The sequence below is a fragment of the Dendronephthya gigantea genome, unplaced genomic scaffold (assembly GCF_004324835.1).
Source record: "Dendronephthya gigantea isolate DGI-Jeju-01 unplaced genomic scaffold, DenGig_1.0 000019F, whole genome shotgun sequence".
Classification (NCBI taxonomy): domain Eukaryota; kingdom Metazoa; phylum Cnidaria; class Anthozoa; order Malacalcyonacea; family Nephtheidae; genus Dendronephthya; species Dendronephthya gigantea.
The window spans coordinates 2,543,426-2,615,514 of NW_021163029.1; the positions used below are offsets into that span (position 1 = coordinate 2,543,426).

General features: G+C 37.1%; 3 protein-coding genes and 4 long non-coding RNA genes across 8 annotated transcripts; 3 read left to right on the forward strand and 4 right to left on the reverse strand.

Annotated features, from left to right (window-relative positions):
* Positions 1–9,479: 9,479 nt before the first annotated feature.
* LOC114521006 (NACHT, LRR and PYD domains-containing protein 3-like) lies at positions 9,480–25,733 on the reverse strand. Of its 2 annotated transcripts, XM_028541389.1 has the most exons (4): positions 23,699–25,733; positions 23,353–23,400; positions 13,687–14,044; positions 9,480–9,550 (listed from the first exon to the last, which is right to left on the reverse strand). In XM_028541389.1, exons 1-4 carry the CDS (start codon positions 25,612–25,614, stop codon positions 9,500–9,502), a joined length of 2,373 nt encoding a protein of 790 aa, XP_028397190.1. In that variant the 5' UTR covers positions 25,615–25,733; the 3' UTR covers positions 9,480–9,499. The 2 variants fall into 2 exon arrangements, with proteins under 2 accessions (XP_028397190.1, XP_028397189.1); XM_028541388.1 differs by lacking the exon at positions 9,480–9,550 and having other exon boundaries at positions 13,039–14,044.
* LOC114521008 lies at positions 23,151–25,458 on the forward strand. The gene is made up of 2 exons (XR_003686750.1): positions 23,151–23,253; positions 25,081–25,458. It is a non-coding gene; the product is annotated as an uncharacterized LOC114521008 (long non-coding RNA).
* Positions 25,734–29,571: 3,838 nt separating the features above from the next.
* LOC114521191 lies at positions 29,572–30,175 on the forward strand. The gene is made up of 3 exons (XR_003686790.1): positions 29,572–29,627; positions 29,702–29,772; positions 29,966–30,175. It is a non-coding gene; the product is annotated as an uncharacterized LOC114521191 (long non-coding RNA).
* An 88-nt stretch (positions 30,176–30,263) lies between these two features.
* On the reverse strand, positions 30,264–48,302 carry LOC114521064 (TPR and ankyrin repeat-containing protein 1-like). Its single transcript, XM_028541451.1, is given in 13 exon segments — positions 30,264–31,009; positions 31,954–35,128; positions 35,281–35,916; positions 36,135–38,138; positions 38,140–38,486; positions 38,999–39,793; positions 40,002–40,445; positions 41,081–41,228; positions 41,735–41,965; positions 42,601–42,855; positions 44,423–44,641; positions 45,283–45,552; positions 48,087–48,302. Coding segments are annotated over 12 exon segments (8,535 nt in total). The 5' UTR covers positions 45,538–45,552; positions 48,087–48,302; the 3' UTR covers positions 30,264–30,983.
* Positions 48,303–49,397: 1,095 nt separating this feature from the next.
* LOC114521105 (cytochrome c oxidase subunit 5B, mitochondrial-like) lies at positions 49,398–53,145 on the forward strand. The gene is made up of 4 exons (XM_028541521.1): positions 49,398–49,586; positions 51,389–51,465; positions 51,775–51,874; positions 52,873–53,145. The coding sequence occupies exons 1-4, from the start codon at positions 49,478–49,480 to the stop codon at positions 52,989–52,991; spliced, it is 405 nt and encodes a 134-aa protein (XP_028397322.1). The 5' UTR covers positions 49,398–49,477; the 3' UTR covers positions 52,992–53,145.
* A 5,673-nt stretch (positions 53,146–58,818) lies between these two features.
* On the reverse strand, positions 58,819–61,641 carry LOC114521005. Its single transcript, XR_003686749.1, has 3 exons — positions 61,557–61,641; positions 59,774–59,869; positions 58,819–59,059 (listed from the first exon to the last, which is right to left on the reverse strand). It is a non-coding gene; the product is annotated as an uncharacterized LOC114521005 (long non-coding RNA).
* Positions 61,642–62,154: 513 nt separating this feature from the next.
* Positions 62,155–63,752, reverse strand: LOC114521011. The gene is made up of 3 exons (XR_003686751.1): positions 63,698–63,752; positions 62,731–62,778; positions 62,155–62,282 (listed from the first exon to the last, which is right to left on the reverse strand). It is a non-coding gene; the product is annotated as an uncharacterized LOC114521011 (long non-coding RNA).
* Positions 63,753–72,089: the final 8,337 nt, after the last annotated feature.

A 72,089-nucleotide genomic window follows, 5' to 3' on the forward strand; every position in this document is an offset into this window, starting at 1 on the left:
TGAAAAGCCGTCGGTATCCCATCACCCTGCCCTACGTCACAGCAAATACGCAATATGATTGGCTTAGTTTTGAATTTTGAAATTTGTTTACGTTAACGGGACTCAACCAGCCAATCATATTTTTTTTTACATAATGACATATATTTAATTACAAACTTGAGGTATTACACATATCAAAAGTAATCCTGGAGCGGATTTCACAACACGTTTACAATTATAGTCAAAGATATTACATTTTAAAATTTGATAATTGTTCGGACAGTTCAATGTTCGATGATGAATTTACATGGCGCCAAGAACGTGATCCGCGAATGCACAATACTTGTGCTCTGATGAGGGCAAAAGAGATCTGTTTTCGCAGCCAGCTCATCACGACGGACAACCTCAGATGTCGCTTCGTCGCCACCTTATCTGCCAACATGGTGAGGAAATGTTGGGTTTCCCTGCCACAGCCTCCAAAAGCGCTGAAAACAATAGGTGTGAAAGAGCCATGCTCCACTTGTATCACCCTTTGATTGTATTGGCGCTTCTTCTCTCTCTCGTTCTTATTGAAAGCACTGGTGAGGCTCTGGTTTCGGTGTGTCGAGGCATACGGGTTAAATACCCTCACATCAAAGAATGCCTTTTCACTTCTTAACCAAAAACCCCGTGCAGCGATATCAACACGAGCGTCATCAGCAGTGTTAGCCCCGGATGGTAAGGGCTCGCCCGATGTTGGAGTGAGTGCTGGTTCAACTGACACATCATGAGTGACTTCGTCTATGGTAGCTGCTAGAAGATCACGTATTTCATCATGGCGGCGGTGGATGAACCCTCCTTTTTTTGAACCAGCCAATCATATTGCGTGTTTGCTGTGACGTAGGGCAGGGTGATGGGATCCCGACGGCTTTTCAAAAAATTCAACCAAAAAGTGATTGTATTTTCGTAAATTTTACTTATTTGCAATGGCTTTAAAGACAAACAAATGTTTCGGAAATGTCTTAGGAGAGTCAGTTCCTACATAGATTTTGTTTTTTATGTATATTTTTGTGTTTAAGTACGAGTATTTTCATGTGTAAGTTTGTGTATGTAATTCGTAAATGTGAAAATACGACAAACTGAAAGAGTTGCCAACCTTATATTAATATATACATAAAGGTTTAAAGGTTACACTGCACCACGCGAATTGTTGCCTGCGATAATATGTGATAATATGTCAGCAGCGAATGAAGGAAGGTGACACTTCATGTCGTTTTGCATAGAATGTATTCAATATTTTACATTTTACTAAAAGCAAATCCAATAGCGGGCTACCTGTGGTTCATTGAATGGATGTGAATCTCATTTACATGAAATTGGAAAAAAGTTTGAAAACATGTGTTAAAAACATATGATGGGCCTTGAACAATGAATTAATCTGCTTATAGACCACTCGATCTCAATCTTTTTTTGCTAAACACATTTCTCCATTGAAAACCAAAAAAATACTTCATACTTTTTCGATGATTGAAACTTTAGTATAATCCTTTCTCTCCAAATCTTCAGCCAAAATCCTTCGGTATTTTCGTCCACATCGTAGGATAAGATTGTCATGGTGTCGGCATCCGAAATAATGTTGATCCAAAACATAAGCGTAAAACTGGACAATTGTGGTACATCCTTGTCGTGCAAAGTAAAGTTTTGAACGTTCTTCAGAACTAGATCAAAATCTCCTGCAAGAAGGTAAAATTTTAAAAAATATTGTAGAATTAATATTGTAAAATGGCCCACAAATACCATTATATGGTAGCTACATGCCGCCCGAATTAGTCTGTCACATGATGTTTGCGAACGATAGTTTCTGGAAAAATAAATTCGCATATAGTCATGGAATGCTGTTTTGTGTTTTATCAAAATAACTATTCCCCTGATAAATGCAATTTGTATATGCCTGGCTTAAAAGATGGCGGCAAATTTTCGTTCCAGTCTTGTTAGAGTTTATTCATATCTATTTAGATTCGCGCATAAATATAATAAAACACTCAACCATAAAACACAACAGTAGGAACAGTTCAACTGCAAGGCAGCAAAGAACGATATTAGCTATATATACTGCGGCTGGAAGTCTTATTTCAACATTCAAGAAAGAATTTATCCCAATAGGTTATCCTAACAATTATAAGTTGTCGCTGTTGCATGCATGCATGGTTTTATACGCTCACAGACTTGAAAAATGTCGACCAGAAAATGTTATAGACATTGATGTTATAGACGTGATGAAGACTGCTTTTCTCCCTATATATAGCTATATATTACTTTTCCCTGATTATGATTTTCCCTACACTCTTCTATTATTCGGTTTACCTGATTTTTGAGTTGTGTGAGACTCGATACATGATTGCACAAGATTCGATTCTTCCTATAAAAAAATGACGATATGGTATAGAGCATCTTTTGAACCTTGTATATTGGGACCAAATTACGGAGATTTACGGAGAAAGCGTTAGGATGCAGCGCCGGTTGGTTGCCGTCTCGTCGCCATCATTAATGCATGATGATCGAAAGCTCTAGAATTTAGATTGATGGTAGTATAAATAGTATAGTTTTTTAAATTTTCGGCATCTTCGGATTCACATTTTTGCTATAGGACGACTGACTGAAGTTCTTACTCCAGATATGTATGCTTTACATGCTAGCTGTCGCGTGTTCTAGTGGAATATTTAAATAAGTTCCCGATCAAAAGGACAATGGGCAACCCTGGGTGTGGGTTCGGTTCGTTGTTGGCTTTAGCTGATTTTCTGCCAGTTAACTCTTTGAAGCAAAATTGATCTATTGAGGGCCGCCGATGAAGGCCATGCAACAGTTGAAATTACAGCACGAGAACAGCGCCAAGAACATCTCATCTGAGCAAGAATAAAAGCAATGACACTCAATTTTTATTGAAAACAATTTTCTTGAACGTGGAAAAGTTTTAACCTATTTTTTGTGCTAGGTATAATGGCAAAGTTTTTAAGTATAAGCTACGCCTCCCCCCCCCCCCCCCTTCTGATATACAAGCTCCCGTACATAATAACTGAATATAGTGCGGCATGAAAAATAAATAGCATGAAAATATGTGTTGAATAATTGTTTTCCACTAATAAGTTTAAATTTAGTATATTTAGTTTAGCATGAATCGAACTGAACACACACGCAGTTGCGCATCACATTGGCACTATAAAATAACTGTAGTTCGAAACTATTATTTGCTTTTTTTTTCTTACCGTTCTGGTGATGTGAAGATGGTCGAACTCTGGGTTAAGAATACTTTCATCTTTTGTCGTTGGAAGTGTTAAATTGTTGAGTTCGCACAAACCTTTTCCAACTCCAGATGTTTTAAAATTTACAGACGCGCACGAAAAATCGTCAACACAATGCATGACACATTCAAACTCGTTGTCCGCCTGCTTTGTCGCGATGACATGATTCAACAAATACTTTTGTTTAATTTTGTGAAACAAGGCCTGTCTGGTGTTTAGACATTCACCCGGCTGTGATGTTTTTAAGAATAAAATTAGCGCAAAAAGTAAGACTGCCATTGATTCTGACGATATTGCTACCTCTCGTGCAAACTACTGTTTAACGAGGCCCGTTAACACGAGACAGCAGGTGCTGAATGTTGGGCTTACAAAGTATTGCGGCCTAAACCTTTCACTAGAAAACGATATATCTTGTTTGGACAACGTCAGAGTCTTGTTTGGACAAGGTCTTTCATACACAAAAGGGGAATTATCAACTGTGATCCGCTTAGAATTAATGCTTTCGCGTCTTTTTAGATTGAAGAGTTAAAATTAAAATAAAGGATAATTTATGTTTAAATTGATATTTCATATTGCCAAAAATCGTTTGTCCTTATACTTGAGGGGGTAAGCATGACTATATAATTTCGGTTCCTGACGAAGTGTCAGTCTAAGGTCAAAACACGGAAAAATTTTTTGTAGCTATACGCCTATGTTACATAGGCTGATGCTAAGAAAAATTTAATGTTTATGGTTAGACAACACGATAACCGTTATTCACTTATAAAAGTTCGAGGAAAATATTCTTTAGGGAGTATTTAAGTGTCTGAATTTAGTAAGTGGAAAAAAATTAGTTAAAAGTTGAAGACACTTTATAATAAAGAAGAAACAATAACTTTATATAATAATATAAGTATTCTCAATATAAGTATTCAAGCCCCAACATAGTGGTTTTAGTAAAGCCATAAAAGAAAATTTTGACAACATATAAAAATATATTTGATAATTATTGATAAGGACGTTTCGTCTTAACTTAAGACATCTTCAGACTGTAAGTGATAAATTAATAATTTCAATATTAAAAACTACCTATGTACTAATATCAGCATAGCGCCACTAACCCGGAAACAATAGGCCGTATATATTTTTAATTAAATTGGATGAATATAGCCTCTGAACATAAACGATACAGTTCATACTCATTTAATTTAGATGCCTTGCGAACATAAATGTTGTTCGATCGCGAAATTCAGAAGAACATCGTACTTTAAAAAGTAGAGAAGTTCAATTGTTTAAAAATGTAAAAAACCGCACGATACGTTCACTTTGTCCTACTCTTGCACTTTGGAATTCGAGCTTATATTATCTTCAATCCTGCGCAAACTGCGACGTGTCAACGCGCCCATAAACGACCACATCTTGTTAAACGGCGAAATAGCAGTGATATTATTAAAGTAGGGTCAGAGTATATTCTATACCCCAAATAATTTTATTCTTACCCCAATTAATTCTAATCTTAATCGAACAGTTTCAAAAGAACAGTTTACTTGTTCCTCTTGGAGGAATTGCCGTATCATGCGAGCGAATTCATACGCTATTCAAATACTAGTATATTTCGCGAAAAAAAAAACTTGCGGCGATGAAAAATAATGAAAAAAACAAAAAACATAACAAAAAATAATAAAAAAACAAAAAAATAACAAAACCTAGGCGGATTTTCAACTCCGTTGTAATAATAATGTCAACAATATAAGAATATCAACATTTTCAGTCCTGCGAAAGTCTTTACAAACGCCATTATTATACATGTAAAATCTACCGTAACACTATACTAAGCTTCCTGAAGAAGGGTCCTTAGGTCAAAACGTCGTGGTTTGGGTTTTTATGTACCAGTTTAGGCGTTGCTGAACGAAATTTGATATCATTTATGGTCTATGGTTTAGTGATAAAGTTATTATTATGCCATTCGTTATTATTGTAAGGGGGAAAGAGGTCAAGTTAAATTGTTAATCGCTAAGCCTAAGGGAAAATGAGGCTATTTTAACCTGTCTTTCTTGTTCTATCAGTCATCCCCCTATAGAAATAAAGAATTGTCTCTAATGATATCGTTGGGTGACACGACCTATGTTTCCTTTCAAATAAATTGATCAATGCTTGGCAAAGGTAAAACTCTCAACCTCGCTGGGATCAATCAATCAATCGATCAATCAATTAATCGACTAATCAATTAATCAATCAATCAATTAATCAATCAATCAATCAACCAATCAATCAAAATTCGATCGCGTGAACAGACCTTAAGAATGACGTTCACGGCACACGGCTAACAGCTAACTGCAAATTTCAAATCATATTTTGGTGCCAACTGTTAGCTGTTCGACGTTTGGGCAATTTGTCTATAAAAACTGAAACATGAATTAGCTACTTGGCGGGCAAAAACTTGTGAAGTTTGCCCCCAAAAGCGATTTGAAATTTGCCGTTTGTTGTTAGCCGTGTGCCGTAAACGTACGAGGTTGGGGCCCTGTGAGCTGTGGGTTGAGCCCGGGTGGCACGATCTCCTCGCGAACCATGACCAGCATGCAACAGGTGCTGTGGAGCCACAGATGTGTGGATTGCAGAGGTCATGGTTTGCGTTTGATAGACTAGTTCCCAGAGGTCATCCACAGCCCTGCGATTCATTTTGGTTTTTCCTTTCAACTATTCTTCATTTGGCGAAAAAATAGTGCCTTTGGTTTGGACTAAATATTGTACTGTTCGAAACAATGGTTACAGAATCAATTATAATTTCGCTAAACAGCGCAGTGTCGCTCAGTGTCCAGGAGAAAAAAGACTGAAGGCACTTGGTAAACTTTCTTTTAACTAAGATGTTTTTGCATGAGAACCTTGAATCGACTGTATGATTCAGTCTCTGGGTTCAATTCCCAGAATACTATTTACAAACGAGATAACCAAATTACTACCCCATTGAACTGAATTAGTTTTTAAGGCCTTAACCCGCCAGTTTTCACTTCAACCGTAAATATATATTATACAAGCTCGTTTAGATTAGTGTTTGCCGAATTCTTCTCTGCAGTCATAATGAAACATATTGCCCTGTTCGAATCCAAACTTATCACAATCTGGACACTGAGAGATAACGAAGGGAGGAATTCTTGGGCATATTGAAGACAACATTGTATTTCAATGTACTTCCCCTTGAATAAAGAGCTCGTGAGGTCACATTCCAGACTCGATTTCGACTCGTAATCACTCGCGATCATTGCTTACCACTTGCGAGAACTTTGCCTTCACCACCAGACCGACAGCTTTTAAGGTAAAAGACCTTTTTTTTTCCCTTAGGTTACTATGAACGGTTATATGAATTAATATGCGCGTACTCAACGGCAAATATTTCACAAATTTTCATCAGCCCATGAGTATAGGCTCTTGACATCTTTCATTCAAATTCAATAACTCGTCACAATTAACACAACCTTACGATGCAAACTTTACTATATTTTCGACAACTTTTAGTATTTCAATAATATTAACAATGTATAATAGTAGCCTCCTCCGCAGCCATCTCTTATGTATTTATATTAGCTATTGATATTTGGCTTGGGTTAGCTGTGTCAGGGAGCGAGAAACAGGAGTAGGAAGGATCAATTCAAATTGTATCAAAAATACGGGCAATTTTAGAGCGATTGAAAAACCACTACAACCCTTGACCATTTTTTGATATTTTTGAACATTGAAGAGAGTCACTAGGCTTTTTGGGCGAGAGCCTCATAAAGTTCCCCACCTAATTTAAGGGTCAGTTATACGCCCGTTACTTTCCGTGCTCGTCCGTAGGAAGAAAGAATACGACCAATGAGGATCAAGGACGCGGAGCTAATTTGGGAGGCAAATTCGAATCTTAATTTTGGTCATGCCCTGGGTGCATTGCGCATGTGACTACGATTCTTCCACTTTTTTGATGTACCGTTCACGACAAAAGGAAGAGAAGGTCACATATTTTACAAGGAAAAAACCCTGCTTAAAGCTTCTCTAAAGTGACTTTGAAGAAAAAGACAAGAAGACGAAGTGAGCGTAAGAATTAAATGATATTTTAATCTGCGTTTACATCGAAATGATGTGATATTACAATGAGTTAAGTTAGCGTCATAGCGTGTTTATTTCCCTTAAAATACCGGCCGTTTATATGCGGTCGTTTCTTGATATTATTGTCTTATTTCATCGTTATAATGCTTTACAATATTCATTGTTTGATTTGTGTAACTTATTCTTGATTTATCTTCAATTTTAGCTTCGTTAATTCGACGAGAACGTGTTCATTCAACGCCGACTTTAAAGTCACACCTTGGTAAGCACAAGCCACAAGGTCTATCTTAATAGCTTAGTTTCTCGTTTTGTTTCGTTTTTTCTGCCCTAATTTGTTGTAGTAATGTTTTAAAACATCCTAGGATTTATTTCTGTAACTAAAGTTTTCTTTATCTTCAATTTCAGGATGCAAAATTCGACAATCTCGATAGAGTGGTCATGAGGCGATATGTGTCGACAGCAGCTAGTAAACTTAAATCTTCATAAGATTTCAGAAGAAGCTATAATCACTGACGATTATTTACATTGTAATGCGTCCCTAGAGAGCATTCAAAGATGGGCTGACTGGATGTCTATTGTAAAACGAGGAGCTACGAGTCGTGAAATAACCTGAATTTCCACAAGATTTGGAAAACAACTATAAACATGCACAGTGACGTTTCGCGTTGAAAGGCGTCATCAGAGAGCATTTAACGTCAACAAAATGCCGACAAATGCTTCTGAATGTCACAAGGTAATTGTTAGACTGTAGTTGTCCTAATTTTGAAAACATTTCTGTCAGTTTTAAAGCCATTTCGCTTCGGAGTGCTGCTCAAATTTACGCTCACACGTGCCTTATGTTTCACAGATTTGTGCTGCTAAACATCGAACAATAAATTCACCGAACCCCTAAAGACGCCAGAAGCGAAGAGAGCCGAATTAAAGAACAACCATGACGTAATCGGATGTCCTGCATCGGTCGAAAGAGGTTGTTGCGCTTGAGGATTTGCCACAATAGTACTGCATGATATGAAACAAGGTATTTCTGGAAAACGAAATGATCCTTTTCATTCGAAGGGGTCCCTGGTGGTACTCGTTGTATCAAGCACCGTCACAAAGGATCGTTTATGGATATAAAGCGACGCGAGCTGGATGAAAGAGGGATCACCCTAGGTATACATTTTTCTTGTTATCCTGAGTTCAGGCAATGGTTAATTTGGTACCCAGGACTAATGTTGTGTGTGGTATGTGAATGTAAGTTCTGGGTACACAACCTCGGTCAAAACCTGGGGCCGGTTGTATGAAAGCCGGATAGCGCTATCCACCGGATAGTGGTTTTTTCAATCGCTTCAAAATCGGCCGTTATTTGCTACAACTTTGAGTAAATCTTAGTATTCCTAAATCGAAGATCCTCTTTAATAATTGTTGCTTCTAAGCTAAAATTTTATCGCTTTTCGAGCATTTTTAGAACGGTTGAAAAAATCACTATCCGGTGGATAGCGCTATCCGGCTTTGATACAACTGGCCCCTGATGATCAACTAGCGCACACTCAGGGACATTTCATGGAGGTTGCTTGTGTGCTATTATTTTCATGTCCTTTAAACACCTAATATACAGATTTCTTGAATATTACCATTGCCTAAAGTCTTCATAGGTTAAGTTCTCTCTCTTGCGGCCAGACTTCATTCAATGTTCATTCTTTTTGTCTGCATATTTGGTATCTACAGTTCATGAAAGAATGGTACACGAGCTTCCTGCGCTAAACAGGAAGAGCAGTGAGTTTAGAAAATGCAATGCCGCAGCGCTGCAAACACTCACTTCAAATGATCTGTCAAAGTTGTTTTTCTCCAGGAAAATGAATTCTGTTTTTCAGTTAGAATGCTTTAATTATATGAATGGCTTGATTGCGCAAAACTGCAAGCGAAATGTAAACTGATTTTAAAGGTGTAAAATTTAAACGCGGAAATATATTGTAGGCGAGCCATTCCTGTACGACAAATTTGAATCAAAGGACTTCAAGTTGTTTAGATATTCACAGTTATCAATTTTTGCAAGCGCATTAATTGTGAATGTATAAAAGAAGTGTTGATATGAGATTCTCCGATAAGGAGACAAGAAATTTCTTTTCGTATCAATCACCGCATGCAGCGCGCTAAGCTTTAAAAATCCTTAATCAAATGATCGTCAGGTTTGTGGAGTATTTTCATGTGTTTTTTTGTTGACGGGCAACTGATTTGAAAAACGAAACTTTGTCCTAATAAACATGGATTTATTTAAAGAAATCTAGCTTAAAAATTACTTAAACTACAAAATACAAATTATTAGAATTACAGTCATGTACAATCAAGAAACTATTTACAAAGCAAAAAAAACCTTATCAGAAACTACAAACACTGATTGATTTTTATTAAAACAATGGCAATGCAAACTGATTTATTAAATTTAATGGCAAAAAATTTCCGAGTCATCAACTTCTGATCAACACAGGCAAAATATATTCCGCAAAAACATTTCAAAGAACATTTGCTCGTATAAAAAACTATGAGAGTTAAATAACCAATCTGTCGTGTACAAAATATTAATATGATTTGCTTGCATACGGTGGCCCATAAGTGCAAAACACAAAACAAGAAAACCAAAACGCATTTTACGATCTTCAGACGCATTAAGCAGTTCTCTGGGCAATTCTCATTTTTGCAAAACACATTTGAAAAAAGCAAAGGCACGTTTGAAGAAATAAAAACGCATTCCAAATCAAAAACACATTTGAGAGTGCAAAACAAATTTGAGAGCGCAAAACACATTTGAGAACGCAAAACACTTTTCAGAGCGCAAAACACATTTCTGAGTCTATTTGGAAAAACACATTCCCATTCGCGAAAAAGTTTTTCAATTAGAAACTATCAAATACAAAAAATGTAATTCAGACGTTCTAAAGTTATTTCTGTCACGATTGTGGGAATGTGCTTGATAATAGCGATTTTTAAGAGAACACCGTATCGAATTCGAGTCATTCAAAGTTGTCGGGTGTTACAGTTACAAAAGAAACAACAAATGCCCACAAAAGAAGTTCTCATTGGAATAGGGATAGTAACCTTGATTAAAGGAGGAAAATTGATTTAATGATGAATTCACTTTTTGTTTGTTGAATTCACCTGGTTTTCAGTTACTTTGATATCGCATGATAATGGGTTGTTAACATTACAACTATAGGTAATAAGTTATAACTAATTGCCATAACAAAAAATAAGTTGTCAGGATGTTTTAGAGTTGTCTGTTTTATTCATATTCTCACTTTCAATATTTCATAACTGTAGTGTTGCAACGTTTTCCCTTTTGCCTTTGCACATATTTTTGGAGAAAATTAAATGCCACTTAACGCACACTATAGTGACTATACTTATAAATTTATCAATTTAGGCAAAATCAAATTGTTTGATGACTATCACAATAACTTGTGATCAGTAACGCCGCCAGATTGACGAGTGGGGGGGGGGGCAAATATTCATATATTCGTCTTCCGTATTAATAATTCTTTTAAAATCAATTGTTCTTACAGTGACCACGAATGCTGTCAACCCTGTTAAAAAATATGGCGGCGCCACTGATTATGATTTGTTAAAATCTAACAGTTTACATTGGATTTTCTTGATATTGGATTATACACCCACTTGGGGACAGGGATTAGGGAATGCGCTTTGCTGTATCTTGATTCTTGACACGCCTACTTTGAAAAGATCCAATTTTGGCCCCTTTTCTTTTCTATTCGAAATGTGCCTGCATGCAAAAAAATCAAATCGGAATTATTTCAATTTGAACTTATTGTAGAGCTACTTGTAATATATTATGGTACAATTCAACTGCATCTCTCCAGGTGTTTGGCTCAGCAATACCAATCATTTGATTGACATAATATAAGTACTCCTGATAAACGAGTGATTCATTAGAATAATCGGTTGAATAAAGTTCATTGTCGTTTTCCTCTAAATCCTCGAAATCGCATGGGCGTTTGCAGTCTGTAGTATCAACACTCTCTGGCAAGAAATACAAAGTGTTGGGTATCCTTGAAACAGTATCGTGTCGGGACTTGCGAATATAGTGACTGTTCCATCCATCTCGGTATATCTCTATATAATCTTACTGGAACAATACCAAATGCACTCAAAATGCGTTTTGTTGCTAGTACCCATACTCCCGGCATCTATCATGTCCTTGAAAAAGTTAATCCACCATGAACTTCACGATCGCCTAAGGTACGCCCACCAGGCTTCGATGCGTTGATTGCTATGCGAAGAACCGAATCGGCGAGCTTTCAAGCCAGCTAATGAATCTGTACCATTTCGTCTAAAGGCTAATTTCCACTCAGGAAAACGAGCAGCGGATCAGATCGGATCGGAACGAAAGATAATCCGCGCGTGCGCCGTTTGTTGAAATTTTTGGCTTATATTGATCCGAAAGCGTCCGAGACCGGATAAAAAAAAGTTCAAATGGTTTTAACTTTTTTTGATCCGATCCGAAATCACTTTATTGATCGAACCAGCTCGGAAAAAATCCGATCTGATCCGATCCACTGCTCGTTTTCCGGAGTGGAAATTAGCCTTAAGAAAGCACTGCTCTGAAGTCATGATTCCGTTTTTGCTTCCTCGATCTGTTCGAAGTATCATCGGGCAACCACCAGTTTCAGCCACAGCGTCCCTAAATAGCTTTTCAATGACTTTAGGATCATTGTTACTCATTTTCAGTTCCAGCCATATCACACGCCTACTAAACCCGTCAATACAACCATGTATAGGTACTATCCATAAGGTTTTAGTTTATCGTATCCATTGGCGTGCCAACAGTTATTCGGCCCGGGATTGGTGTATTTTCGTCTTTTCAGTCTGCGGGCTTGTCTTATCCTGGTTCCTTCTGGATCCATCTCTCGCAATAAAGTTTCAACGGAAGATCGTGGTACGTTTATTCCATACTTTAAATGTAGTTTCCGCCACATGCATTGCTCGGTAACCAAGTAGATTTCCTGCTCCTTCAAGCTCCATGCCTATGTGCTCACGAAGAATGGCTTCATTGATCTCACAATTTTGCCGAGTTAATCCATATGCTTTCAAACGATTCAAGAGAGTCCTTTTTGACATTTTTATGTCGTGATATTTATCGAGAAATTGCAATATTGTGCTGTACTCATACTTTCTAGAGAAATAGTACCTAATTGCTTCTTCTTCATCCATATATTAAGGCTATATAATATAAGAACCTGCTCCACAAGTAAATATTGTATATTAATATTTCCGTATTTTCCCGCTTTTTTCCCTAACCAAAATCACAACCAACAGTTATGCCACCAGAATGTGTTTTTCAGTTACAAGCTGTGTCTTATTACGATTTGTTTTTAACGCGACATGCGCTTGCGATAGTAATGATCTTTCACCTTTTTCGCGATTTGAAATGTGCTTCATCATGCTGACTGTTGTTTTGCACTCTAAAATCAAAAATCTGAAATCTTTTGCGCTCTCAAATGTGTTTTGCACTCTCAAATGTGTTTTGCGTTCCCAAATGTGTTTTGCACTTTCAAATGTGTTTTTGTTTGGAATGTGTTTTTATTTCTTCAAAGGTGCCTTTGCTTTTTTCAAATGCGTTTTGCAAGAAGTGAGAATCGCCCAGAGAACTGCTTAATGCGTCTGAAGATCGTAAAATGCGTTTTGGTTTTCTTGTTTTGTGTTTTGCACTTACAGCTTAACAAAAACATTTGATGCGTTTTACAGGATTGCAGCCATTATGACTTTACATTTAGTAAATCAGTTTGCAGTTGTCAATCTTAGCATCGATTAAATATTTAACAGCTTCAGTTGTTAAATCATTGCGACTTACATTTAGTCCAGTAAGTTTACAGTTGTCACTCCTCAGAGCATCGCTTAAATATTTAACAGCTTCAGTTTTTAAATCATTGCCACTTACATTTAGTTCAGTGAGTTTACAGTTTTCATTTTTCAAAGCATCACTAAAATATTTAGCACCTTCAATTTGTAAATGATTGCCACTTACAGATAGTTCAGTAAGTTTACAGTTGTCATTCTTCAAAGCATCACTTAAATATTTAGAACCTTCAGTTTTTAAATGATTGCCACTTACATATAGTTCAGTAAGTTTACAGTTGTCACTCTTCAAAGCATCACTTAAATATTTAGCAGCTTCAGTTTTTAAACCATTGCCACTTAAATCTAGTTTAGTAAGTTTACAGTTGTCATTCTTCAAAGCATCACTTAAATATTTAGCACCTTCAGTTTTTAAATCATTGCCACTGAAATGTAGTTCAGTAAGTTTACAGTTGTCATTCTTCAAAGCATCACTTAAATATTTAGCACTTTCAGTTTCTAAACCTCTATTGTCACTTACATTTAGTACAGCAAGTTTACAGTTGTCACTCTCCAGGCCATGGTTATCTTTCTTCAAAAACTCAGCCAATTCACGGATAGTAAAGTTCGTCACAGTACAATCAATGATTTGAAGCTTTTTCAAGTTTTTGATGTGGCTTAAAAATTTGAACAAAGCCGTAGATTCTGCTGGTGCAATACTTATGTGGCTCAAAGTAAATGTTTCATCATCATCATCATCATCATCATCCTCAGACGCAAACGACGAAATCATTTTCATGACGCGATCTTCTTGCATTTCCCAAACACTTTTTATCACGAGTATACCTTTGTCACTACTCTTGTCAATATATCGTTTCTTTGGCATCCAGTCTTGAAATCTAGATTAAGATATTTTAAGAGAAAATTTCAGAAGTTCAGATTATATTTCACTGAAGAGAACTGCGTAGTATTAAATGGCCAGTAATTCACAGTTTAACTCACAGCGTGAAAATGACAACAACACAGACCATAGGCGGCCCAAAATTGCTGGTTTTTTAGACTAAATAAATCAATTTTATACATACTAATCCCAGGGACGGCGGAACATAGTATATTTTTGGGGGGGGGCTAATTTCACGAGGCGCCACCATGGTTCGCGCCGAGCGAATTTTTTTTGGAATTTCAATGCTCTAGATCTTCGGAAATGGCCATCTCAGAGTCTTACTTGCCGCTTAATTTCATCGTAGTTCAGGGGCGTGCTGGCCATGGTCGGGACAATGGGAACTCGTTGTGGGCCCCTGGCATAATGGGCCCTTTAGACTATAAATTGAAATTATGTAATGAGACAGTAACGAGATGAAGCGACTTTTGTTTCCCTAGTACTTAAATAAATGGTTGATTTTCATCAATTTCATTTAACAAAGTAACAATACATCATAATTTGATTAATTTATCAAATAATGCACGTCAAGTGCCCAATAGAACACATCATCATACAGTATAATAAAGTGGAGACAGTTTGTCTAGTTTGTTTTTGTTTGGATCGCGCCCTTGGGCCCCCTAAAATGTTACTCATTCGTTGTTCTTCTTGAAGACCCAGCACGCCCCTGTCGTAGTTTTTCATGGGCAAACACAAACTGAAAACGGCACAGCGCGTGTAGTGATATCTTTTACATTTGAAAAATCATCTCTCAAATTCTCAAAATAATTTCCAAACAAAATGGCGGTGCGAAAATAATAACAATATACAACCACGAATATTCTGCTGTTAAAGACAACTATGAAAGATCAATCAATTTACATTCACTTGATCCGTATCACAATATAAAATATCTTATTAGCATTTGATACGCCAGCGAGCATTAATTTGACGACTTCGTGGTAACGTAGTTTGTATATTTAATCTCCCATTCTGGCATTCTTCATGAAATTTTTGTGGGGGTTAAGCCCCCCCCACCTCTACTTCTGGGGGGGCTATAGCCCCCTAGCCCCCCCTGTTCCGCCGCCCCTGTTAGTCTAATCCTTTTATAGCTTGCGGCAAGGCTATACGATGATCAGTCCAGTACGTTCGCGTAGTCTCATCAGTTTAATCGATATTATCGATATTATGTAAACAAATCAATGACCGTTAACGAAAGCACGTTAAATGTCGGACTCGTTGTCTAATTGTTAAATAGAAACACGCGTGGGAGTTTGGGAGAACGAGAAATAATCAGTTGGAAAACGAGCCCGTAGGGCGAGTTTTTCCACGTTATTTCGAGTTCTCCCAAACTCCCACAAGTGTTTCTATTTAACAATTAGACAAACAGTCCGAGTTGTCTATGAGCGAATAGTCAACGAAGGCGAAGCCTGAGTTGACTATTCGCTCATAGACAACAAAGGCGAGTTATCTAATTGTTTTAGTATACATCCTGTACCTAGATATATTAACCTCGAAAAAATTTATCGATACACTGCAATTTATTACACCGAAAAATAATTCAATTTTATACGATCGCGCGAGCGAATTTTTCCCAAACGTTCACCATCACGAATAGACAATGGTTGAGTAGCCAATCAGAATGTAGGATTTGTAATAGACAATAGTGGGTGTATACTAAAACTGTATAGAAACACAGGAAAAAGTATACACCGGACTATTAGCGAGGTTCAGATTTGACTACTGTAATGTATATATATATATAGACACGGACAGTAATAGCTAAATATAGACTTGATATTGATTAGGGGATTGATTGACATTAATTGAGGGAGATCTAGTTATGTAAGGGATATATAGAAAGATACATAGAAAAAGCGTAAGAAACAAGCAATATTACATTGGCGACGAAGACTAAAACAAGTGATTAAAACATATTATAATGGCGACATATCTCACGCCTATGCCACCGTTTGACCCTGATGCTGACGCGGGAGGAAATATAGCGGCTAAATGGCGTACTTGGTTGGCAGATTTCAAAACATTTCTAACGGCGAGCAACATTACAAACAAGACACGCCAACGAGCATTACTTTTATACCAAGCAGGACCGCGAGTACGGGAAATCTTTCGACACTTTCCAGACCCTGGTAACGACGACGACTTCGATAAAGCGACGGAACTTCTCACCGAATACTTCGAGCCTCAAAAAAATCGATTATACGAAGTCTACAAATTTCGACAAGCAAAACAGAGCGACACGGAAACGATAGATCAATACCACACGCGTCTACGAACACTGTCAAAAAACTGTGAGTTTTCAGATGTAGAGTTCGAAATTATGGTACAAATTGTTATTGGAGGAAAGTCAAGTCGCGTGCGTAAACAAGCGTTGCGAGACCCCAAGTATGTTTTAAAAGATCTTTTGCTCGCAGCCAGGCGGGAAGAAATAAGCAAGACGCATGCAGCTGACATCGAAGGACATTTAGACAGCTGCAATATTCAAGCAGTTAAAACGCCAACCGCGAAAGAAACAAAACACAAGACATCCAATAAGACATGTTTTTACTGTGGTGGCAGCTACCCTCACACCAACAAACCGTGCCCTGCCAAAAACAAGACATGTGCCAATTGTGGTAAACTAAACCATTTTGCTAGCCAGTGCCGCAGTAGCAACACGAGAGAAAATAGACAAACTGGTAAACCACGCGAAGACCTACGACCAGTTAACACAGACCTCCAGGACAACACTAGCAGCGACAGTAGTGGTCCAGAATATTGTTACGCGGTCAACAACAAACAAAAACACCCGCAAGCGTCAATTGCTCTCAATGGACAAAGAGTAAAAATGACCATTGATACGGGGTCAAGCATAAATGTAATCGATAAACACACGTTCCAACAACTGCGAGATATCCGACTTCAGCCAACATCCGTGAAAGCATATCCCTTCAATTCCACAACACCTGTGAAGATGGAAGGAAAATTCCGCGTTTTAGCAGAGTCGAAACACAAATTCACGGTAGCTACCATATTTGTTACTTCTGACGACGGCGGTTGTTTACTTAGTTCTGAAACTGCACAAGAACTTGGACTCGTAAGTCTCCATTTAAATCAGATAAACAAGGAAACAGAACGTTCAAAAATCACACCAACAACGAGCGATAAAAACCTCGCACGCATCCTAGATAAACATGGCCCTGTGTTCTGTGGACTTGGGAAACTAAAGAACAAACAAATCGAATTAGTTATCGATGAAACCGTTTCACCAGTTGCACAACCGCAGCGCCGAGCACCGTTCCATTTACGCGGAAAAATTGAAGATGAAATACGCAGATTAGAACAGGATGACATCATTGAGAGAATACCCGAAGGAATTTCAACGGAGTGGGTTTCCCCAGTCGTCGTCGTCCCAAAGCGTGACGATAAGATTCGATTGTGCGTAGATATGCGAGTAGCAAATACAGCTATTCAGAGAACTAGACATCCCATACCCACTCTAGAAGCTGTCTCTATTGAGCTTAACGGAGCTCGGTTTTTCTCAAAACTTGACCTAACTCAAGCCTACCATCAACTGGAGCTGAACCCAGCATCTCGGGGAATAACAACTTTCTCCACTCATCTCGGTTTATATCGCTATAAAAGATTAAACTACGGCACAAATGCTGCAGCGGAACTCTTCCAACACACCCTACAGGAGACATTACAAGGAATTCAAGGAGCTAAAAACATCGCAGATGACATCATCGTGTTTGGAAATACTCGACAGGAACATGACCAAGCATTAGAAGAAGTACTTACACGTCTGCAAGAGAGTAACCTGACTCTCAATCTACAAAAGTGCAAATTCCTCAAAAAGAATCTTGAATTCTTTGGACTGGTATTCACAGAAAAAGGTGTTAGCCCAGACCCCAAGAAAGTGGACGCTTTCGCCAATACAAAACCACCAACAACAGTCGGTGAAGTGAGAAGTCTATTAGGAATGGCTAACTACAGTGCTAAGTTCATCAAAAACTACGCGACCATTACAGAGCCACTCAGAAAATTGACCCAAAAAAACGCTCGTTTTACATGGACGACAATACACCAGAAAGCATATGAAGACCTAAAGAGTGCTCTGACTAACAGTCCAGTTATGAGCCATTTCGATACATCCAAAGAAACCTCAGTCCTGGTGGATGCAAGTCCCGTTGGTTTATCTGCCATATTGACGCAAAAGGATCCAAAAACAAACGAAGACAACACTATCGCTTATGCCAGCCGAGCATTATCCCCAGTAGAACAACGGTACTCACAAACCGAGAGGGAAGCTCTCGCGATCGTGTGGGGCATTGAACATTTTCACCTTTACCTGTTCGGTGCACCTTTCAACCTAATTACTGATCACAAGCCATTACAGTTGATCTACAACAATCCTCGGTCCAAACCTCCAGCTAGAATAGAACGTTGGTTTCTAAGACTTCAGCAATACCATTTCAATGTTATCTACAAACCAGGCAGTGTTAACCCAGCAGATTTCCTGTCACGACATCCGCAATCGAAGATACCAAAACACAACCTTGCTGAAGAATACATAAACTTCATCTCGACTAATGCCGCGCAAACCACAATTCCAATACAAGTTATCAAGGAACATACGGAAAAGGATCCCAGTCTCAATGCAGTAAGAGAAGCAGTTAAGTCTGGTAACTGGGGCAGCAGTCATGTAAAGCCATTCATAAACATCAAAGATGAAATAACAGTGGACCATACAAATGGTGTAATCCTCCGAGGAACACGTATTATAATACCATCAACTCTACAAGCGAAGATAGTAAAACTTGCCCACAGCGGTCATCAAGGACTTGTCAAAACAAAAGCCTTGTTACGTCAGTATGCCTGGTTCCCTAACATTGATAAAGCTGTAAAAGAAGAGATCGATACCTGCTTTCCGTGCCAAATTAATGGTCCAACCGATCCACCCCAGCCTTTACTAACTCCAGAAACGCCGGACGGTCCTTGGCAAACTGTACATGCAGATTTCTACGGCCCGCTTCCCACCGGACAGTATATCATAGTGTTAATTGATAAATATTCAAGATACCCGGAGGCTGAAATCATCACAAGTACATCTGCTAAAGCACTTATACCAAAAACCGATGCTATCTTCGCGCGACATGGAATTCCACTGAAAATAAAGACGGATAACGGTCCTCCTTTCAATAGTAAAGAATTCAAAGATTATTTAACAAAGATTGGCGTAGAACATGAGACATCAACACCTGAATGGCCACAAGGTAACTCAGAAGCAGAAGCTTTTATGAAACCTTTGGCAAAAGCAATCAAGACCGCTCGTTCAGAACATCGTAACTGGGTCCAAGAACTTTCGAGGTTCCTGTTAAGCTATCGCACCACACCCCATTGTTCTACCAACATACCGCCCGCTCAGCTTCTCTTTAATCGGCCTGTCAGAGGAGTCCTACCCATGTTGAACCCAAAAGCTAAAGTACTAAACAGACATAAAGAAGCCAAATCGAATGACTCCAATGCCAAAGACAAAGGGAGAGAATACGCAAACAAACGAAGGAGAGTGGCGCCGTCAGAGATACAAGTGGGAGACACAGTCATTCTTAGACAGAAAAAGAAAAACAAATTTACAACCAAGTTCGAACCAACTCCTTACACGGTGCTTGAACGTAAAGGAGTGACAATAGTAGCTGAAAACCAAAGACATAAGGTGACAAGAAATGTATCGTTCTTTAAGAAGATACCAGACGCCGCAAAGGAATCCGAAGATGAAGATGATTGGAACGCACCGACAGGAAATGCACTCATCGAACGAGCAGCGGACGAACCAACGCCAGAACCAGTGGTGAGAAGGTCAACAAGGCAGCGTAGACAGAGAGAACTTTTTGGAAATGCAATAAACCCAAACTTGATAATTCATTAAACAAAGGGAGAGATGTAATGTATATATATATATAGACACGGACAGTAATAGCTAAATATAGACTTGATATTGATTAGGGGATTGATTGACATTAATTGAGGGAGATCTAGTTATGTAAGGGATATATAGAAAGATACATAGAAAAAGCGTAAGAAACAAGCAATATTACAACTACCACTACGACTACCACAACCTTTGAGGGAATATAAACCAATCAAATGCGAAGATCTATCAGACTAACCAATCACGAGCTTAATAGATTAGCGAGAGGTAGCGGTAGTGGTACAGGTAGTGGAAGCCAAATCTGAACCTTGCTATTGTCTATTACAAATCCTACATTCTGATTGGCTACTCAACCGTTGTCTATTCGTGATGGTGAGCGTTTATGAAAAATTCGCTCGCGCGATCGTATAAAATTGAATTAATTAAATTATTTTTCGGTGTAATTGCGGTGTATCGATTATTTTCTCCAAATTAATATATCTAGGTACAGGGTGTATACTAAAACAATTAGACAACTCGCCTTCGTTGACTATTCGCTCATAGACAACTCGGACTCGTTGTCTAATTGTTAAATAGATGACGCTTCTCGACCAATGAGCACGTGCGTACTATATTATTAGTTTGTTTATTTATACAATGCGCAAGCAAGCCTTGAAGTGGCTTCCAAAACTTTGTTTTTTACTCGTCAAATAAGAATGATACAGTAATATAAACAAAAATCAAAGATGAATAAATATAATATTCACATGTACCAAATATTGCCCTTCTTCGTCCATTCTCCGTCGATATTTTTCGTGTCAAAAATAAAAATGCAAGCTTGTTTTTGTTCAAAAATATGATAGTTGCTACGGCAACGGTCTAATCCTGGGGATTCCAGACCGGCAAAGAACCAATCAGCGCACGCCATTTTAGTCACGAGACCGCGTGCCATATAATAAATATCACAGTAATTAGTACAGACAGAATACAGACAGTAGAAGCTGACCGCGCGCGTAAACAATGCAGTCGAAGACTGAGTATAAACCACTGAGCTATATAATAATTCCTGGAGGACCGGCTCGTCATTTCTCGGTAACTTCGCCGCCATCTTTTTGTCCGCAAAAACATGGCGGACTTCGCCCTTCTGCGCAACCGCAGAAGCTCTGCTGACGCCACATGGTTCCTTTTGGCCATGGTAGTTACCACTGACCGGGCTCAATAATGAGCCCGCTACAAGGGTGTTCTCCCCCCTGGATTTAGTAAACAACAGGTTCTCCCCCCTGGCCTTTATAAAAAAAATTTCCCGTGAAAACTTGTTTTGTTTTTTTGAAATATAAAGTCATGAAAACATCATTAATTGCATTTTTTTGAAATATGAAGCGTTTTTTTAAGATGAATACAAGTCGTAGACGCTGTTATTGCCAACGCAAGAACAAATATATACTAAAACGTCAAAAAATTGTGGACAAAATTGAAGATTTTCGTACAGGCGTTTTTGTTCGTGACAGGTGTTTTTCATTATATTTTCATTATTTCTACATTCCTATAACAAATACTTGAACTTTTTGGCACTATTGTCGGACATTTTGGGGACAATTGGATATTTATGGACATCAATTAGACTTTTTTGAACCCTGCATGAACAGCAGAATTACTGAAAGTATGCAATTAATAATGTTTTCTTGAATGGTCTTGAATGTCTTCAGAACAATATATCTAGGTATAATCCAAAGAAACAGAGGCCAAAGCTCAGGGGCAAGATGCTTGGCAGCTGACTAAGTGCAAGAATATAGTTTCAACCATGAGTCATATTTGCATAATACACTTTTCAGTAAGGTCATCAGCTTAATTGTACCTCAATAGGCTATAAAATTTTCATTATTATCTAATTGCACCCCTGGTCTTATTAATGAATAATATTCATCCCTCCATAGACTCAATTACTCCTGATTAGCCTATTGAATTTAGCCCTCTTGAGTTTGATACCATAAACAGAAAATTATAAAAGTGGCTGCAGATTGAAGATACACTGCTCACACAATGCATGTTTATATTTATTTCTTTTATAAATATAACAATGGTTATAAAAATACCAGCCAACAACAAAATCAGATAACATGGTAATTAAGGATAACAATGCAGATTCATAACAATGTGTATAATGTGCTTAATACATCTCAGTTCAATGTTCCAACAAATTGCATGACAATTAATAAGCCATCTCTAGCTTGCTTTATTTCATAGCATCTTCATCCTGAAAAATATAAATGGAGATCTGATCAAGTTTTATTCACAAGGTGCAAGAAGTTAAAAATCAATTAATTATAAGCCATGATAATTGATTTGAATTTGACAAGGCAAACAAGATAATATATTAACTAGGTTTTAACAGTCACCATCATCAGAGGTTCAGTTGAAATTTACACTGTTTGCAGCAAAAATCTTATTACTTTGTATCAGCACCCACTCCACACTTTTGTCAGTCAGATCATGTTAATTATTGCTTAAATCTAATAGACTCACTGGGGGGAAGGTTTACCTATTTCCATTATTGTTTGCTATCATGAAAACAAAATAGACCAAACTCAAAGATTGACATTGCCAGGAATTTAATTCCTTCCCCACACAAGTCAAGAAAATGATAAAGTTTGAGTATAACATTGCACATGTACCAAAGGTCTAAAATAGTATATTTGCTGTTTGTACCATAAGTTTTGATGGATTTATATGGCTCAGAACCTTTGGTAATCAGTTTATATTCGAGTCCAAAGGCAAAAAACTGAAATTGTTATAAAAACCGGCTTACCTGGATGCCATAAAATAACAGCCGAATAACAAAAATCATTCCCCCGATTATTGAATTAAGCCATTCAAAACGTCAGACATATAGAGCACAAAGCTACGTCTCCTTTCCATTTGTTGAACAGGGAAAAAGAGGATTTATATGAAAAACAAAAAATATATACCGAAAGCCGAAAATAGTTTCATAAAAACCAGGAGGGAGATGGACACAGTTTTTCACCTTGTATCGCGGTATGTCAGTGGTAACTACCATGAGCAAAAGGAACCATGTGGCGTCAGCAAAGCTCAAAATCCGCCATGTTTTTGCGGACACTTTTTGGTGGCGAGCCGGTCCTCCAGGAATTATTATATAGCTCAGTGGTATAAACAGATTTCTGGGCTGCTATGGTGGCTGTGGGCTAATCAGAATTATTTGTATGCAAGAGGCAGAAGTTTTATCAATCTTGGAAAATCTCCAAGGAAAATGTTTTCTTAAGGTAAATTGATGCCAACTAGCAACATGCATCACACAGAAATAATTTATCAGCCTATTGCTATATAATGGATATATGCCTTAAATAGTAAAAAATTTATACCTTTTACTTATACGTTCAATCACTTCATTGTCTTTATGCTCTGCTGACCTGATAAAAAAGTTATATTTTTAACTGATTTAGTACAAACACAAAGAGATATATCCATATTTCTTTCCTTTTTTATCTGTGCATGGGAAAAGTAATACCATGTGTATTGGTTATATGCAGAGTTTTTGCTCCATCAACCAGGGGCTTCATCAGTGCAATACATTATGATGAATAGATAATATAAAAAGATTCCCTCACATACAAATGGCTATGAAAATGAGTTGTGAGTTGTTACTATACAATGAAACTGGCTACTGTATTACTTTTTTAAACTAATTTGAAGAAAAATGAGGCATACCTTAACTCCCTCATCCTATCTCCAAGTAACCCAGATACAAACTGGATCACCAAATGCCACCTGGGTTCATCAATGTGTTTAGATAAAAATGATTCAACATTTCTAATATCATCAACTACATATAGTGCAGTCAGAAACTCTTGAATTGTAAGATGAAGGAAAGAAAAGATGTACTGATTTTCATCTTCTAACTGATTAAATACACCGCAATCTGCTAAGTCATCTATAAATTCATCAGTGCCATCAAACTGAAAAACTAGCTGGTTGTCTTCCATGCCTTGCTTTGCAATTTCTTTCAGTTTGTCTAAGTTGTTTTGAAGCTGCTCTGGAAGTTTTGCAGTCAGATAATCCTTTGGGACTGGTTTATTCACATATTTTGAATTGTGTTTGAACAACAAAATCCTTATAGCTCTTTTGTACATTTCAGTCATTGTTTTAGGAATCTTGCTGTAGCTTTTATCCTTCTCATGTTGACCAAAATCAAGGCTTTCATATAATGTCAAGCACACTATATAGGAGTTGACTGGTATGTAACAGAAGCTTAAAAGTTCTGGCGAACTCTTGATTACTTGCCACATCTCTGAACTTCTAATGTCATCATGGCAAAACATTTTAACATACTTTTCTATCTGTTCCTCATTAAAACCCAGTATCTCTATTTCCCGATCAAACTTTAGATACTGATAAATATCTTCTGCTGTAGGTCGAGATGTGATTAGTACAGTAGCTCCAGGCAATAGTTTGCCTTCCACCAGCTGTTTAAGGATACGAAAGATGTGACACACTTTGTCTGGGCTGTTTATGATCTTTTCATCAGTTAAACACCTTTTATCAACTTTAAGTTCATCTAAGCCATCAAAAACAAGAATCGCATTACTTGGGTTCCTGTAAATATATTCGTAGATGGTCATGTTGCAATAAGCTGGCAAAACTGAACCATGAACTTGACTTAATATTTCTTTAAGACTTCTTTCTCCCTTGTTAAAATCACGTAATTGGATCAATAGTACAATTCTTCCATGCCAGAATCTTTCTGTGTGTTTTTGATACTCCTGAAATATTTTTCTTGTCAGTAGAGTTTTCCCAATTCCAGGTCTGCCCACTATCAGAACAGTTCTAGGTTGTTTCTTACCAGAAGCTGCTTGAAATAATTCTGCTGTACTCTCAAGAACTTTTGCATTAGGGAGTTTTTCTAAACGAGCTTTATAAATCTCATGTCTATCTTTATATATTTTCCTAGAAGTTTCCCTTCCACCTCGAATCATAACATTGATATAGATCTCCTCCAGTTTTCGATCTGACAAACGTTTTCCTCCTAAGATTGCAGTCAGGTCAAATAAATTTTTAGATTGGATTGATGGAATTATTTTGTTTATTTCTAGGATTGTTTTGGTTCGTTTTCGTAAAAGGTACACGCTAATGAACTCCTGATCAGTATGGAAAGTTGATCTCTTCAATGCTGACCACAACAAATAAACAATCTCAACGAGTGTCACTGCATCGAAGAGAAAATTTATCGTGATAAAGCCGACAACAACTTGTTGTTTCTTCCCAGCCATTGAATAAGTGCAGTCCAGAAATGAAGAATTCGTAGTTGGTCCTGCGACGTTCTCATGGGAAGTACTAGTTGTTGTTCTCATGTTGGGCAAAGGACATTCAAAATGGGTCGGAAAATTGGATGAGGTTAAGAGAAATGCTGAGAATATTGTCAGTGGTATTATACGACAAACGATCAAATGGATTATGTAAGCCATAAATACAAAATTACGATTACTACTTCGATAGACTTCCGGTGCAGCTGGCGATTCAAACTGTAGTGGCTGGCTTTCTTCTACGCCCTCGTTCGTCGTTGTGTAACTTGTGTTTGGATTATTTGCGAAGATGTCGACTCTATGTTTCACCAGGTGACCATACATAACACTAAACACAACGACAAGTCCAAAACTTATCACAATCTGGACATTGAGGGATAACGAAGGGAGGAATTCTTGGGCATATTGAAGACGACATTGTGTTTCAATGTACTTCCCCTTCAATAAAGAGCTCGTGAAGTGACATTCCAGACTTGATTTCGACTCGTAATCACTCGCGATTCCAATTAGAACAACACCAATTGCTACAAACAAAGCAAGAACTACTGAACTGTAGGTATTGTAACAATTACGAGGAATCAGTTTTAAGCAAACCTCCATGTCTGTAATTACCTAATTTTGCCAGAAGATTAGATTTGATCTCATCATATGACCACCACCCTGCTGTTATTTAATTATTTTTGCACCAACACCCTTTAATTACACCCTTCAGGGGCCGGTTGTATAAAAACGTCGTTAACTTTTACTGTGATTAGCGCTAATCACTGTAGTTAAATCCTTAACTATGATTTGTTAACTACACGACTTAACTGCGTTGCACAAAACGTAGTTAGTCGGATGATTAACTAATCAAGTAGTTAACTTGCGTGGAGCTTGCGTGGGGTTGTTAAACAGAGAAAATGCATGAAGTATCTAGAAATTATTGACCGCTATTATTGATTCTGAACAAGACTGTGGAATCGAGAAAATCTCTTATCTTAAGCAAGAACCTCAAACGTCCTGATGCTTTCTTGAAACTTTTTTCAAACCGAGAATTTAAACTTAGTGATCCATCCACTTGCACGCTAAGATATATAATCAGATGTACTCGTTATTTTAGTCGGCGTAGGGGCATGGTTCGGAGACCTCAAGTGGCTCCGTTTGCATACTTCTTCGTTTGGCAGTTCCAGATAGAAGGGATTCCGTTTAACCGTTTACCCTTCTTTAAATTGGTTATCAATTCGTTTTCTTTAAACCAGCCAATAATCGATTCCATGTCTTTATCTAAAGTTTATCCAGTAGCTTTGCGTCGCTGATTGTGTCAAAAGCCTTACTCAAGTCAATTAAAACGGCACCAACTAGTTTTCCCGAATCAACTTCTCTACGTATATATATCGTCCAATAATAAAGTTGTTGCAAGCTCAGTCGACAGGCCACGACGGAAGCCAAACTGAAACTCAGAAAAAAGAAAATTTTTGTCCAGAAATGACATCAGTTGGCGGTGGATTATATTTTCAATGATTTTAGACAGGACCGGTAGAATCGATATTGTTCGATAGTTATCTAGGTTTCAGTGAGTTCCAGACTTATATATATAATCTTAGCATTTTTCCAATCAGCTTGGAAAATATTTGTCGCTAATGAAAGGTTAATCAAGTGCGTCAAGGGAGCAGCTCGGCCGAGTCTTTCAATAACCCTGGAGGTAGATCATCGAGACCGGTTGCTTAATTTTAGATTTCGTTCGGCTTTCGAGACAGCTTGGAATTTGAATTTGAGGTCAGTTCTATCATAGACAATCCAAAAGACAAAGATGTCTTTTGGATTGTCTATGTATGGTTCTATCAGGCATACTTACGGCCGGGTGTTCTCCATACAAAAGCGCACAAAGGAAAAGCCTTTTCACAGTTCCTGCAAAAAACTCACCAAAAGTATTTGCGACTGTCGAGGGTATAGAAGATTTACCTACCTTCACCGACGATGTCAAAGGATTGTGAATTGTGCCTCTTACAGGGATAAATAGATTTCAGCACTTTCCAAAATTTATTAGGATTTTCAAAATTTTGGCGTAGCAAGTTTTTATAATAAGACGATTTAGCTATCTTAGCGAAGCTTTGAGAGACTTTCGTGTAATTCCACGTATATATGGATAATTAGTTATACTGTCTACACATTAATTGTCATTGTCACTGTCACTGATATTCGCTAGTGAAATTTTAGAAGCATCGTTTTACTTAACGGTGCATGTATTCAAAAAGCTCACTCACTGATTCACTCATTGAGTGTGCAAGGAAAATTAGGAAATATTGTTATTACTGATCAATGAGAAAGTCCTTTCTTAATCAATGAAAAGATTTAAGGCAAAACACTGAAAATAAAGCTCCTGTCCCGGTAGAAATACTGTCATGGAATCTTTACGATGTAATGGACGACTTGCGCTCAATGCCTGGAGTGTGAGCTTTAAGACTTGAAGGAAGCCGAAATATCGGTGACCAGAGCATTTAAATTCCGGCTTAAAGTACTGTTGCGAACAATCAGACGAAGATGAACAATCCATGTTGTCAACGGTCGAACTTGTATTATTTTACGTTTACGCTGTTTATGCCACAATTCTCCAGCAAATTTAAATTAATATCAAGAATATCATACTTATAATAGTTTTTTTGTAAATAGGCAACATTTAATTTATATATAATAACATGGGTACATCGGTTCTGTTCATAAAAATAAGCAGTTTCAAAATTGCTCAAATTTCGCATGTTTCGTATATATCTCTCTCATATCCATCTAAAAGTATAGCGAACAAAAAACGTGTCAAATACTCTGATATTTTAACCTTTAGGAAATAACGTATTTTAAATGTAAACAAAGCATTTGTTTACATTACGGACTGTACCCCACCTTTGAATAAAAGTTCACAACACTTATATTGGGCCACCTACGTTTTGATGAGTGAAACACAAATCACAGCATGAGCACGCATAATAAACGCAGGCACAGATGAAACGCAGGCCACGAGAGTATTTTGCAAGTGCAAAACAATTTAAATGGCGCAACTAGTACCACGCCCGTATTTGCGCACGTGACCAATTAAACGACAAACGCCTAACGCGAAAACAAGTTCGTGAGTGAAAAACGTTATTCGTAAGCACGCAACCAGAACGATTACACGAATTTTGAAGCGAAGAAATTCTAGTCGACGGCAAAACTAAAAGGACATACTAAAAGATAAGTAAATCAGATAAATTATTGCTTTTTTGTTTGAAAATGTTTGCTAATGATAATTCTGTTTTAGATTCTGCACCAGTCGTTTCAAACAGTCCACACACACGAGGTCGGAATGCTGCTTCAGGACCGCAGGACGAAAATTATGTTCAAAATCCGGAGGTAATTAAGAATTGAAAAATGAATTAAATATAAAAACTTTTTCATCGTAGAATAGCTTCAGTCATACGCCGAATGACGGAGATTTTACTGCGATATTTGATGTGATTTTCTACTTTCGATGACCTATACACCTATATATCTGAGCACTCGTAACTACCCCCTCCTTTGTATTGATCGAACGATGGAAATTTCAGTGTTGTAAAGATACCAAATCTGTTATCGGTTACTCAGAAACGAGACGAAACGTCGATCAAATTAATGTGCTGAATTGATGTTTTCACGTTTAAAACGTTTCAAATTTTCCCCAACCCCAATTTTTTAAGCCTGTTGTAACAAGAAGCATTTCTTGCTAGGCCTTTCCCGATTGCGCTCGGTAACTTTTAAGCAACTTTTTGAAATTTAAATGACTGTTTTGGTTTCCAGCTACTTTTGCTTTTTTTGAGTAACAGGAAGTAACTATACTGCTATAAAATCTCGACTGTTAAATTATTTATTCACAAGTGCAATCGGGAAAGGCCTATTTCTTGCTATAGTTTTAGAGTACTTTCATACTTCCCAGTTTGCCCCGCTAAAAAGAGTTTTCACATGCGGGCCTTCCTCCTTAAGGTGGTGCATGGACAATTACAAAAACAATTGATGAAAACAGTCTTTGCCTTACAATATTTAAAACAATTTTCTAGGTTTGTTGCAATTATCGTGGCTGGACCAAGAGAGTTTTGAACGATACTAAGTTATTGTGGAATATATCGGTAATATTCTTTAAGACCGTCAACACCTTTATACTGCGTTCACATTGACTTGCTTTGTCTTGCTTTGTCTTTGTTTCGCAATTCAATTATTCGATTCCATGATCATGACTTGTGCTGCGGCCCTGCATGCCTTAATTTATTTTGTTTTTTCCTCCTTATACAGGTCAATGTTGATATTCCTTCTTACGAAGAATATGAGACGATGTGTTTGTTCCATAACCATTGGTAAGATAAATTAATTATGATGACTCCCCTCTAAGCTGTAAGAAAATAACTGATCTCTAATATTGCTCCTCTAGGAGTACAACATATGAAGACCTGAAACTACTTCGTCGTAACAGCAGACGCGTAGAAAATCACGCTAAGCAAGGTTGGAAAGGTTAATTATAAGAACAGGAATGTTACGTTAAGTTACAAACTCATAGCGCAGGTCTTCTCAGCCACCGGCCCTTATCTCCAGGCTCCAGCTAATATGGCGAGCAGGGTCACTGTAACAATTCAAAACATCTGGCTGGAGAAACGCATTAAATAAGGATTTTTTTAAAGTTTTTCGCCTCGTTTAGGATTCTTGACGTTTGGGGCTCATTGGAATAGAAGACGTAATACTTGCGAGATTGCAGATTGTTTCTTCGGGGAAGGACGTAGATATGTACCTTAATTGACCGAACTAGACTATCAGTACGTTTAAATTTAATATTTAAGTTTTATCTATTTTTTTATACAACCAGATTCAGCTGTAAATTTTACGTACAATAAAATAAGGACAAGATATTTTATATTTGATAGGAGCGTGGAATTTTCAGTCATTTTGTCCGATATTTTGCCTTTTGATATTTTCAATATTAATTTTTTGTCAGCCAACGGACGTGTACTATTTTCAGGCATCCATGCGATACGAAATATAGTCTATATCTGACCAAAATTAGTATTAAGAACGCTAGATCTTGCACGACTTTTTTGGTTTGAGGTGATTGCAGAACAGAGGGGCCGCTATAAATTTAGTCCCCAACATCTTAGGGCCTCTTTAAGCTGTTACCATATTCCTTTTGCAATTCCAGCTCCTCAATCAAAAATTTAATAGTTTGTCCCTGAAGTATACGTTATTTAGTATAATAACATGCAATATCGTTCTCCGAGCTCGAGATTTCCTCTGGCCAGGAAACAGAGGCCTGGAAACAAAGGCTCTAACATAATCAAAACCGGTAGCCAGATCAAATCCTGGCTTCAGGTTTGTAACTGTTTCTATCGTATTTCAAAACTCCAACGGCCTGAACGACCAATCAGAATCATTTTTCAGAGGAAATCGCGGCTCGGGTAACGAGATTGAGTAACATGTTATCTTGATATTAAGAAAACATTCATTTTTGCTACATTACATTAAAATTCATTAGAATTATATTTTTTCTTTGAAACAGCTTCTTACTTTTTTTCTCGTCCCAATACTAAGTATAGTCAGTTCGAGACTCGATATTAGTTAATTGGTCACTTGTTGTATGCCAGAAAGAGCTTTCTTTTTTTCTTGTTCTGTGGATGGATTTGAAACAGCCTCTTCAATCCTCATCCATCCTCATCCTTCGATCCTCAGGTGGATCCTATGCTCAGTCCGCCTGAAAAAATTACACATACTTACTAGTAATATAGTATAATAACTTATAACAATAGTCTGTGATTTGTTAAGATAATCAACAATTAGTATAGGGAATTATATGATCAGTAATCAGCATAGCCTAAAGGGGTTTAGATAATCAGTAATCAGCATAGCCTATAGGGAATTATATAGATTCACTGCCGCTACCAAATGTAGCAAAAATTTGTAGGCCCCGAGGCAGATACTTGCTCCCTTGCTCGAGCAGGGCTTACGGAAGCCCTGAATTTATACTAAATAAATTTCTCATCAAAATATCGAAGTAATAGACCTTTTCATAATGACGTCATGCAAACACGGAAAATCTCATATTACACGAAGTTTGATTGGCTCGATAGTTTGTGGAGCCAATCAAATTTCGTGTAGCATCAGCGTTTGACATAATTATAAGAAAGGTCTTATTGAACTCCTGACCTATAGTCGGAGTATCCAAATATTAAATACACGTGATTCACGTAAATTCGATTGTGTCATTTCACTCATTTGCCGATATGCTATATGAATATCTAAGACGAACGTGATAATATGAGAATATCTAAGACGAACGTGATAATAAAAGCCACCAAAGTGAGACAAATGTTTAAATATTATTGAATGAAGCTGAGCTCCTTTTTATTAGACCGAGGTCGGCGTTACCTGTTGAAGCGAACTGAAACCTTTTTCAAAAAGGTTTTCACACATTCGTCACGGCATAATGAACTATTCCTTGGTGATGTTGTGATATTAGCGACTAAGCGATGCCATTGCCAATTACTAAAGGCTTCGCATATAGAAAGACTATCACATATAGAAATATCATTGCTGATTTAGGCCTACCAGAAGCAAAATCACGGCATGTAGATCGAGGCATTCGGATTCACGGCCAAAAAAACATTTAGGGGCAAAGTTTAAAAACAATATGATCACCTTTCTTGACTGTGTTGTTCCTCATGCGTCGAATCAAATTATTTACAACTTCGACTTCTTTGTTTATCATATTGACAGAGTTCCACGAGCACGAATTTTCAACCTTTTTTAACGCCATTTGTAACCTGCTCAAAGCATCATTTAATCGATCTAGATCAAGGGAATAATCCACTTCGGTTTCTTCCTGTAAATTCGTCATTTCGTCTAACAGTTGAGTGGCTTTTTTTATGGTTGGTAAAAAATGTCTTCTGTATAAATCCCTAAAGCGAGCGAACGATTTCTCTTTCTTCCAGTGGGGGCTCCCTCTAGAGCAATGGGCTTCGAAAGTATTTCTCTGCAAAATGCGTTGTTTCCACGTTTCCTCTTTATCTGGTTCATGTGACAAAGATGGTTCTGCAGATGGCGTGGTTACAGTGACGTTTAGACTACGATTAACAAACTGTATGCGCCCACAAATGGTACAACCATATTTGTCCAGTTTGAATGACTGAAAATGACGTTTTACAGCGTCATTCTTCATCTCGGTGTCCAGTTTTTCTTTCGTCTCTTTTCGACTTCTCCATTTTAAATATGCTTTCGAGATGACAAGACAAGCATTTTTCTTAACTTCTTTACTGTATTCCTGACGTTGGCTGCGACTTTCTTTCTCATTGAAAATTCGTGAAAACTTGTACATCATTTCATCTTCTACAGCTTCAGGTTCTTCAACTTGTGCCATTGCTGTTGCTTTTGTTGATATTGTGCTTGCATGAGATTTGAAGCTAAAACTCTTAGAGTACATGTCAATTCTACAGTTTATACGACAATCTTTAGATCTAAGTTCATCCCACTTCACATCCACTAGTCTTTCTTGGCGTGGTTTTTGTAACAAGAGTTCTCTTAAACACAGAACAACATCCCGGAAACCATTCGCATTACGCGCATCTTCGAAGCACTTTTTTAGCTTCTGTGGCAGGTCATGGCGAAGTTGTAATGTGAAGAGTTGTTCACGGATGTGGACATTACATCCTTCGGGAATACCTCGACCACAGTTACACAGCATGGTAAGAACAAGTACCAAAACTCTTTCCACTTCAACTAGATGCACCGATGTGCTGGAAATAGCTTCTCTTAAAATATTATAACTTGAATTAATTTTACCGAGCGTAAGTTGGACGACAGAGCAGGATAGTTCGTGTAAGTGGTTGAAGCTTCGTTGTGGTTCAGCGCTTTGGAAACACTTCAGAGCATGCTGAATTGCCATATTAAAGGTGATGCTTTGGTTGGTTTGAGGTCGGTCGACAAAATCCCAAAAGCTGATCATGGAAAGGTAACTTTCTGGAAGGCAGACGATAGTGTCGTTCATCGTAAGGCGAGCGTGTAACATGAGGCACGCTGTGAGGTGACGCTCCAAAATCATCACGGAATTGGCAATGGACGAATAGGGTAAGCCTCTCCTTTTTGCTGGAGCAAGTAGAAATTGCTTAACTGCAGCATGAATTGAAAGAAAAACATCACCCCTTGAGTATAACCAAAATCTGGAACGTTCAAGAGCCCTGCTGAAAATATTGAAACGCCCGTCTTTGCTTTGAGACATACCGGTATGATTGGAAAGCTTGCGGTCTTCAAATTTTCTTTCCTCCACGCTGAGAAGGTAGTCAACTGACCCACCAGCAAGATGCAGCAAATTAGATACTTCAATAATAAGATCAGAACTGGTCCATCTTTCTTCTTCACTGGAACGACTATACCATAATACTTTTGCAAACTCTTCAATACGATTTGAAATTTTGCGACGTAGAAAAAGGACATCACGTTCTGATAGGAAATAGGATGCAACAAAGTTTCCTTTTCGGGGAAAGAGCAGTTCGTACAATTGGTCACAAGCTGTGAATTCCGGGTGAATAAACAGTACTTTTTGAAGTTGTGTTTTCACTTTTTCTGACTCACGTTTCATGCTTTTAAGAAAGTCTCCGATAATCTGTTCCAAATGAACTAGAAATAACAAAGCGTAAAACCTGTCCGCGAAATGCTGTCTGGTTTCTTCACTATGGTGGTTTTTGCATGTAGCGATGTCGCAATTAATTTCCGACATAAACTGAGGGCATGGTGTACAATTTGCGATGATTCGTTGGGTTTTGTTCCAAACTTTCTCAATGAGAGTGCGTGCCATTTGGAAAAGACGATCTTTAATCAACTTGTTCACTTCGTCGTTTGGTATAATTTTGTCCTCGGAAAATTTGGTTGAAGTTTTCAGAAGGTAAGCAAACCTGACCATTTCCAGGTGTGGCACTTTTTTATCGTGAGTACTATCAACATCCTGAAGACCAAAGTATTCGTAACACATTGCAATGGCGGTACGGTCTTTGTTTCCCTTCTTCTTTTTGTGGAATGCATGAAGAAGATATAGAAGACCATTCAATGTATCTATAGCTTTGGCTCGGGAAAAACTTTCAGGATTGGTATTCATTAGCACGAGAAAACAATCAGCAAGAGCGGCATAGTTTCCAGCTTCGAAAAACAAATTTCCAGCTTTTTCTACATCTTGTGAATTATCATAAAATTTTCCGCGCGTGAATTCAGCTTCAGCTTTGCCATTAAGATCGTTACATCTGTTATACACTTCAGCAGCACGTTCTAGAAGTCCTTCCACCAAATCCTCAGTTTCTCCATTGCGAACTTTCCTCTTCAAAGTAAGAATTGTTGAACGGGCGGCCAATAAATAACATTCAGCAATAAACTTTTCATCAGCACTATAACGAGCTGCTTCTAAAAACTGACCCTGTGATCTCATTAAATTAGATGCTTCTTTTAACTTTCCTTGTTTAACCAACAACTGGGCAGCGTCATTGAAACAGCCATTTCTTTTAAGGAATGTAATGTGATCCTTAACATCAGGCAATCTTTCTAATGTATCTTTCATTAGACGATGATCACCACGACGTTGGTAGAATTTGGCAGCCTGATAACAAATGGCTTCATCTCTTTGGTCAAATCGAAGAGGTTTTGTGATGGTGTGTTCCTCTCCGCGATGAACTAAATCTTTATATTTGGAAATTATTTTGAATACGTCGTTATATCGATTCACTTTAAGCAAAGAATCCACTGCTCCCTCAAAATTGCGAGCACTCATAAAGTTTCTTGCAGCATCACGAAACTTTCCCTCATTGCGATAAATTTCTGCCGCCACAGAGAACTAAGTGAGAGATAGAGAAGACATTTTTGGATCAGTAATCATGGCTCTCAAGTACATTAAATTTACAAAGATACACCTTTCAGTCCTCACATTTCACATGATATATAAGTCATTTCACATCAATGGGCCTATATACTACGATTAGTACTTACATTTCCAGATTTTTCATGCAATTTAGCCAGAAGGATATGTTCCTCTGCACTGGACAAGCATTTCATTGCCTCATCATTCATATAACATTCTAAAAACAGATCAGCAGCTTTTACAAATTCCAATCTTAACTTTCGAGGTTCACTTGTCAATGTAGCAGCTTTACTGACGTGTTCATGTGCTTTACACTTTTTTATCCACAGATCCTCTTTGGCCATCTCAAAACATTTCACGGCATCTTTCCATCGGCCTTTATCGTAAAAGAAAATGCCTTGTTTCTTCCACTCATCTTTTCCAGACTTTTGAGCAAACGTTCTTCCAATGGAAGCCACATCACCTTTTTTCTGCACCCGCTTCACCTCAACTACACCACGTTTCTGGAAATATTCAAACATGGGCGCTCTAGCTTCTTCGTTCTCGTCAAATAACCAAACGTTAACCCTGGCTCTAGTGAGAGCCGTGTACAGAGATTTGAATTCTGATATAAGGATCTTATGCTGGTCAGGATTGAATTCTAATGGTCTTGCTTTGTATGCCATATTCTCAACCATTTCTTCAGCAATGCCACTTGAATTTGTGTTTGAATCTTTATCGGTTCTTTCTTTGTATGTTCCCACAATACGCCATTCTTTCAGTGCCTTAAGGAATCAACAATGTCCAAAGTAAGTAAAAATTCAAAACCGTTGGTTAAAATTTTCATGCAGTATATTATTCCGTTGTCAAAGAGAAGCCTGCTTCAGGTGGGCTAAAAATATAGCCAGTAATCAGGGTGACCTAATTTTTCAAGGAGATAACAGAAGATGTGTTTGTACAAAGAAATGGTAATTCATACAACTAAAAGTAAAGGCAATCATACCTGAGAGTCTTTGAAAAAGTTATAGATCAAAACATCGTCAAATTCCAGACCTTTTGCTTCGTAAATAGTCATGACAAGTGCCCGCGCCAGACGTAATTCCTCAGGAAGCGAGTTTCGTACTTCAACAGAAGCTACAAGAATGACTTGATGAGCACCAAATTCTATTGGTGACGTTTTGCGCTTGTGGCCACGAAGAATATCAGCTAAATCACTGAAGCTACATGATTCTAAAAGGACTGGTTTAGGACCGTCAAACAACCCCTGGTCACGCGCCATTCGATCAAACGATTCAGGGAAAAAATGAGATAACAAATCGGTGACACTCGAAGCCAAGTTTAAGATACCAGCGTGAGATCGATAATTGTGCGTAAGTTGGTAAACTTTGTCAGGAACAATGACGTCTGCTTTTTGACCTTTGGATTCAAGAGACTCTCTCATGTAGTGGAAAAGTGATCTAAGATCACTAAAGCGAAAGGCAATCCCTCTCATAACACTTTGAGCTGTATCTCCAGTGAAGAATAATCTGTTTGGATTACGACATGAACGAATAATAAGAGAAAGTTCAGCCTGAGTGAAGTCTTGGGTCTCGTCAACGTAAATCTCATGAATTGACCAAGTTGGGACATGACGCTCAAGGCGGTGATAAATATTATGAACCACGTCGGCTTCATCAAACATTTCCTGACTGCGTAAAATGTGCTGATAAGCCAAGAATAATTTATAGATAGTCGTTCGGTTTGCCGTAAAGCTTGGTGCTCTTTTATTTCCTAGTTTCTGATATTCTTCCAATGTTACATAACCACAATCATTATGAAGTGCTTCGACTGATCCTTTGATGAACGATATAATCTCTGTCCAGACTAGACTTGGATGATAGTCTTCATCTCTTTTCTTCGTCATTTTCCGCCACAGTTCGTTCTTGAACACTTCGTACGTAACTTCTCGTCGATGATCCAGTTTCCCTCTTCCTAGTTGTTCCTTATGTCCACTATCTGCCGCTGTTGGCTTGTTTTTAACTGCATCGTGATATTTAATGTCCTCTGGAATCCCGTGTAGGTTGTTATCTTCCCCAGCCCATCCTCTGACATTTCTTTCAAGCTTGCCATCTTTGTTTCTTCGGAAGAATTGCTCCCCTGGCAAGGATGCATCCAACATTAACAGCCAGTCTCGGGAGCAAATAAACAAAGGCCATGCTTGCTCTTCAACTTGATCAAATGTGTACTTTTGCGAAGATTGTTGATGGTTAACATCGCGTCTTGTAAAAAAGCAAGCCTTACTCATCAAGGAAAAATTTTTTTGGACTTCTTCACACAACACTTTGTTCTTCGTGATAAATGCCTGGTGAAGATGTTCCAGAGTTTGCTCTTTCTCACCGCTTTGCAAATCTTCTTTGCCGTCGTTTCTGCAAGAAGGTCCTTGGCTAGCGCATTTTTCCATGGTTTTGGGTGCTTCGGATTCACCGCTTAAATAAGATATTGAACAGAAGTCACCTCCCTCTTTAAACATAGGCCTTTTATTTCTACATTGTTCTTCGTTTCCAGTGTTATGATTAATGCCGTCAGCAATTTGCGGAATGAACTTCGCGACATTTGGAATACTGGGTTCACTGAATTTGTTCAATTGCCAATATCTTTGATAGTTGTTCCACAAACGATACAGACAACATGTGGTCTTACCAGTTCCACTTCGTCCAAGCAAAATAATTGATGCCCTTTGTTTTTGTGACAGATTTATGACAGAATGTTCCAGTTCCGATACACAAAAAGGGAAATCAAAATCGCTCGTAATTTCATTATCAAGTATTGCATCAACCACCGCATTGGAGAAGGCATAAAACTTTAGTATGTGGTACTCTGTTTCCTCAAGGCTTCCAGGTGGAAAGAACATCTTCGTAGACTCATCGGGGTTACACGAGTTGTCAATCGACGTTAAGTGTTCTGTTGCCATTTGTTTTTGATCTTCTTCAGGGACATATAACTTAGGTATCGACCTTTGATTATCTGCATGTTGATGATGCGGAGTTACCCACCGACACGCCTTTTAAACTCTTTCTGATGAAGCAATTCTCACCACGTTCATAAGAACGAACAATACTCTTGATTTTTCTGGGTACTGTGTCATGGTCAAACACAATGTCCCAAATTCGTATAACCTCAGTATAAATTCCACCATTGTTTTCATTCTTTCTATTTGAGACGCTGCAACGCGGGGAGAAAGCAATTGCCCGTTCCCATATAATACGAGCTGATTTATCAAGCTTTGCTTCGAACAAAAGAATATCTGAATGGCTTGCAATTCCAACCAATCGTTTAGCGAGGGATCCTCGCATACGTCCGTTTGCTAACTGTCTGATCCATCGTAATTATCGCTACTCTGGTTTTAGTAAATGAAAGTAATCACCACACAAAGATTAACTTTCACGACCCAACGTTTCGACACTCCGGTCTAGTGTCTTCATCAGGGGTGATCTGATGTTGAAACTCGGTTCCTTATATACTCTCAAAATGACGTCATCTATTAATCAGATGTAAATACTCTTTTGGCAAATAGCTTCCGTCATCCCTATTAAGGGCACAAAGACTCGCATTAACAAAGGCGTTGTTTGGAAGCCTGGCATATTAATGCGAGTCTTTGTGCCCTTAATAGGGATGACGGAAGCTATTTGCCAAAAGAGTATTTACATCTGATTAATAGATGACGTCATTTTGAGAGTATATAAGGAACCGAGTTTCAACATCAGATCACCCCTGATGAAGACACTAGACCGGAGTGTCGAAACGTTGGGTCGTGAAAGTTAATCTTTGTGTGGTGATTACTTTCATTTACTAAAACCAGAGTAGCGATAATTACGATGGATTATATACCTGGTTGCCGTGAACTCATAAACTTCAACTGTCTGATAATTGTTACAATTTTCCTTTTCATATCACGTGGTATTTTTTTTTCTTTAAGTTTTTTCAACACGTCATATGTACATTGCACTTCCCAAGTTAACTTATCAAACGTTTCGTCACATGTTTTGGTGTCAAACTGTTGATGTGAAATGGCCTTGAAATGGCTGCTGCAGCTGGCAGTATTTTGATCAATTTCTTGATTTTCTTCTGTATCTTCCATTTCGCTGCACTCTGCATTCTTTATTTTATTTTCACTATCCATTTTAGCTGGTAGACATTCGATGGCTTGGATAATCTTTTCGCGTAGTCTTTCCATTTCAGTTGGGCAATGAACTGTAGAAACGGGAACTTTTTCGACGGTTTTCGTGACTAACTGCTTTGCATCTCTAGCTTTCTTGTATTTGTTTAAAATCTGATTGGGAACTCGTTCACTATTTCTATTCACTGACACATCCCTCTTCTTCTCTTTAGAATTTTTAGGTGCAAAGTCTTTAACACTTTCTTCAATAAGGCGATATCTTGGGTCGTTGTTCTGACGTATCATCATTAACGGAGTCTTCCCATCCTGGTTCCTTGTTCTCGGATCAACCTTGTACTTCCTCAGAAGACCTATTCCTTCAACTACGCGATGCAACTCTCTGCAGTCACCTGTCGCCACTAAGTGATAAAGATTGTTTCCATTTTTATCCAGAGTCTTGGGATATGGCGTTGCGGTAGCTGTACTTGCCCAGTTCTCCATTAAGTAATTAAAGATTTTCCAATTTCCTAGGAATGTTAAATTGATGTAAATGCATTAACTGAAACATGCTTGCATATTCTTACAAAGCCAGCTTAACAAGAATGTTGAAACAAAGTTAAGAAATCTTGTTGACAATTTGATTACCCTTTTTCAGCGTAATTGTTTTTATCTATATGAAATATTTTCCGGTGGCTATTTTAAACATCAGCCTTTTGTCGTTAATATCAAACAAACCTGAAGATAGTCCGATTCTGAATGCAGAATGAATTGGCATATCATCACGTTTCCCAAATTTACATTTTACGAGACCATCAGGGTTTGCATTTTTCTTTAACAGAATAACAGCAAGATCGTGATCATCGTAATTTACCGCCAAAGCCACTGGAATATCTTGTTCATCGCGTCCGTTCACTAAAACACCGTTCTCTATCATGACAGAGATTAGTTCATGATACTTAATTGGTTTAGGGTCTGATTTTATGACATCACACAACGATATATCACTGAGGTCACATATACGAGTTGCAATTCCACCGCGACCTTTAGCATACGATCGTTGGCCACCGCCACCCAAAAGCAAGACTTCTACAGACTTCCAGTAATCGTTTTCAACACATTCTTTCATATATCTATTCAAACAGTCACGAGGAAGTTCAAAATTAACCTTCATTGGGCCATCTAAAATGAAATGCATCACACATTACACATCAGTCTTGTCAAAATTCCCATGACCACTATTAGACCAATCGTAAAGCAGTAATGGATATTAGATCAAGCACCTAGGTTTCCTCTTGTCATAACGTGGGAATAAAAAGCACATACTCTAAAGCATATGCTTTGCATTTCCCCACTGGTCGGCGATGCAGTTTGCACTCACAGAAACCATTGGTGAATCTGATTGACGTTATAGAGGATACCTGTAAATAGGATACCCAAGGACACAGATTTAAAGGGTAAAAGTCATTTTTCAATCGCTGGTTTGACAGGAGTGAAGAAACCTGTCAAACAGAGTTGTTTTTGAAAATGAATGCTATATATCGCCGACAAAACATATATTTTGGACAAGAGTATATAAAAATAATTAAAGTTTCTTTGTATTATTTTGCTATCAATCTATTTAATATTCAATTTCAGTCGACACGGTATCGTTCAAACTTCAAACGTGCGTTGGCAACTGTGAAAATCTGCGATTTTCCCTATCAAATCCGAAGTTAAAATCTAACAAATCTTATTTATTACTTTCCAAAGTATTTTCGACTGGTTAATAATTAAGGTTGGCTGAGTCAACTTGAGTCATAAACGTTGTACCGTACATTTGTAAGCAATGGTCATGATTTTGTCTACAATGTTGTCCTTGTCTTCTTCTGTGGTCGTTTTGAGAGTCAGGCTTTTCCTAAATACATCCAAAGCGCGTTCGTATTCTTTCAGTTCACTCAGTGCCGATCCTAATCGATAGAAACTCTAAAAACAACAACATGATTACATCCACCATACTATTATACAGTGGACAGCTTACAGCTCTTAACTCTCCATGCACTTATGTTAATGGACCACTTGCATAATAGACCAGCTTATGATCTAGGTAACAAGAAAGGAAAAAATCCCCACAGCTATAAAAAGAGCCGAATACTGAAATTAGTATAATTGCCAAGTTTGGCTGCAAAACGCCAAATAGTACGGAAAATATAGCCAAGCGAGGTACGCAATTTTTCTTGTATTACAAGCGGAAGTGTGTTAACTAATTTAGTTAAGCTCTTCCCGCCATATAATACAAAAGTATACAAAGTTTAGCGACCTTGCATGGCTATATCTTCGGTACTTTACAATATTTCGCAGCCAAACGTGCCAATCCGTAAGTTTGGCATGTTCTTTTCGGAATTGTCACCTGAATCAAAAGTTCATGGTCTATTATGCAAGTGGTCAATTGTTATTAACGTTCATGATAGAAGGGATACATGAAATGCTACCTTGCCCCAATTTGGACGATACTTTAAACACTTTTCCGCATCTTCTTTAGATTTCATATATTGCTTCTTTTTTAGATACGCTTGTGAACGATTACTGTAAAGTGTTCCACGCAGTACGTCATCGCCGTCAGGAACATATTGAATCGACAGAGTATAACAATCAATTGCGTTATCAAATTTTTCTTCCTTAAACATTTCGTTTCCTTTTTTCTTCCATTCATTGGCTTCTTCCTGTTATTACATTATGTTGAAATTATTCATTAGAAAAATTGATCGCAAACGCACCGCTCATTGGGGGGGCGCTCAATCGCTTAAACGAGTAAATACGGTATTCGCCAAGAGGTACTCTTTTTTTCGACATCTATGCTCTCATTGTGGAACTCTATACCCTCACTGCAAGCACTTGTTGTGTTATCAAGAGCGTTAAGACACACGTATTGCGCTGTAAAAACAATAAACAATTTAAAATTAGGCTGTGTTCAGACTGAGTGCTCGGCACTGGTGCCCATGCAAAGTAAAAACTGACTGATTCATAAAACATGCTGAGCACAGTGCCCTTGTTAGTGTCCGTTCTTGGGCATGTGCCCAACTTCATTTAGAAGTGCCATGTTCAACTTAAGCCCCAGAAAAAATGCCGGGCACTCAGTCTGAACACAGTCTTATAGTCACCTCAGATTCCTTTATTGGACCAACTTTTTATTTGTTGTAACAACTAAAAACTTGGTTGTCTTCACCAAATAAAATTGATAAAAAAAAGTGAATCGAAGACAACAAATTTTAAAATGGTAGTTGTTTTTACAATCTGTTTTTACAGGGTGCGCTCTCCAAACGGAGATTTCAACATCGATATATTCCAATTCACATACCTTACTAGTAATCGGCTTTGCTTGTTGTCTTCTCTTTCCTGTTTCTATAGCTTTTTCATGAACTTTGTCATGCCACGCAGCATAAATTAGGCCTTTCCAGCTGCGTTGAAGAAGTTTTACTGATTCATCGACTTGATTCAAATGATCAAGAGGCCGAAAATAATTTTCAGCAAGTTGGAGAAGATGTACAGCTCGGTCATATTTTTCTGTACGAATCATTTCCATGCCCTGATTCATTATATCTCTACCTACGTCCTAGACAATTGTATAGAAATCTTAGCGTTTCAATTTACGCATAATATTTTGAATGAAGCAAAAATGGCTGAATACTAACTCACTCATACTAAAACTCGTTAAGTGAGATTTATATATAAATCCCTAATTATTGATTTTCTTATTCAATATTAATATATTCTTTATTCAAGGTAATTCCGCAGTAATTGTTCTCTAAATGAGAATGCGCTGAAACTTTCCAGGGTTCTAGTTTATGACATGCACAAAGTAAAAACACAAAGGAAAGTTGGGGTCACCGACTTCATTAAGAAGATTTGACAAACACAGTTCATCACGTTTTTCCAATATGGCGCCATTTTTATTTTATTTCGATTTACAAGAAATATTTGCAATTGCACAACTGTAATTGGATTTATCAATGATCGTATCGTAGTTTATTATATGTGTATAGAGATTTATGCACAGCGGAATGATGAAATAAAAATCGTATTTCACTTTGTAAATGCCATACATGGCTTTTGATTGGACGTACGATACTCTTCAGAAGTGAAAAATTGTCGTATGTCATTTTGGCTGCAATTTGTTTACACTTTCTTTCAAGATGGGGTCGAAATATAGGAGTGAGATACAAAATATAATGCTCATATTCAAGATATTTTCACATTCAGCACATTCTCAAATCTTTCGGAAAGAATATATGACTTCTATTGAACATAATTACAAGGAAACTTAACGGTAATTGATATGTTTTGATGCATAAAATTTCGAATATTGTTGCTCGCTGTGTTTTTGTATATTAAAAGCGTGTCGTTTTCAAATTGATCTCTATACACAGCTCGTTTGTACGATTTTTATTATGAACTCGTTGTGATCCTTCACAACTCGTGCATAAAAATCGTACGTGCTCGCCAACCATGAAGTAATCTCTATTTATCTGTACAGGAAACTCTATAGCTAAATTTATACGATTTTTATTTCCTTAAAATGCACGAAGAACAACATTTCTATCAAACATTTTTTACTTAAAACATCCATACAGGAACATCGTTATTATAGCATAATTTATATTTATTTAGTATTTTTTTTTGGTTTTAGATATACACAGAAAGAGTGCGCAATGCAAAACTGCGGAATTACCTTAATTGGTTGTTTTTGATCATGTGGTATTAAATAAAAAATTCCATTTTACCAGCCAGTCAGCGCTCAGAACGTTTGTTTAACTAAAAATTCCATTCTACAGTATTTCATAAATTATATCTTTTGCTATTCTTTATGGAACCTTATGAAATTTTGTGATTATGTTTAGTTATATAAGAGATATAGCAGTCTGAGATAAATTTAAAAACGAAATAAAGTATATTTCAAGAGATTTTCAAGCGTTTCAACTGAGAAATGGATTTTCATCTGACAACTAGGTCCAGTCCTTTCCGCCATATTTAATCACCTGACGTGCAGAAAAAGTAACCACTTATCAACCTCGTACCCAGGTTGGTTCAATGCGAAAATTTAAAGAGCTTTTACTTCAAAAACTCTTAGGAGTTAGGATATCGATGCAGTATTTTTTATTTCTACAATAGGGCCAACTTACCATTGGTGGGCCGAAATCCAGTCTTTTGGACTCTTCAATATCCTTTTCACATTCTTCGTGATCTTCATTATCATAGTGAGACCAAGCCCTGTAGGAATAGATTCTACTTTGAAATCCATTGTCTCCCTCTGAAAAATGCAGAGCAGCCGAATAACACCATATCGCCAAAACCGGCAAAGAAACGGTCCTTCCATGTTGCAACCATAAATTAGCATCTTCCTGTAAAGCGAAAATTACCTTTCTCATTTTCAATGAAACAGGAAATGTCAGGGCCGTAGCTTCATGTTTTTACCTACCGTTGGAACAACAGCTTTCCAAAGAAATCAGTCGGCCATAAGACGATTAATATATGAATATGCACCCCCCATTTAAATATCTTGCTGGGCAATGTACAAGTACAACAACAACATTTTTTTATGAAAACATACTCAAACGAATTTCTGAATAAACTGCTGACAAACTGTATAATAATATTATGTCAAACGAGCAGCGGAGAAGGGTAATTATTCTCCCGAACTAAGGTATTCAAGCAAATATTTAATAAGGGAGTTAGATCCCCATAGCAACAATGTTGCATGCAACCTGTTTCAATTCGTTTTTGTAACATCGACCAAAGTGACCTGTGAAATTTATAATACCCGAGTATTTTCAACTAGTATATTTCTTTTGAAACGGACTGGGAAAAACAATTTCACAAATCAAAAATCATGAGTAGTTTTAGAACCCGTAGAGTTTCGATGAGCTGTCGAAATGATAATGTGGTAGACATGTCTAGTATTTCTATTGGCATCCTAAATGATTACCAGGTTTTAGGAATTTTGATAAATATACTTAAACAAAATGGAAACAACAAAACTTACAAAATCACAAAGTTGCTCAGGACAGTCAAGTAATGCTTCCTTTACATCTTTTGTCGCCAAATCATATTGTTCGGATTTTATATAACAATCAGAACGAGCAAGCAAGATGTTTGACCAAAAAATTAGATCATAATTGCGTCCAGCCACATCGTGGAAATACTCCAATGCTACAGTAAAATGGTTAATCGCCTGTTTAAGGTTACCCTGGTGCTGTTCCTTTAGACCACATTGGTAGGCAGATATGACATTGTCCATCTCTTAGGTTGTGACCTGTGATAATTGAAGGCTGTAAATATCAAACTATTCCTTGACTGGTGTGCACTTTCTTTCAGTACTTCCTCACTATATAGGGCTATTTACATGATTCCGTTTCGCCGAGATTAAACGAAACATACTTTTAGGTATTGAAATGAGTACATAACGGAATACCTATCAGACAACTCCAATGTTTTTTTTCGTAAGTGTGACTCGTCATCATTCGTCACTCAGCAAGTAAGCAATCATCTCCCTGCAAATATTACAATTGCGCCAGGGGGATGATTGCTTCTATTTACGGAACTTGCTGAGTGATGAATTATGACGAATGACACTTACGCAAAAAACAATAGAGTTGTCTTCCTGGCAGCCATGTAGTCATCTCAACAAGTAGTAGTATAATTAAAGCCTCGATGCCGCAATGAGCTTGGCTAACCGAGCTCATTCATGTAAAAAGTCCCTATAAAAAGGCTATATATGTCTGAACTCCATGTGGTTATATTTATGGCTGGCCATAATTGAGTCCTATAGAGGTAACTGGTATCTATAACCAAAAACTAGTACCTATAACCAAACGCCTATTCCAAACCTATAGCTAGTCTGCGTTCTAGACCTTTTGTAGAATAGACAGGTTTAGCTTGAGGACGAGAATGTCAAAGACGACGTGAGTATTGCGGACAAATGGCGTTGGGCGTCCATATTTGAGCTCATCACGCCATTTGGCACATTTTCTTTCACGTTTGCGTCCCGCTCAAGCGAAATAAAACTGTCCAAGAAAGGTGATTTTGCGCGAGACTGAATTTTTCCGTTGTTACCGGTCAAGGGAACCCGTTACGGTCGAGTTCTCACAATCAGTCGGCCAAAAATGGTGCCTGAATTCGTGTGCGATGTAGCCTGTGGCTGCGTGCAGTCTCTAAAAGAATCATTTCCTGTAGAGAATTGGCGAAAACACTGAACTATATCGGGAAAAAGATTACCGCCCGGCTATAACTAGTATATTATAACATTTAATTGACCAACAAGGAGGAATTTCGTTTTAAACTAATCGCCATATTTGTCTACCTTTTTAGGCAAAGCAACAGAATGCCAAAATTTTGATACTTCATGTAAAATGGTATATATTGTGCTTTGTATCAAAATTTATGCATTCTGATCGGGTTATTGAAAATGTAAGCAAACCTGCTAAATGGTCTAGGACGAAATCCCCCCCTTGACTAATTGACCCTAATTTGAAAAAATGCATAGTCAGAATTAAGAAAGAGGAATAAAACTATCATTTTAGAAAGAATAATCAAAATTAGCCCTTCTCACGATGATTATAAATAATATCCGCCATTTTGGGGCTACTTTCTTTTAAAATATGACTTTGTAATATGCAACGATTGTCAGTAATCTTAATCAAATTTTAAACACTTATTTACTGCGAACGAAGGAAACGTTATGTTTTGTGGACCCGAGACCTGTCGATATCGATGGTCGAGGGTCCACAAAACATTATGTTTTCTGAGTTCTCAGTAAATAAGTTTTTTATTATATACCACTTGTCAAAGAAAAACCAAACTACAAGGCAAACAACGAAATATCTATTCATAAAAGACATAATTTAAAATGGATAAAAGTTGTTATTTCCCATGAGATAACACGTTACTCACTCTGCAGGGGGTCGCGCTGGCGACATCAAAATTTCGTCACTCTCGTGTGATTCGCTCTCGACCAATGAAACGCTACGAAAACAAAACTTTGACAAGTGGTATATATAATGATTATAATTTTTGTAATTGTCATTGCTATTTTGAGATATAAATAGCTAAACCTGCTAAACCTGATATAAATACTGCATGAGAAATAGATGTTGTATAGATATTACATCCCAACCGTAAATTATCTAAACAAAAATTTCACCCAACCTTAACCATCGCGTTTATATTTCTTTCCTCACATCACGCTATGATATACGAATACCCCGCTGCGAATTACGTCATTACATGTCATTACTGTCAACAATTTCAAGAAGGGAAATAAAGGCCAAATAAAGCCGTAGATCAACTGTCGATATAATGTTAATACATATATACTTTATAAACTATTCTGCTGGGAAAATTCGGTCACATAACAACCTCACGGTGTGATATATTTCTTAGAGTACTATTTCATCGAATTCCCCTCGCTGCAGTTATATAAATGACAAGTGACTGTGTTGCATCACATTCATTTACCGAATAATGCTTATAACGTCATATTGCACGTTACGAAAAAATAATTATTCGCTATGATATAGCGGATATACATGCAATGTGTCATGTATATACGTTAACAGGATTTGACAGTGAAATATAATGTTTTTAGTAATATTCCGGATCGATTTAATTTTTCTTACAGAAGGCACGGAAGTAGATACGGAAGTGGTATAATCCTAAGCGTAAGGTTTAGTTTATGCACAAATATACAGTATTTTGTTCACATTGTGCACAGAACAGAACAAAAATATCTAGTTTTTAACTCTTGTCACTTTCAGTCGAAATACTTTGAAAAAAATTAAAATTCAATACCTTGGCCGCTCGTCGTCGTTTTACGAGGGCATCATAACCTACTTGTTAACCAGGTACTCATACAGCGTAGACATGAAGTCCTTGCAAAGCATTTAAGAACAATGTATGAAGGAGCATTGCTTGCCCCGAATGTAAACTTGCCGTAAGTTTTTGATAATACGTATACCTCGGACAATATGCCGGAAGACTTACAAAAGAGATTAAGAGAACCTACTAACCTACTTGCTTTACAGGCAACTTTAGACTTTTAGTGACTTAAAGACTGTAATTGCCTAACCCATCATCCCTTGCGTGCGCGTTTATTGAATCAGCTGCCGTCTCAAAAATCATTACACGTTTTAAGATAATTACTATTTTATATAATTATATTTTAAATTTTCACTACTTGCATTAATTCGCACTAATTTTAAATGCTTCTAATATACATGTAACGAGCCGTGTTAATTTACACACAACGTGGTCTAGTTCCAAGTGTCATCATTATACATTGGGTATTTACACTATCGTTCCATAGTGCGTGTAGTCAACGTACGCTTCCTTTTTCATTATGTAAACGTCTGCTATATATTTATTATTGACTACTACATTTATATTAATCTCCGAAGCACTAGCAATGATGCATTTACTGTTCCTTATTCTATTAGTATTAGTCTATTATTATTTACATTATCCGCTATCACTGATCTGAAATATCCGTTACAATATACTTCATAATCGCAGAGTCCAGTCTGCGTTTTATGAGTCTATTGCAGTCGGCAGTCCGCGTTTTGCCATTTTGAAATGTGCAGTGGGGATTTTAAAAAATTTAGTGAGCATTTAAAAATTTAGTGAGTATTTAAAATGTGTAGTGAGTATTTTCAATTATGGGTAGTGAAAATTTTGATTGATTATTCTTACACTCGTCATTCGTAGACAGTGACTACCTAAATATCAAGTATCAGTAGTAATCTATAACCCGTATTGGTATATTTTTAAAACTATTAAGTTCACCACTATATAGTTAGAGACTCAGGAGCTGTTCACATGAGCCCAGCTACCGAGATTTAACGAGGCGTAAAATGGACAGGTATTCAGAAGTGAGTAAATAAGTGATTCTGGTAGTCGTGTCATCATACTATAAACATTAGCATGTGATTATTTTGTTTCAAAAAGACTTTTTTCAATACCTTAAAGTCCATTTTACGCTACGTTACATCTCGGTAACCCGGGCTCATGTGAATAGCCCAAGAGCCCAGCCAAGAGCCCTCTCACCTCAGGAAGAAGACCCTGGGTACGAAATTGCTCAGGTATACCGTTCATGCAAAGTGCGAATCGGGTGCCTTGTTCTTTTCGGTCAGCCATTTTGAAATTTTAAGTGGAGTTTCTTGTGATAAAAGTTCAATTATCTTCCAATGGCATCGCGATTACTGACTTATTCTTTAAGAAGCTTGTGCAGGGTGTCTAGAGGAAGCCAATCGCGTGTTTCAAATGCTTTTTTAACCAAAAGAAACGCGTCAGACGGTGAGAAAGATAACCAGTATTTCATACTATGAGTATTAGACATTTTATTATGTTATATTACATTGAGTTTTACAAATATGTGGGCTGTGTCTTTATACAGACTTGCAAACTAGATTTTAAAGTGAGTTCTCATTTATAATAAATCTGCATTTCAATAACATTTATATAGAAATGTACTGTATTCTGTCCTTGTTTGTACTGTATTCAATTCATGTGTTACATATTGCGACTAATGATTATCATCAATTTGTTTCCAGTCGGAAAACAAATTTTTAGGCTTATATACTATTTTCTGGTTTTTTAGTCTAGCAAATTTATGAGGTTTTTTAAATAACAAATTCTTTCATAATATATATTGTGACCAAGTACAAATATATAGCATAATTATATAGAATTATGTATTAGTCATTCTATTTAGTATTTTGTTTATACAACTATAATTTAGACAAACAAAAATATGGATTGTAGATGCAACTCAACTCCTCTACAGCAGCGCTTTTGTAACATTGCATTACATTGAGTTTTACAAATATGTGGGCTGTGTATTTATACAGACTTGAAAACTAGATTTTAAAGTGAGTTCTCATTTATAATAAATCTGCATTTCAATAACATTTATATAGAAATGTACTGTATTCTGTCCTTGTTTGTACTGTATTCAATTCATGTGTTACATATTGCGACTAATGATTATCATCAATTTGTTTCCAGTCGGAAAACAAATTTTTAATTCCAAAACTCAATTTCAGAGAATAGAAAAGATTAGACTTGTGTCTAAAAATGTCCAAAATTACCCTTCTGCAAATGTTGGCCCCTGAAGTGTGTGTGAGCACTGAGCAGTCTAAAGGCTTTTGCCATTTGAAAAAATTGCCATTTGGAAATCAAATGGTTGAATTCGACAGTTTACAACTGTTGAAGGATCCAGTTATGGTTGTGGTTAGTCATGATCATGACTTTAGTGATGATCGAAACTATTGTAGTACTTTAGTAGTTGATATTTGGGATATATAAAGTAAATATTTATGCCTGTAATTGTAATCAGGTAATGCAGGTATTTTTAATAATTACCTTTTTTAATTAATTAGATATTTAAAAATACTTATCTTAAATTACATATATCTGATAATGTAGTAGGATATGACCCTTCCTAGTTTTTATCAGAACAGAAAAGGAACGTTTTCGGGTGAAATTTTGTAATTTTTTCCGGTGGAAAAACAGTTCGGAAAAGAATACCAGGCCAATAGTGCATTATGTTAAAAATCTGTTTTAGACAATCAATTTTAGTGCATAGAACTGCCCCGTTGTTTAAAAATAGTGTTCTGTGAAAGTCCAATTCATGCATCAAGTAAGATAAAACAAGATTGTTCTCAATGGCATTCACTGTTAAGAGTTGGGTTGGCCAGGTATAATTGCCCCCTACTGTGCATGGATGCAGAAAATGTTTTGTTCTGAGGAAAAGATTCATAGCCATAGTCGAATTGACGGTACGTGACAACTGCAATAATAAAGTGTCACAAGTGAGAATTTATGTACACAAATTTGACTGTTGGAAGTTAGTTTTAGGCTTATATACTATTTTCTGGTTTTTTAGTCTAGCAAATTTATGAAGTTTTTTAAATAACACATTCTTTCATAATATATATTGTGACCAAGTACAAATATATAGCATAATTATATAGAGTTATGTATTAGTCATTCTATTTAGTATTTTGTTTATACAACTATAATTTAGACAAACAAGATTGTAGATGCAACTCAACTCATCTACAGCAGCACTTTTGTAACATTGCTCTTTTGTTAAGGTGGCATTGCAAGAGATGAAGATCAAGTGACAGGTCTTGAGAAAAAAGAACTTGAAAAAATGTTGGAAGGAGACATGGTATGTCAATCTATTAACAAGCAGATACACTGATATAGCATAAATCAGCATTAATTGATAAAAGGTACTGATATTGATAAGTTGGAGTACAAAACACACAAAGTTTGACTCCTTGACATAACACACAAAGTTTCACCACTTGGGAATATTTTTTTCTTCCAAATCAAACAACTTCATTCTCTTCGTATTCAAGCAATTGAAGCAAGATAAACTGTGCGGCAATCCACAGTACCTATCCATATTACCTATCCATATTACCGATCATGGCAAACAACTTATTATAAGGGTTACTTTTTGTTAAAACCATAGGATCCCTTCAATATGAAAGTTTACACTGGGCCAGGAGGTACTAAAGCAAATCCAACAAAAGTTCCATCCATGGATGATGAAAGAATTGTTGGCTGTATATGTAAGTTTTTTATGTTTGAGTGCCTAAAAGCCAAGAGCAAACCAGGAAACAATGCTCCGTGAGAATATTTTGCCAAGTTTCCTGTGGGATGCAATATAGCTCTATGTTTGTGTTACCTAGGGCTCAAGGAAATGTTTCATAAATATTACTTGCAGGAAAAATTTTAAATCTTGAAGGAACTTTTTCTTGTTCACAATTCACTTTACATGTAGGTTAGACACTTTGAAGAATATAGTAAAATTTATATTTCCAAAATATTATTGCATCAGATTTCAAGCAGTTTATACGATATACAATACTATAGTTTGTACAATATTATTGCACCACATTTCAAGCAGTTTATACAATATACTATTACTATAGTTTGTACAATATTATTGCACCACATTTCAAGCAGTTTATACAATATACAATACTATAGTTTATAGAATATTATACAATATACTGTTACTAGTATCTATCTATAATGCTAACCTATCAACAGTGCAAGCAGGTCTGGTAATTTTTATTACCCACCTAACTTAAATATTTACCAAATTAATACCAATAGGTGACAGTCTGACTTGATTTGAGCAGTTTTTGATTAAAAATTTGTATATATGGTCACACTGCCTATCAGTAGAATAGAAATGATGCATAGGTACACAGTTACAGAGCACAGTTACACTGCATTATAAAGTTACACTGCATGATTAAGTGATAACATGAACTCAATATGTCAACTAAATAATTTCCTCAAACAGCCAGAATTTAAAAGAAATTAACTTCAAATATCCAATGAAGGTAGACTCATTGTGCCAGTGATGGTGCCTGATATTTTGACATTAGGGCTCGTTCTCGTCGTAAAGGAAATTCTGCATTATAGTTTCGCAGGAAATTTCAAATTTTGCATATCGCTGAAAGAAAAATACTTTTTCCAGGCCTGCTTTTTCGCAAACCAAGAATAAGCAGGAATATAAATTAGTCCTACTGATAAGCGCAAACGCTTTATCGTTCAGGCGAAGAAGATATGACGTACATCCAATGGATGACATTGAAGAAAGGCGAACCTCAGCGATGTGATTGTGGCTATTTCTTTGAGCTGATACCTGGTCTGCCCTACAATCTCTCTAGTTAAACATACAAATAAGGACGATAGTTTATTAAATTCTAAGTTGAACCAAACCATTTACTATTAATGATATCAGTATATTTTGCAGACTCTATTTGGATGAATTTCATAATATTTTGCATTGCCTGTATGTTAAACTAAGTTTTAAAAAGTCGTTAAATTATTTTTGTTTTATTTTTCTTTTTGTTGCCAGAATCCCTTACCTGTCGAACTTATTAAACTTCATATGTTCTATCCATACTTTTACTTTTGGAAACCAAAGTATAAAGTGGCAGAATCTGTTCCAAAGTGTGAAAATATCACAGCAGGTGTCAAATGAATGATTCACCGAATTATTTTTTTCAATATTTTTATTCATACCAGCCATATTCCCCCATGATACTAGTGTCTTATAGCGATACCTTTTTAAGATAAGCCAAGCGCTTCTTAAGGCAATTCCTTATCAAAGTTCAAAAGTGGCTTTAGCCCACAAACATGGTTACCGCTCATAAAACTGAGTATATGCTATTAGATCAGGACAAAAGTTGTCCGAAGTTAGTTCCGGTTAAATCACATATCACTGGAATCTAAGGGTGCAATTAAATGTTTATTCATTTACCAAACACTGGGGTAATGGTGGATGCAATTCTCGACTTTCGGATAGCGTAAAAAACACTCGCTGTAATATCCCGCGTGCAGTATCGGGCTCTCGTGCATTCATTTCATACGGTCTTAATTAAAAGAATTTTAATCAACAAACATAAACCGCGCGGCACGGCTCCCCCACGTTCACAACCTTTTTTAGCGCTTTTGTTTACCTGGTTTTGAATTTTGTGCGGCGGTGTTGAAATAATTATATTCTAAAATCACAAAACAAACAAATTACAAAAGCTTCAAATAAGGTTGGTCAAATAAGTAATTACAGGTGACAGGTACAGGACAGCCTCGTGTACTGTTCGAAATAAGCTTTCTTAGGACAGGACACCTTAATGGAGGTGGTAGCAGAGCCTCCCCCCTCCCCAAACACACCTCTTACGCCTGTGGCTAGCAAATAAATGTTTAAAATTACCTACTTTGATTAGTTGCAGAGAGAATATAATTGTAAACATGCAATGATCAATATACAAATAATTCTCTATTCTAGTGTGTGAGTCTTAAGTGACTCCTATACACTACAACTACATACGTGCAAATTATCGTAAATACCCCTGGCCTGATCTGGCCTTGAGCTAATTTATGAATATACATAAGTATACCTGTCCGTTGCTTTTGAAAAACTGTTCGGTGGATTTTACTGTTTTCAATCCTAAAACTATAATCTACATACTAGATACCATACATTTGAACATTTCAAACTATATTATGCTAACTTATTATATGACTATCGCAATATATTCGCTGTTCTTGTTTTTTTACTGCATGAACTTTTACATTTTTAAGTATCGTTTGCACGTTGAAAAGTTCAAGACCAACGGGTTAATGTCACACAATCCATTCGCAGTTAATAGCTCTGAATATATATATAATACAATGGTGCAGTGCAGTAGCGGAGCAAAGTTATTTACTTAAAATGGTCAAGTACATGTTCAGTGCCAGAATATTTCCTGCGTTGTCGTTGGTCGAAAATTTTTCATAACATCTCGGACACCGGACTTTCGTCATTGTTCCGGTAAATTCAGTAACTAATGACCCTTCATGGCATTTTGGACAAGCGTATTTTGCATTTTGCAAGCCTTTCAACGAATTCATCAATTTTTGAGCTACTTGAGGGCCATGTTTTCGATAATACTCTTTCTCCCTTGCAGTCAGGTCATTCAACGTCCAGTAAACGTCAAAGAATTCTAGTTGAAGCACTTCTGCATTTTGCACTCTGAAGAAACCATTGTCGGCCCATTCTTCTCCCCACGAATTCATCAAGATCAAACATTTGCTGTTGTAACTGGTCAAAACAACAGCATGGCCACCAGTGGTCGCGCCATGGGGGCGCTTACGTATGTCAAGTTTATTTCGCGTGAGCACACCCTCAGGATCATTGCGGTAGAACTCTGAGAACTCATTCCATTCATCATCTGTGAGAGAAAATCTTGCTACCACTGGGCGCTTCTTGACAATAGCTTCCTTCGCTTCTGCGATACCAACCTTTTTGCTGTGCAAACGATACTTCGAGCACATTTCTTTCAAAACTCTTTCAGTGTTAGCACCATGCTTTCCATACTCATCTATCATTTCCTTTCTCAACGTCTTAAACTCAGGATAGCCTCTTTCTCGACCAAGAATTCGATGCATTGCCAAATGCAGCGTTGCAGCGGATGCATTCGCATAACAGGTAGCTCCTGTTTGTTTCTGTGCTTTAAAACCGCCCTTCGTTTGGTTGATATAAATATCAAGATCAATCGATACCAGCGCTTCAGATAAAAATTCGGGAAAGCAGACGAAGTCTCGAGCCATTTTACATGGTTCGCTATATATAAAAAAATACCAACATGAGTCAAAAAATCTAATCATATAACATCTCATGTGATTAATCATGTTGTCACCTAACCCAGTGCGTAATACAGCTTTTTGCACCTATTTTACAAGCGGATTTCGTAAAAAAAAGTTAAGAACTGTTCAGCCAAGATATACCCCTACAACCCACTCTGAGCACCCCTTGCTTAGAAGGTCCCATTTCGTTAATACCTCTCAATCCCTAATCAATGATTTTAACAGTTATTCATACCTTAAGTTGTCGGGATGATTGACATGCATAAACAATTTCGTTTCATTCTTAGCAAAATCGATCGTCCATCCCTGCTTGAATAAAATTGCTCGTGGTAGAAGCTGTGTTGGCACTTTAGAACTTAATCGAAACAGAAACTTGGCTCCGGATTCCCAAGAAGGTTCCAAAGTATCGTACAACCGCTTTGGTTGAATATCTCTGGATCTGCTGATGAAAGACGATACAACTTTCACGTCTGCTTCTTTTAATTTGCGGGTCATTTGGTTGATCTTCTCGATATCTTCATTACTACCATCTGTAGGGATTCCATCTGATACGATGAAAAGCAATTTGTTTGTCTTGGAATTGCTTTCTTTGAAAAACTTTATAGCTTCTTCAAGAGACTGATACAACGGTGTTTTGCCATAAATAAAAGGCTTGACATTCTCAAGCAATTCTTGCGCTCGCTCTTTCGTAAGTTCTTTTTTATCAACATATCCACGGATAATGTTGGAGGCATCCTTTACACTGAAGATGGAGTTGCTAGTAACGCGCTTAGGACTGAGTAGTCTAAATTTGCGGGGGAGAGTTGCAGGGGCAGTTTTGGATAATATAAGGCACAGCTAAAACGTGCCAGTTTGGTGCAAAATGTTCTCCTGGAGAATGTTTAAAATTTAAAGAGCCAAAACCGCATCTTGGAGCGCAATCTTTCCTGTGGAGCTGGTCAAAATTAATTTTAGATCGTTCTCATGCAACTTCACGAGTTGGTTTTAGCAGAAGTAATGTACCGATAATGCAATAAACGAAACAAATTCAATTAAACTTATTGACATTCATATAAGGATCGAGCCACGTTTCAACATCCAGTGATTTCGAAGCGTATATGATGTTTTGAATCGAGGCATATTACATATATTTACCTTACAGACTTATATCTCAATTTATGTCACAGGAAGAAAATTTAGTACTTCACCTTATCAAACAGACGATATACATGCAGTATAGGCTAGAGCTTTTGAAATTAACTTAGAGTGGTGTGAACGCACGTCGCCTTTCCAGTCTTCACTGATACGGGAATTAGAATGGAAAGTCTTAAATATGAAAACATTAGGACTATTCCTGCTATTTGATTTCCTACAATTGCTATTTCAGAAATCAAAGTTCAAGTTCGATCACCCTAAAGTCCGAAACAAATTTAATATACTGAACAACTTACATGTAAGAAGGAAGATGTATATCCAATGAATTCGACGCGTATGATGTTTTGAGTCGAGGAATATTACATATGTTTACCTTACAGACTTATATTTAAATATGTATACCTTATTAAACGGACGGTATAAAATTATAGCTAGGCTACGCCTACAGCTTTTGAAACCAACTGAGAGTGGCATGACCGTCTTAAGATATGGGAACTAGAATGGAATGGTTTAAAATATGAAAACATCAGGACTATTCCTGCTATTTGATTTCCTAAAATTGCTATTTCAGAAATCAAAGTTGAAAATTTTGGTTCCGGTTCTACTTTCCTAGTAACATAATATCGCGGGAAGCATAGATCACTTGAACCGAAACAAATTATACTGAACAACTCTTACAGGAAAATCAATGTATATCAGGAATACGAAAGGCAATATCGTGAATAAAATTTCTTGGTATATTACACTGATATCAATTCATAAACTATCCAAATCGAAATTTTCGTATGAATGTGAGCGATTTATAAGTTCGTTGTGAGAACACGGTTACCAAAGTGAAATTCGGTTAACAAAACGTTTCTAAACAGCTGCCCTATCGATTTAGAGGTCAGTGCTCAAAAAGTGCTAGAAGTCTGTGGCTCCTATACGATTTTATGTTTTATATTTTCATCTAATGTATTTTATATAGTAAACTCGAAGCCCATAATATAAGGATGAAAGGCAAATTAGTACACAAGCGACAGCCATTTTGTCCCTATTTCTTCATGGTAATGTGATTTATTATAAAGCTCGATTTAATAAAAACATTCACGCACATCACCAAGACTAATTTTTTCTGCAGTCGCTTTAAAAATATCCTTCCATCAGGCAGTCTTAATCCTTAATCGTCTCTTTAATCCTTTATATCCTTGAAGCGTGCTTGAATGAACCATTACTGTGTCAAATTGAACAAGACAAAATAGTTACTGATGATTCGCCAGATGTAGTTTTCTACACATCACTGATCCACAGTGGCGTAGGACTGAGTATCTTAAATTTGGGGGGTGTTAGCTAGCTTCCAGAGGCATATATAATAAAAAGGTGCATCTAAAATGTGTAAGGGCTGCATGGTTTGATTTTCAATCTTGCATGGCTACTATTAGTGCGGTCTGACCGTATGAATTCATTCCTATGGCTATGTATCTTCTTTCCGAAATCTAGGTCTGGGACCTGAAGTCAGTTGTGACTGGAAATAGATTGCTATTCATATTGGATGAGGATCGCATAGCTTAGTTATCTCCTTATGTCATTTTTTCCGCCGTGATACACTATGTAAGGGCTAGGGCCGGTTGTTCGAAAAGGCGCGGATATAAGTTCAAAATGAAAAACAAAATTATCTCTTTATCATGCCATTTAGTTCCCCCGGGCAACGAGATTAGGCTATCTCTTTATTGGACAAATGAGCCATGAAATATTTCGATATAAATGGAAGTACATATTTAATGCATATATAAGATGCAGGTTTAGACGTTCAGTCATTTACAAGATGTATGCATGAGTCTAAGTATTTTTAAATTTGAGCTTATCCGTTTAAGGTAAACGCCCTTTTGAACAACAGGCCCCAGGACTCTTTGGCAGCAGCAGTACAATTTCCCGCATAATTTGGATGGCTGTAAATTATCAGTGTAGGACTATATAATAACGCTACGCGTATAACTAACGTATATATAACGTATACGTGATATATATATAATATAGACACTATACAGTTTTTAATGAGTATTAATCCGAATAATAAGCACAATGGCAACTTATCTTAAATTCTTATAAATGCGTGCATTCTATTATGCGATTATTATATTTGCCGAATCGATTGTGTTTACATATAGGATCTCGCTATTGACTAGCTAACACGCAGACATGTAACCTCGGCGAAATTTGAAAGAAACTTTGAGAAACAACATGACATAAACCTCTAGACTTTTATTCATTGATATTAGTATTACCTACTAAATATTCTTTTATTTTCTGGCGTTGGATGTTCCTCCTGAGTACAGAATCGCGAGAGACTGTGGAGGAGTCAGAATATAAAATTTCAAGTCAAATGCAGCTCTATAATATAACTCAACTATAGTTTTTTGTAATAAATCTACATCTAATCCTTCAGCATCTTCCAGCATTGCAAAGACGCGTGAACCACGCAGGAATGCGTGGATTACCTATAAGACATTATACAAATACATAATCAAAGTGCGTAATATTCTGCGTCCAGGGCCATATATATAGCGAAAATGATAGCAATTGTACCTATCATCTGATAAAAAGATTTTTGAGATATTTATCAGCAAATTTGAACTTAATTTTAAGTAAAGCCATTGCCATTGCCGGACAATAAAAGTTAAAACCTTGTGCGAACTGTGAAAAAGTACTTTTTCTCGCAGTATGTTTGCGTATAAACATATTATAAAGTACTGACTTCGCAAAAACTCTATTGGTAGCCACCTTAATTTAAAGTTGCGTCGTTTAATAATATAAATAATTTCTGGGCATTACGGTGGTACATAATTTTGCTGCACTGCACTTATAAACAAGGGGAGATTTTCGTTTTATATTAGACCAATCATCAAGTTTGTTTACATTTTCAGTAACGATTCAAACTATGACCATTGTGTTTTAAATAAACAATTATCTAAAAAGCAAATAATTGATCGCTTTTTATATTTTTATTAATAGTTTTAACCGCTTTGCTATAATGGACACGCATTACTCCCTCTATATATCTGAAATCTTATATTATTACCAACTGCATAGATCTGTGTAGATCATGTGGATAGATCCGATAGATAAATATTGCATTCAGTACCAACTCAAAACTGTTCTATCAGTATATCTCTGATTGTGTAGTTGGGATGTGCTTGTCTAACTTTACCTACCAATATAGCGGCTGAATAGAACAACAGCGAAGATAACAGTGAAAATAAGACATGATAACAGCAAAACTGCCCACCAGCTGATACCATGCGAGAATCCTATAAATGATGAATCGAAAAATTAAAGTTGATGCAACCAGTTCAGATCTGGTCGTTTATTATCGGCAACGTCACTTCACACCTGGTACCACTCAGTTTTATCATTGTTTCCAAACATTACGTAATACATGGGTTATCAATTTGTCCTTCTAAATAAATAATCTACCCTCTTAAGATCCGAAGAATATTGGGTACTTTTATCTTTAAATTCGTAAGAAACGTTCACTAAATAGTAAATACATCGGTGGAATGGGCACAAAACCTTGAATATATCTAAACATGCAAAACCGTACAACCCCCTATTAAATATCAACACCACCCCTATTAAGAAAAGCAAAAAATTTAAAGATCCAGACTTGACAATATTGTACAGGGGTGCTTGCATGGCATGAAAGGGAACTTTAACAGGCTATTGTTATTTGAATTATTTTATTTATACTAATAAATATTATTAGGGCCGTCGCTAGAAGCTCCATTGGCCGGGTGCATATTCATATATTCATGTTCCAAACAATAGCTAACAAAATAAATCAGTTGTATAAAACGCTTTATATACGTAAGGTGGTTCACCACAGAATTTTTTTTCTTTAATTTTGAAATATATAAAAATCCGTTCATGACATATTGCAAGCCAAGTTACTCCGAGTGTAAAAAGACTTGCTGTAATCTTCAATCACTATAGTTACCTAGACCCGCCGAATAGTGGAAAATAGACGCTTTTTGTAAACATGATAACAAACTAGGTTTTAACTCTAGAACGACGGAATTGGTTTTATTTAGTTCTAAATATTTTTGCCTCGGAGCTGAACTAGAATAAATAAAACTTGTCCAGTATTAAACGTTTTGCAGACTATAAATATAAAACTTCTACGATCTATCAAAAAATAATCAGTCGCTATTTTACTGAACGGAATACAAAACTTTTAGTTCATCTGCACCTCGGAGCCAACTGTCTTAAAGTCAACTATGAAAATTTTAGTTTGAAAATTAGAGTTATTTTAGGTATTGTGCACAAAAGTAAGGGGAATGAGAATTTTAGTTTGCTAAGAAAAGCGACGAAAATAGTTTGCATATATTCATAGAGAACAATACAATAGAGCAATGAAACAATAGAATGAGCCAATCGACTGCCTTTGTTTGCTCGGGGTAAAACCCTAATTAGTGAAACTTTTTGTTTAATTTTCGCGTTCTTCGTAAATTTTTAAAACAGAATAAATCATGATTTTTTGTAGTGGACCGCCTTAACTACATTTCCCATAGGTAAATCCGAGTTAACTCAGAAATACGACTCTGATTGGGCAATTCTGTTAACTATAGTCTTTTAAACAACTGACCCCAGGCCCATGTTTTTGTTTTGGAAACACATGACATTACATTTGATTTTCTTTGATCTTTAAAGTAACTGAACGTAGTAACGCATATGCATTTCTATCCTTCACAAAATATAAATCACATGCATGGCAACGAAGCTATCGAGTAAAATGCAATAATCGGTAAGGTGTATTGACGTAATCTACTCTTTGATATCTTGGTTGTGGAAGGTGCAAAATGTCAAAAGTCGTATGACTCCCGCAATTTTTTACCGCCCCCGCCCCATTAGACTTATTTATTCAACGGTCCCTAAAAATGGATCAGTCAATTAGCAACATATCCTTTGAGATACTGTAAGTAATGATCGAAGTTATACCTATGACTATTGTTGTTGATTCATTCGTTTTTGCTTGTTTTGCTTCTGTTGTACGTCGATGTACTTCGGTTGTAGATTGATTTACTTTCGTTGTAGGTTGATTTACTTTCGTTGTAGGTCGATGTACTTTCGTTGTAGGTAGATTTACTTTCGTTGTAGGTAGATTTACTTTCGTTGTAGGTCGATTTACTTTCGTTGTAGGTAGATTTACTGTCGTTGTAGGTTGATTTACTTTCGTTGTAGGTCGATGTACTTTCGTTGTAGGTAGATTTACTGTCGTTGTAGGTAGATTTACTTTCGTTGTAGATTGATTTACTTTCGTTGTAGGTTGATTTACTGTCGTTGTAGGTATATTTGCTTTCGTTGTAGGTATATTTGCTTTCGTTGTAGGTTGATTTACTTTCGTTGTAGGTCGATGTACTTTCGTTGTAGGTTGATTTACTGTCGTTGTAGATTGATTTACTTTTGTTGTAGGTATATTTGCTGTCGTTGTAGGTATATTTGCTGTCGTTGTAGGTAGATTTGCTGTCGTTGTAGGTAGATTTGCTGTCGTTGTAAGTAGATTTGCTGTCGTTGTAGGTAGATTTGCTGTCGTTGTAGGTTGATTTACTTTCGTTGTAGGTTGATTTACTTTTGTTGTAGGTTGATTTACTATCGTTGTAGATTGATTTATTCTTATGATTTTTGTGGTAGGTTCAGTACGTTTTGAAATTGACGTTATAATACCTGCGAGATAAAACAAAATTATTTTAGGTGGGAAACTGAGTACAATAGCCGGGTTAAGACAATCGTATATATCAACAGTGGGTTTAAAGTTATTGCCTTAATTATCCTGCTTACCATACGTTTTGCTGAATGCAAAGTTAGTTACTTTCGTCGGAAAAACATATTTTAGTACAATCTGTATTTCAAACCATATAGTTTCCCCCCCCCAGAGAGAAAAAAAGAAAGCAATGGTCGTTGTTCCCATCCTGAATGTTGATTAGGCGGTTGTAATAATACTACAATCATTTCTATAATAAAATTGCAGCATTTTTCCTTGTTTACAGAAAGTTAACTTTGTAATGATAGGTAATATGTAATAATGTTAACTTTCCTCACTAATAAACTTGTTTAAAAAATACTCGAAAGCGACAAAATTAGGTCAAAATCTTGTTATAATAAGATAACTCACCCCTCGTTGTTTGAGGAATAAATTTCTCGGTCGGTTGCAGAGCGGTTTCTGTAACATATAATTAAAATGATATAAATTTTATATATTGTGATGTTTTAAGATAATTTATTCCTACAAAGTTAAGTGTATTTGAGAAGGGCGAAAAAAATGAAACCCAACCCGCTTTTTGGCACTACTTTTGGCACATGCGCCTCGGACAAGCGTTTGGGCGCGAGATTGTTTCATTTGTTTGAAAATTTTGAATTTATAGGGAACTTGCCAGTAATCAGGGTCGTAGCTAGAAGCTCAATTGAGGGAGAGGGAGAATACTCGTATATTCATGTTCAAATTAGCGTGTCACACAAAGGATGTCAGTAAAACGAGTCGGTTTTAGGACAAATATATTAATATTCGCCCCACTCCCTAATTAAGCTTCTAGCAGTAATTCCAGCAAATCACGCTGCTCCAAATTAGCTAAAATTTCTTCCACTCGTACAGGCTCATATTGTTAACGGACAACTTATATAAAATTGAGAGCAGTGCACAGGGACCGCGGAGGGGGGGGGGCTGGGGGGCTTTAGCCCCCAATTTTCTAAATACACGTGATTCCTTTATAGCGATTTTTATATGGCCATAATAATACGAATAAAAACTCCTTAAAGTAAGCTGTGTAATCATAATTATGTTTTCACTATCCGTGTCGGTGAACAATGTTTTTATTGAAGTGTTTACAAGAAAAATATAAATAGATAAGTATGGACACCCCCCCCCGAGAATTCACTCTTTCGGCTTCGCTAGCCCCCCCCCCCAAACAAAAAACTGCACCGCAGTCCCTGTTTAATATTTTATAAAACGAAAAGTTTTTAATTTTTGATGCGAAGACCGCTGGAGAACTGAGCCCTCTGTATATATGCTGAGAGAAAATTTGCCGAATATGAGCAACGTGAATTAGAAGACTGAAGAGCTTCTAATTCGTAATTTTGATTACCTTTGATAATGACAACTACTCTCAGAATCTGTGTAGGAGGTTGTCCAACGTCTGATTTTTGTACAACAGAGCAAAAAATGTGCCATTGGAAGTTAGCGTAGCGTTATATACACTAAATGTAAACCTGCCACTATTCCCGAACGAACCAGTAGCAACGAAATCCATGGAATGATCATATACCATTTGGTACAATTTATGCAACCCAGCAAGTTCAACTTTATCTTTATATCCATTAGGATAAATTGAAAAATACCAATCCATACTTTCCATTTCCTCAAGTGGTGCGCATGTATATGCAATGTTGATAGTAAAGTTTGATCCGACTTGAACACTTATATCATAGTCGTCTTTTGGGCTTGTAATGTTGCAAGCCTGACCTAAAATAGAACCGTTGATTGTTTTTCTAGTTGGGAAAAGATTCTCCTGCAGGGGTTTATAGCCAGACTTTCAAAGGGGGCTCTTTGCATTGATATACATGTCAACAGCATTAGAAAGAAATTCAAACTTTGCTCTTAACAGTTTTAAAAAATTGATATGCATTTTTTAAATTCGGTCAGTTTTTTTCACGCTCTCTTAAATCTTAATTTTGGCCAATCGAAATAAATCGCGCGGTCGCATGTAACATGCATGCAAAATATTTGTTACCATCTTATTGGCGTTTAGGGGCTCATTGGACTTCCAGCTTCTTTGTGCTTAACATCAGCTACGGGTGAGGACTGTTTTCTGGCCGACACGTTACGTTAACAAAAAGTGTAATGATTAGTAGTGCGTGTTAATATGCGCACCCAGGTTCCAGGTATCTTGTATTTGCACGCTTTCTTAGCGTACCCGACCAAAGCTAAACCACACGCATATTCTGTGCACTCGATCAAAGTTAAACGACACTGTCACTGCACGTATACTTCTGTATACCCGATCAAAACTAAACGAATGTACGCATATTCTGTATACTCGATCGAAGATAAACGGCACTGCACGAATAGTTTGTGTACACGGTCAAAATTAAACGACTGAAAGCATATTCTGTTAACTTGATCGAAGCTTAACGACTGCAGGCTTTTTCTGCGCGATCAAAATTAAACGTCTGTACGCAAATTCTGTGTCTCGATCAAAACTTAACGACTGCACCTATTATACCAAACTCTATTATACTAAGGGGCTGATTACATGGTGTCTTTTCAGTCTGGTGTCACAGCGGATTTGGACCCCCTGCGGATATGGACCCCCGGTCCATATCCGCTAGCTGATTTGGACGCCCCCGGTCCATATCCGCTAGCGGATACGTACCCCCCCCGCGGATTTGGACCCCCAAAATTCAGATAAAATTATAAGCCGCTCGTTTCAAACATCGTGCTTTTCATGTGCTGAGCTTAATTATAGCATTTTGCGCATGATTAACCCGAAGTTTGAAAATTTAGGCAATAGTAAATATTTACACATAGTCATAAATAATATATATTGATATTTATTACCTAAAACAATATAACAATTTACAATCAGTTTAGTGTGATCTAAGTTCAGTTTAGTGTGATCTAAATTCATTTTTAGGGGGGTCCAAATCCGCTGGGACACCGGCAAACCAGGCCAAATGTATTTTTCAATTACATGCGGCAAGTTGCAGCCCGGGCTGAAAAGTTATAGCGCCTAATTTCTAATTCAATTTACAATTACCGTAAGTTACAGTAAAGAAAAAGCCTCTATACGTCCCTCATTCCCACACTCGTACTTGTCGCAATTTTAAGACCCGTTTACTGTTTACACGATGCCGTTTTCATTTGAAAACGGTATTAAATTATGCCGTTTCGGCCTTGCGTTTACACAATATTGCCAAAAATTGAAACGGAAACGGCACAAAATGAAAACGTAGTCCTTAACGGCGAAGTACGAAAACGGGACACGTGTGCCGTTAATTTTACGACGGATAGATGAGAGGAATAGATTTCATCCGATTTGGATGCTTGTGTGCAGCTCTTTTCATTAATATAATTTTGATAATTTTAACAACATAGCTGTGTAGTGTGTATACAGCCAAGCGGGAAAACTTTCCTGTCCTGGAAGAATGGTAAGATTATGACTGAAGCCCCGTTTACTCTACACTCAATTTATTGGCACGGCACGGCTAAAATGGGTATTTCAATTTTGAAATATAAAAAACTGTTACAAACCAGAAGCCACGGGGCTTAAATTTCTTATTAGTAACATGGATAATAAAATCACTATCCATGCTGGCATGCATGTCTTTTAACTATCCATGTTAGTAATTAATCCACTCCATGTAAAATTACTCTGATCTGGCGGCCTTCGGTGTTCTCTCTCTACTAGCTCTTTTCGGTGTCATGTTTTCTGCGATATTCTGGTTTAAAATCTTATTAATATTGGAAAAGAAATGCCACATGGCAAACAATTATAATTTTGTACCGGCATCGTGCAATTTTTGCGTCGTTTTCAAACATAAACAATACAGTTCATATTCGCATTTAGATGCCTTGCGAACATAAATGTTTCTTCGATCTCGTAATTCAGAAGCACATCGTACTTTAAAAAGTATAGAAGTTCTAGAAAAAGGATACATTCGCTTTGTCTCACACTTTGCCTTTGGAATTCGCGAATTATATTAGATCTTCAATCCTGTGCAAACCAGCCTCGTACCCAGGCGCTTTAAAAATATAACGTTGCATTCAGGTTCTATATAGAGTTCAGCTGAAAAAACGCGAGCGCGCGGGGGTGCTTGGGGAGGTTGTTTTTAAATTTGTTTAAAGTTGTTGGCTAAATTTGCCAAAACCTCCCCAAGCACCCCCACGCGCTCGCGTTTTTTCAGCTGAACTCTATATAAGACCTGAATGCAACGTTATATTTTAAAGCGCCTGGGTACGAGGCTGTGTGCAAACTACGACGTGTCAACGCGCCATAATACGACAACATCATCTTGTTAAACGGCGAAATAGCAGCGATATTATTAAAATAGGACCAGAATCTACATGTATTAAATATATTTTACCCCAATTCAATCTAAACTTAATCGAACAGCATGAAAAGAATGGTTTATTTGTTCCTCTTGGAGGAATTGCCGTATCATGCGAGCGAAATCGAATCGCACATCGGAAAATTAGCCAAAGCTGTGCACCACAACTCTTGGGTGATAAGATTGGGACGTAGATAAATATACGGTCACACACACACACACATCTCAAATACTAGTATACTTCGCGCCATTACAGACTTGCGACGACGAAAAAAAGAAGAAAAAACAACAAAATCGAGGCGAGACTATACGTTTACACTATTCCGGAGCGAAAAAGTGACGGCAGAATATAAAATTAATTCTAATGTCAATTTTTCGCGTAGTGCAGTGTAAACGCAACCTCGTTTTGATACTTTTTTGCACCGTTTTCAGACAAATCCGGTCATCCGGAGTAGTGTAAACGTAGTCTACAGACGACGCGTTGCTAATTTTTTTGACAGCCGTGATCCAACCACACTAAATGCAATTTAAGATATTTACAGGAAAGGAAATATGCACGTTGTTATTACCGTATCCTTCACTGATAGCCGAAAGAAGGATTACCAAATGTCTGACAAGTCTTGATAGGAAAATCGACGTCATGTCTGAATTCGCAAAAAATATAAGCATCGAGTAAATAAATCGAAAAATTATACAACATATTTAGGGTTTTTTGTCATTTTAGAACGGGCCTGATCAGTTATGAAACAACGCAAATAAATCTCATCTGAAGATGAAGTTCCTGTCGTTCCTTCGATTATGCGGCTAAATCTAATAATTTAAAATTTTGATTGAGATACAAGCGCTCCTTCAATATTCAACCTCTCGTATTCACAGTAATTCATGTTCGTCAACAACACCTGTTACTCACAGTAAAGGCTTGTTTACATGGAGCAAGTTATCCCGGCTAGGCGAGGTAAAAACTGCATCTCGCCTACCCGGAATAACTCGCTCCATGTAAACAGGCCCTAATTCATGTTCGTCAACAGTAATTACACTGTTACAAATTCGACTCCAGTGTTTACATTTTCAAACCCCTTCGACAATAGTGCGAAGAGTTCATAAACCCAACGCGATAAGATATTCAACATTGATCGAAGGATTTGATAACTTTTATAAACATTTCTGTCCAGGATTAACCCCGACTGCCTCAAATGCATCTGGTTTATTCAGCCTGTCAAACGAGAGCCTTATATGTTTGTTTATGTCGCATGCGTGTATATCGCTAGCTAAACATGAAATGATTACATTAATAAATGGTTTAACTTACTTTCATTAAGTCTGACAAATTCTCAGGAAGTCATCAATGTTCAATACAGATCAATTTAAGCATTGCTATGTATTTACGTTCGCAACTTTCAATTGTACGAAGCGGGGCGGGGGCAAGTTAAATATTTTCAAGATGGGCGTCATAAGGCTCTCGATCCAATCTTATTAAAAAAACACCACACAAAATACATAATGAGTTCCTAGCCATTACTTTGGGTTACAGTTGATAATGTAAACGGACGCTAAAACATATATTTTATAGTTTATTGCCGTGAGTTCGAATAATTATAACGAAGCTTCTCGCCTTCTTCTAAAAGCAAGATCGTAAACGTTTAACAGGACCAATTTTGTCGCCATGCCGTAGACCTTTTTGGTAATTACGTCACAAGATTTTAACGTCACAACGTTTCAAATTTAGAACCACCTTACATGAAATGGATTTCAAGTTTTACTCTCGCCACGTGCAAAGATGTGAACATCCTTCTTCAACACATGCATGAAAATTTTTTTTATTTTGACCGATCAATGTGGGAATACTGAAGTCATAAGACGATAACGAGGCTGAGGGGCCAAGACCGCTAGCCTCGTTCACGCGTTATGTCGTATTTCCATACTTATTAATCAAAATGAAAAATTATTTTTCATGCATGTGTTGAAGAAGGATGTTTTGCATCTTTGCACTTAGCTTGTGAGAGTAAAACTTGAAATCCATCTCATTTAAGTTGTTTCGAAAAGGTCCATTCACTTCTGATGGATGTTTTATAGTCCGTTAACTTGCAATTTATATGGGTAGAAATTCCACTAAAACCAACGCTGTACTTCTTTATTAATAACAAACTACATGCCATACGTCAGAAGTGAATTGGATCCGACAAAGTGGAATCGTGTGAATGGGCCTTAATTTAGACTTATAAATTCAGTCGCATAGTTCAGTAATCATTCGTCAGAATAACCACCACACTGTAGCAGGCGATGACAACATGCATGCACAAGGCTAAAGGCCCTGTACACTGTGCAATTTTCTTGCAACTTTGCAACACACAATGCAATTTCGAGTTTTTCCACGTTATTTCGAGCTAGTAAATAAATGGTTAATGTAGAAAACAGTAATTTAATCTGACATACTGTTATACTTCATCTTAGTAATATTTAATAGTTTCGTTTTAATTGGTTGAGTTAAGTCACGTGGGTTTACCTCGTGCAAAGAAAAAAAAGGTTGAACACTTGGTGTATGAACTTTGGACAATGCAAATGAATTTGTATTGACGTTATTTGCAATTGAATAACATTTCTAAAAAGCCAGTATTCGTTCTGCTTTTTATAGTTAATTTTAACGGCCAGTCTTTGATTCGCTCAGACCCAGTGCGTCCAATGCAACCTCGTACCCAGGATCTTCTCTCTGTCGTTCATTGCGGAAAAAAAGGAGCAGGATGCTGATAAATATATAACATGCATGCGTAAATAGCTATCATGAAAGGTCTTAAAACTTTAATTATCTCTTTACCTCCTTAAAGCGTGCTTAAAGCGTGCTTGAAATGAACCATTAATCTGTCAAAATGAACAAGACAAAACAGTTATATGAGGTGTTCCTGGCGGGAAAATGGTCCCCGGTAGAGTGTTGGAAATTTAAAAATCCAAAACCCAATTTTGGCGCAACTTTGGTTGCAATTTTTTCTACGCCGGAGCTGCTTATTTTAGCCAGGAAATAGCCAAATAGCTCGAGTGAATCCGACGAAACTGCAGCTTTGGGTCTAATGTGAATGGACGCCTATATCCTAGAAGTCTTCGGAATATTTTTTAAATCATTATTCCAGCCCAGACTGTAACCGTGCCTGCATTAATCTCAGATAAGGTGAAAACGTCATAAAACACACACTTTAATTACGAAAAGCAGTATCAAATCATTATGCATATTTGATAAACTATCAACTATATTTTAACCGTTTCTTGACTACCAGTTTGTATTCAGTGATTTCCACTCTTATGATCTAGGTCTGGGACCTGAAGTCTTTTGTAACTGGAAATAGATTGAAATATTAATAAATAAAAGAGGTTTATGTCATGATGACTGTCAAAGTTTCTTTCAAATTCTGTCGTGGTTGCATGTCTGCATGTTAGCTAGTCAAGAGCGAGATCTTCTTATGTAAACACAATCAATGTCTTCCAGCTCTGGTGTCTACATTACTCACCAACACAAAGATGATAACCGTCCCCGTTGTGATCAACACGGCGAGGAAAACTACCACTGTCAACAACACTATTTCAAAGTTTTTCAAGTCTATAAATAAAAGTAAATTATTTAAGATATCACCATGCCATTCATGCAATTTCTGCGAGCTATACCTTTATTGATGCTTTTTGTTAAAATGGTCTGTATATAGGTCGGTAATATACGTACGACATGAAATCTTGCGAATCGATTCCGAAACTTAGTAACCGCGCCTTCGCACAAAAAAGAAACGAGGCTTATTGGGCAATTCTTTGCAGTACAAAGCTAAGTCACGAACTCAGGTAAAAATTTAGTTTTTCCCAAACTCTTTCGTTTCAAGTTTTGAAAATTTAAAATGTCGTGTCGCTACGGCAAAGATGACGTTTTCGAACAAATCTGCTCCGGTGCAGTGTAAACGCAACCCCGTTTTGATACTTTTTTGCACCGTTTTCAGACCGATTAGACTACGTTTACATTACTCCGGATCGGTCTGAAAACGGTGCAAAAAAGTATGAAAACGGGTTTGCGTTTACACTGCACCGGAGCAGATTTGTTCGAAAACGTCACCTTTGCCGTAGCGAAACGACCACACTTTCTAAATGTGGTCGAACGGAAACGGAGCGCTACATGGCGTTGTGTAAACACTTCACCGTTAATATTCCGCTACACTTTAGATACCACTCCGCCACAATGCCTGGCGCGTTGTTGCCGTAATTCAATATAGCGAACAATTCTCCAACAATTTATCAACAAGCACCTCTCTCGCTATCGGCGGTATTATTTTAACTGTTTTTGCGACCCACGACTACAGATATAAACGTCAAGCAATGACAGCAATGTTTCAGAAAGAAATGGCGCAATTTCCCGCGAACAACTTACGAATGTTGACAACGAAGAACGCTTGTGTGTAAACGCTAACGAAACTGTATCGGAATTAAACGGAGCAGTGTAAACGCAGTCAAATTCTGCCGTCACTTTCTCGCTCCGGAGCTGTGTTAACGTAGTCTTATTTTGTTTGGCACGACGCAAAGGTGCCTATCTGTACGTTTGAAAGAGCATTCTACTAGGCTCTCTTCTAGTGCACTAGGCCAACATTTCTCTGAGTGTGAGTACGCTCAATTCTTAGCCACAATACAAAACCAGTTCTCATTACTTAACGATATACCTTTAACTTTGAATAATCCTTCTTCTTCTCTTTAGTTTTCAATAATTATAGAATTCTCCACGTAACTAAATTAATCTAATAACTATCATATTCTCGCCTTCTCGAAGCACTCCTAATCGAACATACACAACACTGGACTTAAAAGCCAGCAAAGAACTATAAATTCCTGTCTCAATTTTTTCTAATTGTCGGGTCTTTCTTTCTCTCCTTTCCTTAATCTATGGACTATCTAACATTTATTGCGCGCTGTCTCTGTGTGTTATTATATATATATATATATATATATATATATATATATATATATATATATATATATATATATATATATAATCTTGGATTTATATATATATATATGCAACACAAAGAAAGACAATATTGCTCGAATGTTGAGAAATAGCCACTGGTTGTTTCAGATAGATCGTAGAAATTTTATTTTATAGCCTGCAAAACATTTAATAGTAGTGGACCACCTTAAGTTTCCATTCCTTGAAATTTAAAAAACAGAATAAATCGTGATTTTTTTGTATAAGATCACCTTAATTAAACCAATTCCACGCACCTTTGTCCAGCCACGTATAGGCTACCACGGGTCGGTTTATGAGGTAAGCCGAAACATCGAACAACCGCCTATATGCGGTATATACGATAAGTCAATAACTCGCGTTGAAATGTTACCTGTTGTTGTTTTGCTGGAAGAAGGCGTAGGAGAAATAGACTGAGCAATCACTGAAAAATAAAACATGCCTAA

What these genes read in the sequence shown, in the direction of transcription:
- LOC114521006 (XM_028541388.1), bottom strand. Translation starts at nt 25,614, where the DNA reads ATGTATGGTCACCTGGTGAAACATAGAGTCGACATCTTCGCAAATAAT. An exon ending in GATAGGATGAGGGAGTTAAG is followed by an intron (nt 23,401 to 23,698) that starts GTATGCCTCATT and finishes CTTTTTTATCAG; the next exon opens with GTCAGCAGAGCATAAAGACA. An exon ending in ATTGAACGTATAAGTAAAAG is followed by an intron (nt 14,045 to 23,352) that starts GTATAAATTTTT and finishes ATCTTAATCTAG; the next exon opens with ATTTCAAGACTGGATGCCAA.
- LOC114521105 (XM_028541521.1), top strand. Translation starts at nt 49,478, where the DNA reads ATGGCATCGCGATTACTGACTTATTCTTTAAGAAGCTTGTGCAGGGTG. An exon ending in CAAAAGAAACGCGTCAGACG is followed by an intron (nt 49,587 to 51,388) that starts GTGAGAAAGATA and finishes TCTTTTGTTAAG; the next exon opens with GTGGCATTGCAAGAGATGAA. An exon ending in AAGAATTGTTGGCTGTATAT is followed by an intron (nt 51,875 to 52,872) that starts GTAAGTTTTTTA and finishes TTTATCGTTCAG; the next exon opens with GCGAAGAAGATATGACGTAC.